The sequence below is a fragment of the Pinus tabuliformis genome, chromosome 4_1 (genome assembly GCF_031772625.1).
Source record: "Pinus tabuliformis cultivar Carrire ecotype Pingquan chromosome 4_1, CPIR1, whole genome shotgun sequence".
NCBI classification, from domain to species: Eukaryota; Viridiplantae; Streptophyta; class Pinopsida; order Pinales; family Pinaceae; genus Pinus; species Pinus tabuliformis.
The window spans coordinates 970,677,217-970,749,305 of record NC_142303.1 but is presented as its reverse complement, the minus strand read 5'-3'; the positions used below and the strand labels follow the sequence as shown (position 1 = coordinate 970,749,305).

The window sequence follows — 72,089 nt, the reverse complement described above, 5'->3', positions numbered from 1 at the left end:
AATTGAAAAATGGCATATTCATTATCTTAGTATTGTATGCTTTAGCAAGCAAAAGCATAGAAGAAATCAACAGGTTGAAGGCTCAGATGGCAAGGACATTTGATATGAAAGATCTAGGAGCAGCAAGACAGATTTTGGGCATGGAGATTTTCAGAGACAGAAGCAATGGTAAGCTATGGCTATCGCAACAAAAGTATATTGAGAAAATACTTTTGAGATTTGGTATGAATAACGTGATGCCTGTGTCAGTCCCTTTCACTTCCCATTTCAAGATTTCTTCGAGTTTATGTCCTAATTCAGATGAAGAAAAGGAATTTATGTCTCTAATTCCACATGCTAATGTAGTAGGGTGTTTAATGTATGCGATGGTGTGTACGCGACCAGATATTTCACATGCAGTTGAGGTTGTCAGCAGGTACATGGAAAATCCGGGTAAAGAACACTGGTCAGCAGTGAAATGGGTGCTTCGGTATCTGAGAGGCACAAGTAGTTATTGTATCACTTACAATAAGAGTAGTGAATTTGTTTGCAGATATGTTGATTCCAATTTTGCACGTGATTTGGATAAGAGAAGGTCAACTTCAGGGTATGTCTTTACTCTTGCAGGTGGAGCTATAAGCTGGATGTCAAAGCTGCGGAACATTGTTGCTTTATCCACTACTGAAGTAGAATACATTGTTGCTAGGTATGCTTGCAAAGAGGCGGTTTGGTTGAAAGGTTTGCTTGGTGTGTTTGGTAGGTTACAGGACAACATCAGGTTACTTTGTGATAGTCAAAGTGCAATACATTTAACTAAGAATCCAGCCTATCATAGTAAATCAAAGCATATTCCAATTAAATACCATTTTGTAAGACAGGTTATCACTGAAAGGGGAGTCTCTCTTCAAAAGGTGCATACAAAGGAGAATTGTGCAGACATGTTCACGAAACCAGTTTTGTTAGAGAAGCTACGTTGGTTTTTGGCTTCTCTTGGCTTGTAGGAAAGATAAAATAATAATAACAGGGCATTAGGCTAATTGTTGTCAAGGTGGAGATTGTTGAGATTTTCTGTTTTTCATGAGATATGCAAAATCTCAGTAGATGACAACAATAGGAATCAGTTCCTAGATTAGCTCCAGGTTGTTAGGAGATGATTAATGCCTCCTATATTTGATGAAAGTGAGTTAATGAAGTTGTTAGATTCCCTTTGCTATAAAACAGGCAACGATTCAGATTGTTTGGAATGAGGGTGAGAGTTTGTGAGGATTGAATTATGTAATTGCCTGTTTGATTAATAAGATTGTCGATGCCTATGTTGTGTGGATGTAGCCCAGATTGGTTGGGTGAACCACGTTAATTCCTGTGTCCTTATGTGCTTGATTTATCTGCTGCGTATTTGATTTAAATTGTTGTGCATCTAATCTCTAACATAATTTCAGTGCTTGTTCTCAAAGCTCAGCTTTTCTGCAGGTTTTGAGCGCGTGTAAGCTTGGCAGTGTTGGTTCAGTTGGGCTTCTAACTCTAAATGTTGCAGTTGAGGTACTAGTAATATAAATTACTGGAACAACCACGTGTTGTTTTACTTTGTTGGCTGATGCTATCTTTTTTTAGTTTGCAAGGCATCAATGGCTCTGGTTCAACCTGGTGGCCGAGAGTTTGAGAACAATATTGCGAAGTTCATGGAGATGGATATGAATGGACCTACCGCGTGCTTGGAAAGTAAAGGGCTCTTTTGGATTCCAGTTGCACAGGTAACCACCATATCTAATGAAGGTCGAAACCCAGGGCTCGGATCAACTAGGGCTCCAGATCTATTGACAGACGAAACACAGAAACTACAACTAGTTGTTCAGATGTTATTGGAATGGGACCTATTGGATCTGGCAGCGATTTACGTTCAATGGGAAACAAAGTAATAAAGAGAGGAAAAGAATTAGTTCCCACCGATAAGTCAGATGAACTAGATTCTCTGTTGGGGACACTTAGTTCCCACCGATAAGTCAGATGAACCAGATTCTCAGATGAAGAATTAGTTCCCACCAGTAAGTCAGATGTAGCAGATTCGGTGATAATATCTTGCTTGTCCAAAATTATGGAAAAGGAATAGGGGAAGGTATCCTAAGGCCAATAAAACAATTTTACTAAATGTGGAATTAATGGCTATTTTCATTCCCTTACGTTTTGTTTCCATTTTAACAGGTCCTCTTCCACAAATGGAATGTATCTCGGCAGTGAGATATGAAATTACCCCTAATGTTTTTTTTCAATAACCCCCTAATTAGAGAATCCTACAAATAACCCCTGATAGAGAATCCTACAACTGAATCAATCTTGAGCGAACAACAGACGGTTTTTTTCAATAACCCGCTAATAAAGAATCTTTGGACATCTGGAGTGTACGTGCATGCATACAACTGAATGAATCTTCAGTGAACAACAAAAGACTGCAACTGAATCAATCTTGAATCAATCTTGAGTGAACAACAGAAGTAACTGAATGCAAAAAAATTATAATTAATGTTTGAGGATGCAAAATAGAGTTTAAAGACATATTTACTAATACAGTGTTTACAGTGAAACTTATACCTAAAATGACATTTTCCAAGATATTTTTCTCGTTAATTTTAATCAAAATTCGGCAAAGATATTTTTCTTAGGTTGTGAAATTAATTTATGCATTAAAAACGCAAAAAGTCACATTCTTGTTTAACATTTAAATTGAGATGAAGGTTTAAAAATGACATAGTCGATCTTATACCTGAAATGACATTTTCCAAGACATTTCTCTCATTAATTTTAATCAAAATCTGGCAAAGATTTATTTTTTAGGGTGTCAAATTAATTGATGCATTAAAAATACAAAAAAACACTTTGAAATTGAAATTGTATCTCGGTGAAAAATGTTATTTTGTCTATAAATTAAACTATGTCTTTAAAAATTAATGTTACATAATAAAATTAAAAATTAGAGTTAAATTTGAGAATAATGAATTAAGAATTATGATGAAATAATAATTATAAAAAGTCATATTTTTGGTTTAAAAAAAAAACAAATGATCAATAGTTCTATGAATTAGTCAATCAATCTTTGGATCTTTTTAATGATCTAGTGTGTATTCATGTCGCCATTACAAAGATCACAATAATGAATATTGTACACGTAAAACAATGATGATTGATTTACAATCATGATTGGTAAACAATGGGGGAGATAAGCAGTAAATAAGGTGACATTAATTTATAATAATAGTAATGTGAAATTATAATTTAGTTAATTTTTATTTTTTATTTATGTAAGTGTGAAGGTGTATGTATAAGGTAATAATAGAAGAGGAAATTAATAACATTTTGTTATAAAAGAAAACTAAAAATAATAAAATTGAATAAATGATGAGTCATACACATGAATGTAATTGTGATAAAAATAGATAAAATAAATCTAATTAATAAAAGAGGAAATTCAAAAGACCTTTTTTATTAAAGAAAATTAAAAATAGTAAAATTGAATCAATGATGAGTCATACACACGAACATAACAAAAGAAATATTAAAATTGAATCAATGATAAGTTATACACATGAACATAACAAGAGAAATAATAAGAATTTGGAACTAAAAATAAATTTAGAACCATGAGATCTATTTATAAAAGAATAAAAGATGAGATATTATAAGAAAACATAAAAGGTTAAAGATTGTATATTACCTAAGATAGGAATCATACACATGAACATAACAAAAGATATAGTAAAATTGAATCAATGATAACTTATACACATGAACATAAGAAGAGAAATAATAAGAATTTGGAACTAAAGATAAATTTAGAACCATGAGATCTATTTATAAAAGAATAAAAAAATGTGATATTAAAAGGTAAAGGATTGTATATTACCTAAGATAGGAATCATTTAATTGGTATTAAAGTTTAAATTTTAGGAAAAAAATGAAATATAAAAATCACATTATGTTAAAAATTTTGACCTATATATAATTAATAAAATAATATTATAGAAGATAAAAATATGTATAAAAGTCACACAATTTCAAAAATATTAAAATATAACTAACTAAAACTAAAAAATTAAATATAATATAAATCTATTTTAAAAAATAAATAAACATGGTATGATCTTAAAAAAAATGTATGATTTGAAAGAAAACAGATAAACTAAGTAATTTATAACTTTCTTTTAAATTATAAATTTACTATTAATTAAAAACTAATTAATTACCCCCGGATGCGGGTGTTTGAGGTGGCATTAACTTTGAAGAGACAGGGGTGGGTCAAGGCAGATCGACACTTGCCCACCCAGTACAGAGAGTTTAATACAGGTAAGGTGGAAAGATCTTGGCATGCACGTAGTGAAAGGCTAAACGACTTTCGGTCCAGCTACTCTGGTTCATACTTCATGTCCGCAGTGATGGTTCCTCCCTCTGCATGCTCTGGCTTGCATCAGGAGGCGGCATGCTTTAATTCTATAGTAATGGATGGAGCATCTCGATGCATGCCAGAAAAGGTTAAGGCCAGGCAATGTCTCGGGTATGCGATGAAGTCACTTATGTTGTTTCACTTGGTTCATTCCCTCGCCTCTGGCCTCATTCTGGATTTTAGGTTGTCTGAGGTAAGCTTTATTATTCCGGAGGACTCTCGGCACTTGCGAGGGAAAGTTTCTCTGGTGCTTGGCTCAGCCCTTCTGGCGAAATGGTTCTTGTTTTCCCTCTCGTTCCTCTCCTGGGTTTCGAGCTATTGTTTCATTGTCTTTGACTCATCATTTCATTATCTGGTCCCAGGCCTTGTCTCTGGTTTCAAGTTGTGGGTTTCGAGCCGTTGTTTAGTAGCCTTTGTCTCGTCAATTCGTTATCTGGTCCCAGGCATCGTCTATGGTTTCGGGTGGTGGGTGGTCGGCCCTGTCATTTCAAAGGCCTCTCGAACTCTGCTTGGAAAGGTTAATTCAACGCTCAATTCATTTTTTCAGTGAAGGGGATCCGCAGGCTCCCTTCCTGGTCTTGGTGTCTCTGCTACTCTGTTTACCTAGCTGTTTCTCTACCTTACCGGCATCCCACTGATGCTCCCTATCAGATGCCTCGTCCTCGACAAAGAATGGGGTGCCGAAGAGGCCAGCCCTGGCATGCACCTACCAACTCATCCTCTGATTCGCCTTCCCTCTCAAGTGAGCTGTTTGCAGGTCGCTATCTCAGCACCTGCAATGGGAGAGGGTAGCTCCGTTCATCTAGATATCACCCTAAGATTCCTTCCTCATCTAGCTCTGCAATTTTCTCTTTTCACAGCTCTCTGAATCGCCCTAGGATAATGGCTCATATATCGGTGGTCCTCCATGAGTCGGAACAGATTGAGGACTCAGGATCTCATCCGGAAGGTTCTTGGTCAGTCTCTGCTCCTTCTTCTTCCCTCCAATTGGGAATTGGAATTGCGCCTCGGCAGGATTTGAATGTTCAGGTTTGCAGTGCTCAGGATGTGGTGATGGTGCCGGTTGACCCTGGTCCATCCGATCAGAACGTGGCTCAAGCAAGGGATGTGCCAGAGTATGGTTGGTGCCGTATCGAGGAAGAGCCTCCAGATGACTAGTGCACTTTCCCCGGCTTTGTCTTCATGTTATGCGACCTTCACCACTGGGCAAGTTTGTAATGCAAATAGTTTTGTGGTTTTCATGTGTCTTTTGTATTTTTTGTTAATTATGCAGCATCAAGAGAATATCAACCTGGTCCCCTGTGTGGGTCCTGAAATCCGTCTCAACTATGTACTCACTGCCTACAGTCAGTCCTCTCACCTGCTTTTCTTGACAGTTCTGCCTCTCTTCAGAGCAGAGTCTTGACTCCGGTCTCGATGTAATTGCACCTCCTTACTTTGTTAATAGAATTAAACTTACTTAGAAAAAAAAACTAATTAATTGCATAACCCTATACGCAAGTTTAATTAATGGTCACCCATAACCCTATATAGTTAAGTGGTACACAAACAAACAAACTAAATTACAATTATCTTTTAATTATAATTTTACTGTTAATTAAAAAATAATTAATTCCATAACCCTATATTCTAGTTTAATTAATGGTCACCCACAACCCTACATGGTTAAGTTGGTTTATGTTTGTGGATCAAATCATTCTTCAACAAAACGAAGAGTTAATGTCATATGGAAAACTTGGAATATTGTTTAATTAATGGATACTCACAACCCTAAAGCCAAGAATGGTTCAACTGGCTGGTCGAGCGAGGGTTCAATAAAACAAGGGATAAATCTGTGGAAGATATGACAAATTCCTGTGACCTGCAACATATTTTTTCATTCCCACTGGTGGACTCTTTCAACGTCATCAAAAAGACCAATGGCTTCAAAGAAATTCCAATCTTTCTTCAAAGTGAAACTTTTAACCAATTTTTTTTAACCCTTAAAAATGACAAATAGAGTAGGCCTTTTGTCACCACCATGCAAATTCATGATGGTGATAATTTTGGAGGAAGAGATTGGCATTAATACTATTAACGTGAATATAAAGTTAAAGCTATTTCCATGCCAACACTCATCTTTTCACTGTTACAGAATACAAAGAATTTATAGATAATGTGATAGCTATATCGTAAATCTTTGAATATGGATCAATATTAAAATGTCAAATCAATTTTGTTCAGGAAAAGCATATTTCCTTCCATTTATGTTTATACGTACAAGTAGTTAAGTTGAAAAAATAGTTAAGTTGAAATGGGTGGCCTGTTAATTATAAGAGAACATAACTAATCAATAGCGAGAGAGAAATCGATGATTATTTTTTAATTCTCAAGGTTCTAATATATTAAGAAAAGAAAAATATTCTAGTCGATTTGGTGAAAGTCGCCAAAATTTATCCAAACGCAGCGTGATAGATAAAAATTGAAAACAGAAAGAAAAAACGAGATATGTAATGAAGAAATTTCAATTCACTATGGTGCAAATCCTGCGAACAAAATTCAAGCAGACAACTGTGGATTACAATAATACATGAGCATATAAACACTTTTAAAATGAGTCAGAGTAACCACAAATGCTCAAACTTCGTGAGATGAAATCAATAATAATAGTAGGATCATTCGATCCAAAAAAATCGTCTACAACCCACCAGCCACCAGCCGAGCTGCTGAGACACAAAATTTAAAATAATTCCCAATCACTGGAACAAAAAGCTCGAAATTCTTCGGCGCATCGAGATAACACAAAAAGCACAAGACCCCAACAGCCAATCCCAAAAAGCCATCCGACAAGAGCTCGAAATTCTTCAGTGCCCATGTAAACCTAGATAGCCCAAGACCCCAACACGAGAGCCGTTGATCCCTCACATCGATCCCACAAGCATGAAATTTCATTCTAAAAACAAGTACAACCATTGTTGCTGAGATTTGTTTCCATACTTTGAGAGTTTATCGAGGATGCCACGTGAACACTCGTTGTGGATATATGTTGGTTCTATCACATATAACTGCCAGGTGAACACGAGTTCTTATGGATATATTTTGGTTCTATCACATATATCTAATTCTAACTATCACATAAGTAATTGTACTAGTTTTGAATCTAACGGTAGAGCTTATTTTGATCATCTAACACTTAAATCAAAGGCCCGCAAAATTATAAGTGGCATGGAAGGCGAGTTCATTTCAGAGGGAAACGACTTACGACTTAATTATTTTTATTTTCATAACAAATATACAAAGTATATCCTTTTTAAAATATTTTTTTTATCGTTAAGAGGGTCAATCTTTATTTTATAAATTGAAATAAATTAATTTTTTCTTGTGGTTGACAGGGTCAATATTTATTTTGTATAGATAAAAATAATAATTATTTTAATTTTAATTTAAAATGGACAAAGTGTTTTGCGTGAAAACCTACTTTTATGTTGACTATTTGCAATAAGAAGTTGAATATTCTCAACAAAAAGTTGGTTTTTATGAGAAAAGAGATTAAGTTTGTCCTCACAAACATTTTCCTTCATTTCAAATTGAGGTTTTGTTACTGGTGACCAGGGAGTGCTATAAGAAGAGAACTGTCTTGGGTAGCTTGTGATATAGAAGCTTCGTAAGAAGAGAACTGTCTTGGGTAGCTTGTGATACAAAATCTTTGTGAGAAGATAATTGTCTTGGGTAGCTTGTGATACAGAAGCTCTGTAAGTCTATCGATGGAAACAGGATATCAGAAATCATTCGTAAGACATGGGTGATGTTGACAGGTCAACTAGTAAAGAAGCTTTGAATGGTGCTCCAAGGATTCATGTAAGCGCTGGTAAAAGTTAAGCTACAGATCCTCATAGTGTAGTTGAATGGGTGAGAAAATATTCTATTTTTTGTTGTGAAACTAATTTTCTGTTTCAAATCTTTTAGTACTCTCAAGATGGTTTTGACCTTTTTTCTGATTATCAGGCAGGAACATAGAGAGAGAATTGGACAAAACTTGAAAGTGTTGTAGGAGCTTGTTCCAAATGCTAATAAGGTACAGTAAAAGAGGCATTACTAAATGGGGTATAGCAAAAGAGGCATTCCTAAATGAGGATTTATATAATGTTCGGATATGGAGGTTGGAGGGTCTAGCGGGGTCATGGTTTCCGACCCTATTTTCTTAATAAGAAATTTGATATGCGGTTGCGGCTTCGAGTGGAGGTGGTGGGGTTCATGACTTTCCACCTATCTAAGATAGGGGATGTTAGATAAATTAACGATCCAACAATCTCATCTACTTTCAACAACTAGGTTTCATGCGTCATAGTCGGTCAAATTGTATGACACTTAATCCTGGCCCACAGCCCAACTTTGACCAAAACTTTGAATCGCTTGCTCTTCCTCATACAAGCTTGGATTGACGAACCGTTCACACCATTGTGATCAAGATGACAGGATCCATGCTTTTTTCTTCATTTGAAAGCATTCTGGTCACTTTTATAAATTAGAGCTTCCATAAGCCCTCTTTGTCTTATGTGTGTCCCTAGAACCACACGGATCACTTGTTGGCATGGAAGTCCAAAAAATGACTGATTGTGGCTCCCCTTGTTCATTCAGTTCTTGTACTACAAATGGGAACTTGCCTCCTTGATAAAATAGAAATATATACACAAGAATACAGGGATATTTTAACATTCCTTTAGTTTGAATCTTAAGGAATTGTTCATGAATTGTGTCATGAAGGAACTAGCTAAAATTGAAAATTACTAAGGGATTTTCTTCATTGGAGAAAATGGATAGAAAACCTAAAATAGGTTCATCTATCCATTGATCTGAATAATACCCTAGTAAACATGAGAGTAAGGAAATGATTTTATTAGCTTTGTATGGAAAAGTGGATGAGGGATATGGTGGATTACTTTTTGGGATGTGGACATCTTCAGATAGGAAGATGTCAAAAATCTTAGATCTCTGGGAAAAGGTCAACTTCCGATATAATTCATTTAGGGATTCCATTGAGAACGGAATAGTAGAATCATTATGAGGGTTCTGCAACATTCGGTTAATTGAATTACGGGTGATTGTGAATAGAATCTCACCATTGCGGACCACATTGGCTCTCTATTTTGGCAAGTAACAAGCTTGGCATTTGAGGAAAAATTCAGGGAAGTGATGGGTTTGTGGAAACATGTAGACGGGTACATTGGATTCCGAGAGGACAATTCCATTGCTCTAGATGAGGAAGATGTCTTTGAGCTAGCTGTGTAACTCGAATAAATCAAATTCACACTTCGACTCTTAGATTTTATAGTCTTTGTCAGTGAGGCAGAAGTGATCAAGGTCAACTGATGGGTAATCATAACATTTTCATTATTAACATTGGTTTTTCTCTTGTGAGCCATGTTGGGAATTTCGAAGCAATTTGGAAAAGCCTAAAGAGTTATGCAATTTACTAGAGAAAAGTTCGACAACGGAGGTTCGTGATGATGGTGAAGTTGCTACTACTACACTATAGTTCTTTTCTCAATGTTGAGACAATTTAACTCTATTAATTGAGATCGAGAAAATAGAACTGAACATCGCAAGATCAGATTCAGGAAAGGGTGCAATAGTAATGAGTAACGAGCTTTTTATGGTTAAGTAATCATTCATTAAATGTGTAGGACCGTTAGGAGGTTCAATGGTAACTTAGAGGAAGGTTAAATGCATAACAAGTAAGGAAAACTATTAGAGAGGTGTCGTGTAGGGATTAGTGGTGTAGGTGTAGGGAACCGTTGGCTGGAAGGAGAGGTTTAGGTAGTTTTCAAAGGGGTGGAGGGTGGTATATGGTATTGAGAGGGGGGTTGCGAAAGAACAATAGGGTGACAAATAAGGTGGGGTCGAGATGAGTGAAACTACCTTTTTGGACACCCCTCTGCTGATAAGGTTAGCAAGGGCGGGGTAGACCAAAAAGCATTGTCAACTATGGATTACCATCGTAAAGGACACACAAATTATATTGGGCCCACCATTTATCCTCTAGATGACATAACATGTTTTCATTTTTCACTTTCGTTTATAGGCACCAAAAGTTAGGACAAAACCTATATCTCTTTAAAACATGAATAATAAAATTTTAATCTTTTTCATCCTAATTTTTTAAAGAAAGTTCTATCTTCTACAAACCAAGGGTACATTTAAATGTGTAGACCCTTCTTATTTTCATTTGGAGGACATATTTATCCTAGTCTAATTTCTAACCTTCAAACTTAAATTATTAATCCAACTTAAACAATTGGATCATTTTCTTCGTCTATCTACCTAATTTCAACCAAGTTTAAACAATTTGGTTAAATTATTCTCTAGTGTAACAACAGAAATTCAAATGTATTTGACCATTATTATATTGTATGATTCAAAAAAATATCTGTGATTGTGGAATTTAAAACAAGATGCACGCAATTCCTAATTTATTTTTCAAAACAAAACTATTTTTCTCCTAGTGGCATTTGAATTTGCATAACTTTCACTGTTATTCTTTTCATGGGGTTCTTTTCATCTTTTTTTTTTATTATTATTTTATTCTATTTTTATCTTTATATACCCTCTTTTCATTTTTTATTTTTATTTATATTTTTCCCTTTTTGGAAAACATTTGCAACATGCAATATTATTTACAATTTGATATACCAAAAGAAAATATTCAATCATAATTTCATCCTATCAATCATAGGACCATTACGCAAATATTTAGGTATGGACATCCACTATCAGCTCTAATCAAACTATAGCATTCAAAAAAGGATTATAGGAAGTTAGAAATCTTATTAGGGGCTTCAGAAATATTGTAAGCTGACTGACCTTTGGGTTTGGAGTAAAAGAAGTTCCCCTTGCAGACTCTCGTCACCTCTATTGTTTAATATGGATGTGAGGTATGGGGCTGCAGTATATCTAAAGAGTCATGGAGAAATATTGAAATGATCCAAAAGCAATTCATAACCTACAACCTCAATATTAAAGGTAATATTGTATAACCTATTATCTTAATTGAGGGTAGCCTTTCCCGTATTAAGTGCATGACTATTTTTAGGTATTTGATGTATAAGAAGAAGTTGTACAACATGGAAGCCGAGAGACTCCCAAAAATTCCTTATAACTCTAGCCAAAACCACCTTTGACTCAATCGAGGGTGACATAAGGATGCCAAGTCCTGAATCTATCATTGGGAGATAAATGATGAGATCATTTTGAGGAATGGATAATATTAAAAACATCATTACTTCCAAATTCAATGATCAATTGTGGAGTGATAAGGAGTTAGGGGAGAAAAGAAAGTTAAGATACTATAAGGAGGTTATCAACCCCACAGTTGCTAACCATAATTACATTTCTGTCTTAATGAGTGCTAAGAAGAGAATGGATATTTCAAGGATTAGAACTAATTTTCATGATCTGTGAAGTAAAACGAGACGTTGTTCTATTCCCAAGATATCTTGGTACAAGTCAATATGATTTCTTTATGAAACTAAGAGAGTTGAATATGAAAAGTACTTTCTCTTGGATTGTACGACCATTACTCACATCCACTCTCATTTGAAAATCATTTTCCCCATGACCAACCTCCTCAACTTGTTTAGTCAAAAAAACTACAACGACCTCAAAACACTTCTTTCCCTCATTTTTTTATTGCAGAAATACAATTTTAAACAATCCCAATTAACCACTTCTTTTTTATGATCTGATAGACCACATTAGCCTTAGTGGACATTAATCGTCATCGTCATACAAAACTTAGATCTAAATTAACTATACTTTAATATAATTTAAAGTACCATAATATAAAAATTTAACGTAACAAGGTCTTCGTAATATTTTGAGACAACTTTTATCTACAACTCAAAGTTTACTTTCAATTGCATTTTATGAATTTTGTTTTAAATTAAAGAAGACCAACAATAAACAGAAGGTTATAGATTGTGAACCCATTTGGTGAGGAACCTAGTGAGTATACAAATGTTATGAAATAAAGGAAACTAAAATATTTTGATTTCGAAATGAGATTTGGTTTTTGGGAAAGTGGTATTGATAAGCCATGGTACTTGCCTATGGTATTTTAAGAAATGCGGCTAACAATAAACACAATGTCATAGCTTGTTTACCTATTTGGTGAGGAACATAATGAGCATAAAAATGTCATGAGATAAAATTAAAATAAAATATTTTTATTTGAAATGAGTTCTATTTTTTTGGGAAATGGTATTGACAAGCCATGGTACTGGGTCATGGTATTGTAACAAACCCTATTTGATTAAATGGGGGTAATTGCTATACTCTAAATATTAAGTGTTAATCTAGAAAATGTTGTAAAATAAAATCAAAGTAAAACATTTATAAGATATTTTGATTTTCATATAAGTTATGGTTTTTTGGCATGTGGTATTGTTCATGTATTGTAACAAATTGCAAATTATGATGACAATAGGGTAATGAGATTTTTTTTAGATATTTTATTTTTTAATATAAGTTTTATATTTTACAATTCAATTTAAAACAACATAAACACAATTCAATTTAAAACCACATAAAAATGGTCTTTACTTATTTATTTCAAAATATTTTGTTCAATGTTTATTTTTTTCCAAAACATTAATAAACTTAATTGCAAAACTAATTGAAAGTGAAAACTTTTTGAAAAAAATAAAAAATAATATAGTAATATACCTTAATAAATTTAGCATTTTATAAATTGAAATTTAAGATATATATATAGAATTAAAGTATAACTTCAAATTAAGACAACAGGAGAGATTTTCTAATGCTTAATTTACTTTCTAAATAATAAAATAAATTTATTTAAGATTAATTTGTATGTCAAATAAAATTTTAGGCATTAATTTTAAACACGTAACGAGAGTTCGAAGATAACTTTAAATCCATGTCTCACTTTAATCGATCTCATAGGAAAATATGATAATGGAATGTATGAATGGGTAGAGAACCGAATCAAATATTTTGAATTGAGGCTTCTATGATCCATAACATTTTTAAGAAGAGTTTTGACATAAACCATATGTAGAAAACCTTTGTCGACGCATTTTGAACCAACTAGTGTGGTTCATCGTCATGACAAGTTAAGGAGTCAGATCATAGCTGCAAGTTAAATAGGGAGAGAAGATCTTCCAAATGGTTAGGTGCGACCATTAACCGTTATATAAAAACGGCTAGATTATATAATAATATTCTAATGTTAATTATGGGTTAATAGTCATATACTATCTAGTCAAAGTAACTAATTATCTTCTTAATAAATAATTTTATAATATGTTATATATTTGAATCTTGTACTATTTCATTTTATTTTTAAAAATCAATAATTTATATATTGTAATATATTATATATTTGAATCTTATACTATATCATTATAAAATTTATTTAATTCTTTTTTAATTAATTTAATTATTTAAGATAAGATAAAGTCAATTAAGGTTAAGTAAAGGGGTTTCTATATTACTTTACTTAAAAAAAATTGTTATTAAATTTATTAATTTAATCCTTTTTAATATATTTAACGTTTAAATCCAATCCGGATCAAGGTCAAATAAAAGGGTTTTTTTGGAATCAATAAATTATTATTAAATGGAATTAATTTTGAATTTTTTTTATACCAAAACTCTTCTTAAAAATCATATATTTTGTTATACTTTAAAATAAAATTTATAATATTTTGAAAAATTATCACACAATATTGATAAATGTTTACAATATTGCAATTTAATTTTTATAAATAATTATTTAAAATAGTTGTTAGTTATGTAATTGAGTTTATTTTATAATTTTTTTCAAAATTTCAAAAAATAAGAGTCATATAATTTTAAATAGAAAAAATTATAATAAAAATATTATTTTATTTAACCAACAAAAAAAATTCATCAGACAATTTAGTTTCTATCTTCCTTGGAGTGTAATGTTAAAAAGTAAAGTATAACTATAAAAAAACTATATATTTACTTTCTAATCTTTCCCTACACACGCCACGCCACTGATTTAAACAATAAAATAGACGAAGTAAATTTTTTTAAATATCCTTTTCTATCGTTAACAGGTCAATATTTATTTTATTAATTAAAACAACTTTTTTTAATCCGGGTCAATCTTCAGTTAGTATACATAAAAATAAGAAGTAGGTCTTTTTTAAATATATATACATATTTTTAATCGTTAACAGGGTCAATCCTTATTTTATTATTTGAAATAAAGTAATTTTTTTTTATGGTTGACAGGGTCAATCCTTATTTTGTATGGATAAGAATAAAAATTATTTTAATTTTAATTTAAATAATAATAATAATAATATCCATTTTAAGGTCACAGCCAAGCCAGACACCAAATTGGTGTATGAGACCCCTTTGTTTGTGGGACAAGGGACCCACCTCCGCGCAGCGATTTGACTGCTAAGTCTACGAAGGCATACATACTCTACCCCCCTCTGGTTTTGAACCTGTGACCTCTTAAGAGGAAACACATGCTCTTAACCATTAGGCCCACTCTTATTTAAAATAGACGAATTGTTTCGCCTCAAAACCTACTTTTGCGTTTACTATTTGCATTAATTAGTTAAATATTCTCAACAAAAACAAGGATTCTACCGCAAAACAGATTGACTTTCCTAACAAACATTTTCCTTCATTTGAATTTGAGGCTTTGTTACAGTGCTACAAGAAGAGGTCTTGGGTAGCTTGTGGTACAGAAGCTCCGTAATAAGAGAACTCTCTTGGGTAGCTTTCGATACAGAAGCTCTGTAAGAAGAGAACTGTCTTCGGTAGCTTGTAATACAGAAGCTCTGTAGGAAGAGAAGTCTCTTGGGTAGCTTATAATACACAAGCTCCGTAAGAAGAGAACTCTCTCCGGTAGCTTCTGATACAAAAGCTCTGTAAGTCTCTCGGGTAGCTTCTGATACAGAAGGTCTGCAAGCTCTGTAAGTCTCTCGGGTAGCTTCTGATACAGAAGCTCTGCATGTCTATCGCTGGAAAGTACAGCATATCGGAAATCATTTGCAAGACATGGGTGATGTTGACGGGTCAACTGGTGGAGAAGCTTTGAATGGTGCTCTAAGGATCCGTGTAATGGCTGGTCGAGGTCAAGCTACGGATCCTCACAGTGTAGCTGAACGGGTGAGAAAAGTAGTCTGAAACTCCTCCTCTGTTTCAAATCTTTTAGTCTCGAGACGGTTTTGACTTATTTTTTTTTAATTATCTGGCAGCAACGGAGAGAGAATTGCACAAAATTTGAAAGCTTTGCATGAGCTTGTTCCAAATGCTAATAAGGTACAGTAAAAGAGGCATTCCTAAATGAGGTATTAATTTAGTGATTGACTTTTCAAGTAATAGAATAGCAAATCGGTGATGCTAAGACATACCTTGATAGTTGTTAATTCTTAATGTAATTCCTACCTTATTTCTAAATGAACAATGTGGCTTCTACTATTAGGCTCATGTTTTCAGAACTAAAGAAAGAAAGAAAATAAAATATATATATATATATATATATATATATATATATATTAATAACGAAAATAATATATATATAAATTGAAAAGAGATAAAGAAAGAAAGTTCATGACACTTCAAAGAAAATGATATATATAAATTGAAGGAGGTAATTATTCGCCATAATCCTATGGGATCACATAGTCCTGTGGATCAAATGGCAACCCACTCATGCCCAGAGATGAAGACAGTGTTAGAAAACTAATAAACTTAAACAACGATTCTGCATGCGGAAAGAACTGAAAAGAATCACTGAAACTCAATTCCCAGGGATATGAGTTACCTCCAGCCATTGGTGATGTTTGATGAAGGCCACAGTCCACTTGCATGCTACGTCTTCAGCACTTCAGCTTCAATCCAAGCAAAAGAAAAAGAACACAAGAATTCTGAAGGCACTTCCGAGCTCTGCTATCTCAGCTAGATGGTGTAGAACTGAAGGGGGTTGAGATATGAGCTTGGGGACCAACAGATGAACATATAGCTAAGCTTCCATCAAGCTTCTAAAAGCTATGTGTTAGAAAAACCACAAATCAAGGTAGAGATCAAATCAAAGTGATGGACCACTTTAGTAGCTCCCAATTATAAATTTAGTAATTGCAATTGATTTTCTTAACTTAAGGAAACTACTGCAGTTGGTTTCCATAAGTTAAGAAAAGCTGCAATTCCATAAATCAAGATAGCTTTTGTGTAAATCAATGGAGCTTAACATTCTCCCACTTGGTCCATACTTCCAAACTTAATGTCTCAAAAACCATTGACAACCTTTATTAAGTAATAGATACATGAATCATGGCGATAAGTCCTCTTATGACGAGTATTATCTTCCATGTATTACTATGCATCTATTCTTATTATAATTTATGTGGCAATAATATCTTAATGAATAAACCCTATGTTTATTCTTGGTCCTTCTTAAATGAATTTTCTCAAATCAACTTAAGGTGCACATAAATATGAGAAAAAACATCACAATAATTAAGAATTTCATTAACATTGTCCATACAACGAAAAAACTGCATAATGGAACCAAGTCCCATATTCAATACATGATCCTTGAATTTAAACGGTGGCATGCCCTTAGTCAAAGGATCATTGATCATTAACTCAGTGCTGACGTGCTCAGTGACCACTTTATTTTCTTTAACACGTTCCCTTATAGCTAAAAACTTAATGTCGATGTGTTTATTTCGACTCCCACTTTTTTTTTTTTTTTTAGCCATAAAACGAGCAGCTGAATTATCACAATATATTCTCAATGGCTTAGAGATAGAATCCATAATTCTAAGCCCAGAAATGAAATTCTTAAGCCATACACCATGTAAAGCAGCCTCAAACGGGATATACATAAGCATGTAGTCTTTGGTCCCTTGAAGGTACCTCATTACTTTCTTTGCAGCTCTCCAGTGGTCTAAACCTGGATCACTCTGACATCGTCCCAACATTCCTACATTAGGCTTCCAACAGCAGAAGCATATGGAATGTTCTTCATTTTTTCCCTTTCTAAGTCGTTCTTCGGGCATTGGTTCAAATTGAACCTATCACCCTTCACAATGGGAGCTACACTTGGTGAACAATCCTTCATCTGAAATCTCTCTAAAATTTTATTAATATAGGTTTCCTGGGACAGACCCAAGATGCCTTGAAATCTGTCTCTATGGATCTTAATGCCAATGACATAAGATGCTTCACCTATATCCTTCATATCAAAAATTTTAGAGAGGAATTGTCTCACCTCATGTAGCAAGCCCTTATCATTGGTTGCTAGCAAAAAGGTCATCCATATGTAAAACAAGAAAACAAATTTTACTCCCACTAACCTTCAGGTATATACATTGATCCATAATGTTTCCTACAAAACCAAAAGAAGAAATTACATTATGGAATTTCAAATACCATTGGGAGGATGCTTGTTTTAAACCATACAATGACTTCTTGAGCTTGCAAACCAATTGCTCACCATGACTAGAGGGGAATCAATGAAGATGTGTTATTCATGAAGAAGTGTTATCAATCATTAATGAAGAAGTGTTATTAATCATTAATGAAGAAGTGTTATTAATCATCATCTTTTAGTGCCAGTGTGAACATGCATTGAATCATATGTGACATTGTTTTGCAGTAAAGACCATTAGACAAAATACCATTCCCTACATAATCAGATTTATAGAATAGACTGAAAGATTTTTTCTGAAAATTTTAAGGAATATCCAAAAGGTACAAGCCTTGAAACTGAGATCAAGTTTCTAGAAAAACTTGGAACATAACAGGTCTTTTCTAACTCCAAAACAAAACCACTACTTAAAGTTAAATAACATGTTCCTATAGCTTCCACATGCGAGCCCATCTTGTTTCCTGATAAGATGCTTTGCTCACTTCCCACTGGCTTCCTTTGGTTTTGCAAACCTTTGCAAGGAATTCGAAATGTGAATTGTTGATCCAGAATCAATCCACCATGTGTTAATATTAACATTAACCATATCAGATTCACAACAAACAAACGAGATTACTTCCTCAAGTTCGGGAATGTCAGAACGAATTTCAGAGAAATTTGCAGGTTGTACTACTGCATCAAAATAAAGAATCACATGCTTATGTTGAGGCTTAATAAACTTTCATGTTTTACCAATGTAAAACATGCTAAAAAGAATTGAATCAAATGACATGAAAATTGCCTGTGGGCTAAATTTTCAATTCAAACAGATTCAATAAATCTTTATGAACTTTCATGTTTTACCAATGTAAAACATGCTAAAAAGAATTGAATCAAATGACATGAAAATTGCCTGTGGGCTAAATTTTCAATTCAAGCAGATTCAATAAAACTTTTATGAACTTTCATGTTTTACCAATGTAAAACATGCTAAAAAGAATTGAATCAAATGACATGAAAATTGCGTGTGGGCTAAATTTTCAATTCAAGCAGATTGAATAAAACTTTATGAACTTTCATTTTTTACCAATGTAAAACATGCTAAAAGAATTGAATCAAATGACATGAAAATTGCCTGTGGGCTAAATTTTCAATTCAAACAGATTCAATAAAACTTTATGATAAAACTTATTAATTCACAACTCCTGTGGGTAAGTTATGAAATTTTATCCTAATTAATCACATAAATATAATAAAAATTCCTATGGGATAAAATTTATTATATTCAGTGTAATTAATTACAATTTAATGTCTAAATAATCTTTATGTGATCTTGCCAATCAATATATAATTTTATTTAATTAAAGATGTTGTGGCTATTCTCTAATTAATTAAAATCATATGGATCACTAGACATTATTTTGTTGCATAAACAAAACTTAACCAGAGAGAAAAATAATGTTTACTGAAAGGAGTAAGTCAAGATGACATTTTAATAAACTCCATATAACTGTAATATTTTTCCAGCAAAATCAAATTTACATTCCTTAGTCTAACTGTCCCATAATTTATTTAAGACTAATTCTTAAATTAATTACAAAATGGGCTCTAAACAATTTGCAAACAAAACTGCAAATTTGAAATTTTATTTTATATATACATTATGGCCTTCTGTCTATCAAAAGGAACCTGCAGTCTACAACAAGTAAAACAAATGAGCACTGCATTGTCATAGACATGACCCAAAATCCATTCATGGGAGTATTGGAAATAAATAACAGCGTTGCATATCTGAGTTCCAATATTGGATATGCCAACCAATTGAAAAACAACCAATCACTATAATTCCTTTCAAAGTTACGGTATTGATTTATTGTTTGCAAACACTAGGTGCCATTACAACAGTATTCTGTCTCAGGGAATATGGACATTAATATAGATCCATTGAACTCTTAAATTTTATAGTCATTTGTATAAATTTTATAGGCAACATAACAACAGCATTCTGTAAATACCACTAGGTGTATTTACGACAAAATCCAGAGCAGATGAGAAAGTAGCCGAAGATAGGCACCCAGTACAAGGCACAAGAATCACTCAGGTAAATTCGTGCCAGAGCCACTATTACTTTTTCCAGAAGGTAATGTTATCCCTTGCCATGTCAAGGGCCAAGGCAAATCACCTAATTGAACCCTGCTCACGCAAGAGATTTCAGGATCTTACCTTTACATAGTTCAGGAAGGCGATTAACCCATATAATCTTGACAAATCGACAAGGGTAACTAAAGTAAACGTCGTTGTCACTAGTGTGCCTCTAATAGTTGCTACCTGAATGCTCCTTATTTTATTCAATATTATTCTCTTCCAGGAGGAAGTCAAAACGGTAGCTCAGCCTGAGATATCACTAACACCCTGAGGAATGAGATCTGAGCAATTAACACCCCTCTTATTTTTCCATCATAGGCAATTTCTTTAGGCAAACCCAACAACTTCGCCCTGATCATAAGTAATTCAGAAAACAAAGCAGTTACAAGTTAACTGGAGTGGAATCTTGAATGTCTGGCTTCCGTAAACAACTGTGCCTATTCAAAAATCTAAAATGCCGTTGTAAACAATTAGCCCTTGAATTCATATAACAATAGGCAAACCATGCATACCTGCATAATTTCATATCTGCATACTCGCAATTGAGTGCGAGACTTCCAAAAATAAAAGGGGAAAAATAAAAAATAAAAACCGCGATGGCAATCGCTCTTTAATTTTCTCGATAAAGAAAACAAGCTTTAGTTCGGTAGAATCCGGGTATCCTGTTACTGAAAATGGAGGTCATGAAATGGTTATGTAAATACCATATAAAACAAAAACCAACGTATCACAAATACGTGGCAAGGTAATGGTATGATTATATGAAAAGGAATATTGTTATAACCAAAACCATAATATATATTAATCCCCTCATTCACGTGGACATAACATATGGTAAAGTTTGGGATACGGTAGGCAAACTTTACAAACAAAATAACATGTTTATCATGTAATTCACGAGAGGCATTTTGACAAACATAATAACATGTTTATCATGCTGAGAAAAAAGAAAGCTCAGAAGCGCAGTCATAATCAATGGCCGCATTCATCCACATCCAAATCTTGACACATTAACTGATGAAATAACAGTGAACTAACCAAATGATGGTGAACTCATAGGGTTCTCTTGATCTCTAGTTTGATAGGAGCCTATCAATTTATGTTATCCTTCTGGTTTCTAAATCTTTAACAAATCACGTAAATAAACTCGTATCTTAAATCTCTTTCTTTTATGAATTTTTAACACCTGGTAATAAAAATGAATTTTTCCGCAAAGTGCGTGCTCTAACTATGCCACAAGCATAGGAGTTTAATTTGAGAAACAAATAAAGCCGTGGAAGCAATGATTAAAGGATGCAGATGAAAACAAGTTTAATATCCTTCGCCATAGCCTGTGAGATGCATGAGATTTCGGCTCGCAAGTTCTGACAAGACATCAAAAGCTTCCAACCATGTCATCTCCCGGACATATATCCAAATGTCCAATAATGAACAAACGCCGAACCTTCTACCTTTGGGAAATGCCCCCAAGCCAAAAAAAAAAAGCACGGTCTCTCTTTCTTACTGAGGATATCTATACTTGTCTTTAAACGACCAAAAAAAAATTCAGCTTTGTGATCTTTCGGAATAGTTTCAGATTTGGAAAGCTTTTCCTTTACAATTTTCCATTCTGGCGAGGGTTTACTGAATTGAAAATGTTAATTAAATTACAGGGCCCGGGTTGAATTCTAAGACTTAACTTAATGCCCGAATTGGCATTTCAAACGTTTCTGCAATCATTAAAATCCACGGCAAACCCAAATTGCAAAACAATAACGGTACAACAAATGACTAATTTATTTATTTGTGCTTTGTTCGATATGGTATACAAAAGCTACAACAGTAACAAGCGCTCAGACGTTTTCTTGGCCAACACACAGCAAGGCAGAGGTAAAAGTGCTCTGATACCAACTGTTAGAAAACTAATAAACTTAAACAGCGATTCTGCATGCGGAAAGAACTGAAAAGAATCACTGAAACTCAATGCCCAGGGATATGAGTTACCTCCAGCCATTGGTGATGTTTAATGAAGGCCACAGTCCACTTGCCTGCTACGTCTTCAGCACTTCAGCTTCAATCCAAGCAAAAGAAAAAGAACACAAGAATTCTGAAGGCACTTCCGAGCTCTGCTATCTCAGCTAGATGGTGTAGAACTGAAGGGGGTTGAGATATGAGCTTGGGGACCAACAGATGAACATATAGCTAAGCTTCCATCAAGCTTCTAAAAGCTATGTGTTAGAAAAACCACAAATCAAGGTAGAGATCAAATCAAAGTGATGGACCACTTTAGTAGCTCCCAATTATAAAATTAGTAATTGCAGTTGATTTTCTTAACTTAAGGAAACTACTGCAGTTGGTTTCCATAAGTTAAGAAAAGCTGTAATTCCATAAATCAAGATAGCTTTTGTGTAAATCAATGGAGCTTAACAAACAGTCCTTTAACCTATCTAGGTTTGTTAGTATTTGTCCGTTGTGTACTCATGTAATGTGTGAAATGCATTTTATATTTCAATCCATATGTGGAATGTTGTTGATCGATATGAATCCAAGGTACATATCGATTGCTAAATTTGCTAACGATTGCTAAATTTGCTGTTATATATGCATACGGACAGAGCATCGATGCTGGATGAAATAATTGAGTATGTCAAACTTTGGCAGATGCAAATAAAGGTTGTTCCCCAATCTCTTGCAAGATTGAATTTCTGCAGCCTATTATAAGCTCAGTGCTTGTTCTCTAAGCTCAGCTGTTCTGCAGTGTTGGCTCAGTTTGGCCTCTAACCCCGAATGTTGCAGCTGAGGTACATGCCTCATTGTTGATTTTTACTGGTACTAGTAATATAAATTACTAAAACGGCCCCGTGCGTTTTACTTTGTCGGCTGATGCTATCTTTTTTCGGTTTGCAAGGCATCAGCGGGTCTGCTTCAACCTGGTGGCTCGCTATTTAAGGAAGGCCGAGAGTTTGAGAACAGTATTCTGAAGTTCATGGAGAGGGATATGAATGGGGCTACGGAGTACTTGCAAAGTAAAGGGCTCTGTTTGATTCCAGTTGCACAGGTAACCACCATATCTAATGAAGGTCGAAACCCAGGGCTCGGATCATCTCGGGCTCCAAATTCTATTGACAGACGAAACACGGAAACTACCACTAGTTGTTCAGGTGTTCTTCGAATGGGATCTGTTGGATCTGGCAACGATTTACGTTCAAAGGGAAACAAAGCGATAAAGAAAGAAAATGAATTAATTCCGAAAATTATGGAAAAGGAATAGGGAAGGTATCCTAAGGCAATAAAACAATTTTACTAAATATGGAATTTACTAAATATGGAATTAATCGCTATTTTCATTCTCTTACATTTTGTTTCCATTTTAACCGGAGCCCTTCCATAAATGGAATGTACCCTGGCAGTCAGATATGAAATTACCGTGGGTTGGAACAGCCCGTATGGAGTTTTGGCAATGTTGATTTTGGCTGTGATTTAAACACCAGTTAGCTGGTTGTTGGCAATCTGAATTCCATGCAAATAACATAGTAAAACCCATTTCTATAAAAAGGATTTAATATTATTATATGCAGCCCATTTTAGATTACAGGTAGTTTATTTATCTTCACATTCCATATATTTATATGATTATTTCAGTTAGTTGAATCATTTTTAAAATGAACTTGTAGTAGGAAGAGATTGGAATGTCTCGGTTATGGGAGTCATATTAAAAGCGAACTTGCAGTAGGTCATTGTATACGATATTTGTGAAAGCGGATAGAGTTGAGTGAACAAAGAATGGTTTTTAAACTGTTATATTTTATGTTTTACAAATGTTTCATGAGGCTAAATGTTGTTGTGATGCATAACATCAGTGTTATAGTTAATACATACTTATGGTTTTTAAATTTGGTATGAGGTTTGGTAACTTTTCAAACATTTTGATATACTCAACACATACTTATGGTTTTTAAATTTGATATGAGGTTTACTTAACATTTTGAAAGAGAATAAATAAATAAATAAACAAACAAACAAACAAACATATATAGTTTAAATTTTAATATTGTACTGTTAACTAACCTTTGGGAATTGTATTGTATGATATGTAATTAATTTTATATTGTGTTTTTACTGTTAATAAGTTACCGAGACATAATTGTCTCATAGCTAAATTACACACGTATAAATAAGTAATTTTATCATTAATATGAGGTTTTTCATTGTGTTCTTTTATTGTGCAGTTTATTTGGGCTTCTACACTGGTATTAGAGCCTGGTTGAATTACTCATAAACTCCATGTATTTTAAGTCTATGTTGTATAGGATATGGGGAGCGTGAAGACTTTGAAGGTAAAGGAGATGCGGAGTGTGAAGACTTTGAAGCTAGAGTGCAATAGAAGATTAATCCAATGGAACAATGCAGTGGGATGCCCAAACTATTGACTCTCTCTCAGTTTCATATATTTTAGTCATAATGAAAGACGATTGGAGAAATTGAGTGGCATAATTTTATTTATTTTTACATATCCTTAGAATTTAGAATACAAATTTCCAATACTGAGTCAAAAGGGAGGCCTTATTTTCTTTTACTGCATCAAAAGGGAGTTTACTTACACTGAAATTTCTGAAAGATATTGTTTGCATTTACGGGAGTAAACAAGAGTTTAATCACAGTAACATTTTTTAAGGATAGTATGAATAGAAATTTGCTTAATATTGTTAGATATATGATGTTTTTTAAGAATGTTAAGTTGATGTTTTGGGGGAAGAAGTGCTTTGTGCAACTTATATTTGCAATCGTTTCCCTCCTTTTCCCATCAATAATAAATCTCCTTATGAAATGTGGTAGAATCATTTTCCTGTTGTTCAACATTTTAGAGTCTTTCGTTCTCTATGCTATGCATTAATTCCTAAAGATTAGCATAACAAGTTGGGTGTTAAGAGTCACAAATGTATATTTTTGGGATATTTTGTTACTTCCAAAGCTTATAAATTGTATGATGAGGAGAATAAGAAGTTCATTCCTTCTAGAGATGTTACTTTCCTTGAATCAGATAAAAGTAATTCCATTGTTAATAAGCAACTGTCTCATTTGGAGAAATTTTTGTCTAAAAAGTTCTATATTGAATCTGATAATTTTGTTCCACACAATGAAGGGGGGTTCCCATTCACGATCAGTCTTTGGTTCTTCCATCTTTGACTCATCAGAATGTTATTGCTGAAGAAAATTTGGATAACAGTAATGTTTCTGTAGGGCTAGAAATTGCTCTTAAAGAGCTTCTTTTTCAAGATGAGCAACTAAGACAACCACTTCATCAACCTTTACGAAGATCTACACATCCTAGAAAAGTTCCAAGCAAGTATGATGATTTTGAAATAGGAATGTCTTCTAAAGGTGATTCAGGTAATGTTTCTCATGACTGCGAATTCAATCATTATACAATTAGTGAACTTAATTTTTTTGAAAAAACTACTAATTGTGATGAATGGAAGGATGCAATGCAACAAGAATATGATGCACTTATTAAGAATGGCACTCTGAGGTTAGTGGATCCTCCTACAGGTGTCAAAGACATTCATTGCAAATGGGTGTATAAGATCAAATACAAAGTAGATGGTTTGCTTGATAAATACAAGGCAAAACTTGTAGCAAAATGCTACGCTCAAAAGGAAGGCATTGACTACAGAGAGACAGTTGCTCCTACAAAATAATGGGGCACAATTAGAAATGTGTTTTCTCTTGCAGCTCAAAATAGATGGAAGATAGACCATATGGATGTTAAAACAACATTTTAAATAGCGATTTCAGGGAGAATGTTTATATATTTCAGCCTGAAGGCTTTTCTGTTAAAGGAATAGAGAAAATTATATGAAAATTTGTTAAAGCTTTGTATGGACTGAAATAAGCATCTCATTCCTGGTATGAAAAGTTAACTGAATACCTTCTCAAGTTGAATTATAAATTATTTGATCTAGATGATGCAACTATTTTTGTTAAGAAAATTGGAAAGTCAGTTGTATATCTGGTTGTGTATAAAGATGATTTGATGATCATAGGAAACGATCTGTTAAAAGAGAATCATTAAACGTTCTTGAAATAACAAATTTGGGTTTATTACATTATTATTTAGTGATTGAAGTTTATCTAAAGCCAAAATATATTTTCATTGTTTAGAAAAAGTATATTGGACAACTCTTGGATAGCTTTGGGATGTAGGATTGTAATCTTTTCACTACTCCTATGGAGCAAAGTTTGAAGCTTACTTCCATTGAAGGAAGCATGTTCCAAGATCCAACCAAGTAAATGCAACTTGTTGGAAGTTTTAGTTTTCTAACTTCTACCCGACCTAACATAGATTTTATTGTAGGTATACTTTCCATGTTCATGCATAAGCCATGTGAAGGTCATTGGAATGCAGCAAAGTGAGTGCTCAAGTATTTGAAATGAACTCGAACATATGGCATCGAATAATCTAAAGTTGTAGATTTCCATCTCACTAGTTATTTAGATTCTGATTTTGATAGAGATAAGGAGAATGGAGTCTCTACTTCTTGTTATTTGATGAGTCTTGGATCATCAACCATCAGTTGGAGATCACTCAAGAAACTTGTTCCTATTGATTCTACCACTGAAGGCGAGTAGTGTCTACAACTGAGTGTGCGAACTCCTACAACTGAGTGTGCAGGGAAGTCTTGAGTCTGTAAGATTAATTGATTATCAATAAAGAAGATTATTACAAAAATTCTTGTGTTTATCCATTTACTTCTATTATAATTAACTTTATACTATGATGAATGATGGGTTTATGAAATAATGTTGTATTGATGAGCGACATTACTAGATCTATATTGTTATGTGAATGTAATTGATGTAAAGTCTTTAAATGAATATTATCTCGTGTATGTTAAAGTTATCTAACACATAAGCAAATCTGAATAAATACTAGGTTAAGAATAATCTTGGATGCACGTAACTAGTTTATTAGCTTTCTATTGGTCCACAAAAGCCATTCATAGACCTTCGAGGAGGTCTAGAAGCTGATTAAAGAGAGTTCCATTGATAAGCCATAAAGGTTTATCGATCTACGTGAAGTCAGATCTAGATCACAAGAAGACATAACACTTCTCTCTCGGCGCAGAAACTTGGTTCCAGCATCCCCCCATACGACTTTGGGTGAGACTTCAGTCCACATTCTGCAAGTTGTTGCTGAAAGAGCTGGTGGTGTAGGGATTTGTTCGGTGCAACTAACTCTGAACCTAGGTCAGGAGCCACTAAGAGAAAAAATGGTTCTGTTGTCGAGACCAGGATCTGCATAAAGAGATGCATGATGTTGTATCACGGGAATCCAACCAAGAAGTAAATCGAGAAGTGTTTAGATAGAAAAATCCATGACTTCACGTTGCAAGAAAAAATAAATCTATGCCTGGTGAAGGAATGGTTGTTGGAATAATATCTGTACACAGAAATACAAGAGATATTCTTCTGCACCTTCTCGATGGAACTATACGAGTGGATTGATAAATTGGCAAACGACCAAGGAAGGTGAAGGCTTGACGGTTTGATAGTGTGGACCTAAGAGCTCGTGTGAAGGTTGGAATATTCTGAAGATAAGATTGCATGCATAGTTGATCAGTCTTGATTGAGTCATTGGAGGATTTGTTGCAGAGTTTATGGTTAATACGTGAGTGAGTTACAGTGAAGTTGAGTGGTGCTTCTTCAAGTGGTTGCGTGGTAAGTATTTATGATCTTTGGATACTTGGATTAGGATGTTCTTATGTGAAAAGTGGGTTATTTCCTTACCTTGATGTCTGGATCTATGTAAAGTGGACAATTTTTTTCAAATTAAGGGAGAACAGGTCTTGAATATAGTCCATTGATTGGACCTCCTTCAAGTGATGACGAGTGAGCATCACAAGTTTCACCATAGAGCGTTGTCTAGTTGATAAGGAATGTCTTTCCATGGATACCTCATATGCCCACACCACCTCCACATTCACTCCACCACATACAACTTCACCCACACTGCCACCATCTCCGTCGTTCGTCAACATGTCGAATACGGTGAAGTTGTCGGTTTTCAAGGGCTTAGGAAGTGAGGATCTAGATCAACTTTGGTATGTTCCGAAGGTTGTATGGAAAACACAACAAATTATAGATGATAATATAAAGAAGCTACAGTTGGTTATCGCTTTGCAAGATCACGAGCTGACATGTTACATTAACTATTGCACTGATAACCTACTGGCATAATTTGCAGACACTCAAACCACTTTGAACAAAGAATTTGGTAAGCCTAAGTCTGAATCACAATCAATAATCAAATTTAAGGAAATCAAGATGAGGCTCAGTGAAACACCCTCAGAATTAGATCAGAGATTGAAGTGCCAGATCATCGAAGATAACATTAATCTCACAGATAGTCAGCACCGTGAATGGTTCGTAGCCTCTCTCTTGCCCCACCTAAGGGTTTCTTTGTCACAACAAAAGATAGGAACTCGGGCGGAAGACTTGAAAATTGTGATGAGATTGAATGAAACGCGTATTCAGGATGATTCTTTGGGGGTTCAATAGATTCATGTGGAATTTCAGAACCTCTCCTTGGAGTTGAGAGTTTTAAGAAGGAAAAATAGGCTCGGCTAGAGGTTTACGAAGAGGTTTGGTGCCCCAAGTGTAAAAGCCAGGGGCATGATAGAGATCATTGCCCCTAGCTTTCTGAACTATATCTAGGGGAGCGCCAATGCTTCTAAGGTAGGAAGCTCCAGCAAGACCAAGTATAGGTCCAGCGCTATGGTGCGTTATCTTTCAGGTAGCCATAAAACTTGTAACAGATAATTGCTACTTGCTGAAAAAATTCGTGCAGACATTACAACAATTATTCAGTGATTTCTGCAAATCATTGGGCCATAATGAGCACCATTTCCGCAGCTACGAATTAATGATGGATAGAATTCCCACGTATCAAACACAAGAAGAGACTTGGCCTCTATATCAGGGCATTTGGGCAACACATGGAGAATATGAGAGGTGCAGATGAGGCCGAGGAGGAGGAGAACCTAGAAGAGGCCGAATGCAAGCTATTTACTATAATTGTCGAATGCCACGACACTACGCACAAGAGTGTACAAACAAGACACGCCCATCATGTTGATACTGCATTCATTTTGACCACACAATAGAAGAATGTCGTATATTGATAGCTAAAATGCAGGTGAAGAAGGCACAACCTCTGCAGCTTATCCAAAATTTACAAATGATGACGGCTGGGCCTCGCAAAGAGGATCCCAATCTGAATATTGTGTTGCAAAGTGAAATGATGAATGGTGATGATAAAGGGAAATGACCTAAAGAAATTAAGTGGGTCCATAAGGCTCCACAAAAGGAGGTTGGGTTTGATTGGAGCGTGCAAAGGAAACATTCATGGAAGCAAAGAAAAGCTTCGCTAAAGCCTCTACCTCAGGAAGTCAGGATAAGATGTCTATAGAGGCTAACAATGTAAACTTTGAAATGGTAACTATAAACTCAAAACTAGAACTCTAGCCAAAAAACCCTGAAAAAAATCAAAAATAGTGCTAAAAACAAAAAATGTGTATACTGGAACGATGGTTTTTTTTAGGATCAATTTTCAACATGTTTTAAAAATGGCAGTGAAAATAAAATTTTCGTGCAAAAAAACCCTTGAAAACGAAAAAGCGTTGATACTAGAATGATGATTTTTTTTTTCAGGTCAATTTTCAACATTTTTAAAAAATGCTAGTAAAACCGAATTTTTATGTGCAAAAAAAAGTTGTTTATGAGGAAAAAGACACACTAATGTTTTTGGTAGAATATCATTTTTCTCTCCTACATATAAATTCAACATGTTTTCAACCATAACATGCTAGATACAAAAGAAATTGGAATTTTGTCAATGATAAAATTAAAAAACCATGACATTATGAACAAATTACGTGACTAAATGAATCAAAATGTTATTATTTGTATATTGAATGAAACATTCATTATATCTCTAATTTAATGTTGCATTGTAGATATTCTAAACAATAAAAATTATCATAGTTAAGACATATAATCAAACAACATAAAAATGACTCATTACTTCTGATTTAACACTATATGGAAATCTATAATTTTATTTCAAGATATGATGCAAACATCACTTATATAAACTATCTTAGACAAGTATTCAAAATCACTCATATTTTCTTGCACACCATTAGAATTCACATCTTCAGATGAATGACTGGATGTAGATGAAGATGTTCCATATTCTTCTCTTTCATCAACTAGTCGCCCATCTGAGTCCACATGCATGCCCACCATGTCAGGTTTCAAAATTCTTCTAGATCTATGACTGGTTTCAGGAAACTCCCATCTCAACACTGTTCCTTCTGGTAACAACCTTTTTAGAATCTCTATCGTTATATCCAAGCCAGACACCAAATTGATGTATGAGACCCCCTTGTTTGTGGGACAAGAGACCCACCTCCACTCAACGATTTGATTATTGTCTGCGGAGGCATACCTACTCTAATCCCTTCTAGTTTTTGAACGTGTGACCTCTTAGGAGGAAACACATGCTCTTAACCATTAGGTATGTTCGTGCTCTAAGAAAGTGGATTTGATTAGCTAAATATAGTAATATAGAAACTCACAATTGTAACTCACGATCACAATATATGACACACATCTAACACACTTGTAAGATTACAAATTATAACAATATGTTTGAGAATACAAGCATAACTATTTCCTTTTATGCATCTCCAATGGGAATGTAATTACGAACTAGAACCTAGCCTAGGTTCGGAGGTTGTGTTTTAAAAATTGATGCATTAATAAATCCTATATGTGTAATCTTAAATGTATAAAATTGTATTTTATGCTATTTCAAAAAAATTGATTTGAACATTCATTTTATTAGGTTTAAAGGTTACATAATTTAGCAAAAAATTTAGCATTGATTTCCAAGTTATTAATTTGTTTCAGTTTCCAAAAAAATTACATATTTGAATATTGATATAAACTATATTAACACTAGCTATCTATCTATATAACATAATATTATATTAGTTTAATTTAATGATATATATTTAACATATTCCCACACAACTTTTCCAATAGTCATTGCTACCGCCATATAGGTTTGAAACTCAAGGAACTCTTAATCATAAATGCACAAATTCATTACAATCATGTTATTATAGTCATCATATCACTAATAAGAAAATGATATCATTTCACCAACCACTCACAATTAACCTTTTGAATACACTAAGTATATATATATATATATATATATATATATATATATATATATATATATATATATATATATATATATATATATATTTATATATATATAACAAGTTGGTTAATATAAACATCTAAAACGACATTTGCATATGGGGAATAACTACTTAGCTTTATGTAGATGTCATTGACATCGTGGGGAATAAGAACAATGATCATTCTGTGGGGTGGACCATCGAAACCATTAGTAGTAAATTTCTAGCCACTGGAAATCTAAATTGTTAGAGATTTCTAAAATAACATTATGCAATATGTGTTATCCATGTTAGTCTGATTTCATAACAAAGGATAACATACTATCAGTACTTGCCTACAATGATAAGATGGATGTCAATGTTCTGTAGCCCGATTTCCTAACAAATGCCAAGCGATGCGATCATGCGATATGCCAAGTTTATCTTGTAACTAACCACGTCTCAGAAATTGTTTCCAGAGAAAATCAACAACAAACCACGACTGTTCGTTATAGCAGGAGAATATAAATGAGCTAATTTTAGAGATTCATATGATACACTCAAATATATCCCATGTTTGACTATAACGTTGTCAATCCAAAAATTCTAAGAATTTCCATTGCTCAGATTGCAATTTGAACTAAACTATTCGAGTGTTAACAAAATTCTCAAATCACAGTTGCAATCATAATTTGTATTGTTGACACTCCAATTGCAATATTGACAACCCTGCCAAGAAAATGGTGTGAAAAAAAGGCAAAAAGGACAGTGTGAGTGTACAAAGATGCTGGATGGAAAGAGAATGGTCGACGTATGTCATAAAGCTATCTATGATTCTCCCATTGACCTCGACCCCTATGGAATTCTTTTTCCATGTCGGCTTTCTCAAACATTGATTGTGAGGTTCAGTTGCACTATAAAATTTTGATGGACTAAGGGAGAAATTAGAACGTTACAATATTTAAATATTGTAATAGTTTTTTGAGTTTTACATTCAGGTTTGAGTGCAAAAACTCTTTCCTCAATTCATTACTCCATCTCATATATTTTTATTGTTTTCTTGATAGATATTTATATTTATATTAACTAACTTGTTAATGGCTTCATTCATATATATATATAAAACAAAAAAAACAACACCAACACACAATATTCATAGTTTGAAACTAATTTCACAACAAATGATTAGAGTTAACTAATTCAAGAAGAAATTAATTAGAATGAAGCCATTAACAACATAGACACTTTGTTCATGGTATGAAACTCATTTTACAAGAAACAATTCAACATGAGATCAGAGACTTGCAAGTAGCTACGACTATAATGATGCTAGGGAAATTTTGAGAATCGCGTGGTGGCGGGGCGATTCTCATAATCTCCTTAATGGCTTTGATGTTTCAAAATATTCATGTATTTCAGATGGATCTGATGTTTCAAAATTTTCATGTATTTCAAAAGCATGACCCGACAAATTTAATTTCGTGAATGATTAAAACATTGACAATTTCTAGTACTTTGGGTTGATAACGTTCAATGAATTCGATTAGGTGAATAACTAGAACATGTGGATATTTTATGAATATCAGAGCCATCAGAATCGCAGGGTGGCGGGAAGATTTTAGAAATGCCCTGATGGCTCTGATGTTTCAAAATTACAATTAGAACATGTGGAATCTATGATGGTGAATTCCTTCCATCTTGGTGCTTATGTCTTCTCCTTTTCGAAATTATAAAACGTCATGTGTTGTATAATATTTTAATCTTTGTGTTTTTCTTAATGTGATAAGAAATGAATCACTATACTTTCATTTTTCTTTGAAAGATGTTGACTCTTAATTATAGATTTGAATATGAGATAATTTGAAAGAGACTTCCATGTCCACTCTTGCAAACTGTAATTGGACCAGAAGATTTCCAGCCAATCATCCAACATTAAAATTTGTATTCAATTTCCCTTACGACTCTCCACTTACATGAATTCACTTTTCCTTTAACTTGAATTTAAAAATAACAACTGCAACTTTATCCAAATGAACCTTATTTAAAAGTAATAAGTAGAGAAATAATGTGATAAACGAAATATGGGCAAGAGTGCATGTCCCAACTTGTTTAATACAATCTGCTTAATACTATTCCACGTTAATACCAACATAGCTTCCACCACGGGTTCGAATGTAAAATTCAACATGAAAACTTTCATTTCCTTTACCGTACGAACTCTAGTTCAAAAGTCACCACATCCATGCTCAATAACCAATGCTTCGCACTTCCCACGCTCAAGCTCCCAGTTATCTTCGTGCATGAATTATGTTTTATTTGAATGAGTGTATTAAAGAATAACATGCACTGTAGCAAACTAATGAAATTCATATACTTTGTGTAAAATTATAATCAATTTTGAAACATCAGAGCCATCGGGGCAATTATCAAAATCGCCTCGATGGCTTTGATGTTTCAAAAATATAATTTAGTCTTTGCTAACATGGATCTCAAGGGAAGAGTGCATGTCCCAACTAGTTTAATATGATCTGCTTAATACTATTCCACGCTAATCCAATGTAGCTTCCACCACAGGCTCCAAACAAAGTTCAGCACGCAAACTTGCATTTATTTTACCTTACGAACTCTGGTTCAAAAATCACCAGATCCACGCTCAATAACCAATGCCTCGCACTTCCCACGCTCAAGCTCCCAGTTTTCTTTGTTCACGAATTATGTTTTATTTGCATGAGTGTATTTAAGAATAACATGTAGTGTAGTAAACTAATAATCTTCATATACTTGGTGCAAAATTATAATCAATTTTCAAACATCAGAGACATCAAGGCAATTTTGAGAATTGCCCCGATGACTTTCATGTTTCAAAATTATAATTTAGACTTTTCTCACATGGATCATCAAGGAAGAGTGCATGTCCCAACTCGTTTAATATGATCTCGTTAATACTATTCCTTGCTAATCCCAATGTAGCTCCCACCACGGGATCCAACGTAAAACTCAACAGGCAAACTTGCATTTCTTTTACCTTACGAAGTCTAGTTCAAAAGTCACCAGATCCATGCTCAATAACCAATGTTTCACACTTCCCACACTCAAGCTCCCAGTTGGCTTCGTGCACGAATTATGTTTTATTTGAATGCCTGCACTAAATAATAACATGTAGTGTGGCAAAGTAATAAAATTCATATACTTTGTGTAAAATTATAATCAATTTTGAAACATGAGAGCCATCGGGGCGATTCTGAGAACCGCCCAACAACCCTGCGATTCTCAGAATCGCGGGCTACCGGGGCGATTCTCATAATCGCCCCGATGGCTCTGATGTTTCAAAATTATAATTTACACTTTGCTCACGCAGATCTCCAAGGAAGAGTGCATGTCCCAACTTGTTTAATACAATCTACTTAATACAATTCCATGCTAATCCCAACGTAGCTTCCAGCATGGGCTCCAACGTAAAATTCAGCAGGAAAACTTGCATTTCTTTTACCTTACGAACTCTGGTTCCTATACTTTGTGTAAAATTACAATAAATTTTGAAATAACATAGCCATCAGGTCGATTCTGAGAATCGCCCCAATGGCTCTCATGTTTCAAAATTATAATTTAGACTTTGCTCACATGGATCTCCAAGGAAGAGTGCATGTGCCAACTTGTTTAATATGATCTGCTTAATGCTATTCCACGCTAATCCCAATGTATCTTCCACCATGGGCTCCAACGCAAAATTCAACAGGCAAACTTGCATTTCCTTTACTGTATGAAATCTGGTTCAAAAGTCATGAAATCGATGCTCAATAATAAATGCTTCGCACTTCCCACGCTCAAGCCCCAAGTTGTCTTCGTGCATGAATTATGTTTTATTTGAATGAGTTTATTAAAGAATAACATGTAATGTAGCAAACTAATAAAATTCATATACTTTGTGTAAAACTCTAATCAATTTTGAAACATCAGAGCCATCAGGGCGATTCTGAGAATCGCCCAGCCACCCTGCAATTCTCAGAATTGTGGGCTGGTGGGGAGATTCTCAGAATTGCCTCGATGGCTCCCATGTTTCAAATTATAATTTACACTTTTCTCACGCGGATCTCCAAGGAAGAGTGCATGTCCCAACTTGTTTAACATGATCTAATTAATACTATTACATGCTAATCCCGACATAGCTTCCACCGCGGGCTCCAACGTAAAATTTAGCAGTCAAACTTGGATTTCTTTTACCTTACAAACTCTGGTTCAAAAGTCACCAGATCCACGCTCAAGCTCCCAGTTGTCTTCATGCACGAATTATGTTTTATTTGAATTAGTGTATTAAGGAGTAACATTCTATGTAGCAAACTAATAAAATTCATATACTTTGTGTAAAATTACAATCAATTTTGAAACATCAGAGCCATCAGGGCGATTCTGAGAATTGTCCTGATGGCTCTAATGTTCCAAAATTATAATTTAGACTTTGCTCACGTGGATCTCCAAGGAAGATTGCATGCCCCAACTTGTTTAATATGATCTGCTTAATACTATTCCATGTTAATCCCAACGTAGCTTCCACCACGGGCTCCAACGCAAAATTTAGCAAGAAAACTTACATTTCTTTTAACGTACGAACTGTGGCTCAAAAGTCTCCAGATCGATGCTCAATAATAAATGCCTTGCACTTCCCACGCTCAAGCTCCCAGTTGTCTTCGTGCACGGATTATGTTTTATTTGAATGAGTGTATTAAAGAATAACATGTAGTGTAGCAAACTAATAAAATTCATATACCTTGTGTAAAATTATAATCAATTTTGAAACATCAGAGCCATTGGGGCGATTCTGAGAATTGCCCAACGTGGTGGGGTGATTCTCAGAATCGCTCTGATGGATCTGATGTTTCAAAATTATGATTTAGACTTTTCTCATGCGGATATCCAAAGAAAATTGTATGTCCCAACTTGTTTAATACGATCTGCTTAATACTATTCCACACTAATCCGAAAATAGCTTCCACCATGGGCTCCAATGTAAAATTCAACAAGCAAACTTGCATTTCTTTTACCTGATGAGCTCTGGATCGAAAGTCACCAGATCGACGCTCAATAACCAATGCTTCGGACTTCCCACGCTTAACCTCCCAATGGTCTTTATGCATGCATTATGTTTTATTTGAATGATTGTAATAAATAATAACATGCAGTGTAGCAAACTAATAAAATTCAAATACTTTGTGGAAAATTATAATCGATTTTGAAACATCATAACCATTGGGGCGATTCTGAGAATCGCCCTGCCACCCCACAATTCTTAGAATCGTGGGCTGGCGGGGCGATTCTGAGAATTTCCCCGATGGATCTGATGTTTCAAAATTATAACTAGAACATGTGGAAACTATGATGGTAAATCCCCTCTTGCTTGGTGCTTATGTCTTCTCCTTTTCGAAATTATTAAAAGTCATGTGCTATATAATATTTCAATCTTTATGTTTTTCTTAATGGGATAAGAAATGAACCACTATACCTTCACTTTTCATTTAAGATGTTGACTCTTAATTATGAGTTTGAATATGAGATAGTTCGAAAGAGACTTCCATGTTCACTCTTGCAAACTGTAATTTGACGAGACGATTTGCAGCCAATCACCCAACATTAAAATTTGTATTAATTTTCTCTTACGATTCTCCAATTACATGAATTCTCTTTTCCTTTAACTTGATTTTAAAAATAATGAGTGAAACTTTATCCAAGTAAACCTTATTTAAAAGTAATAATTAGAGAAATAATGTGATAAATGAAATATGGTGAAGGATTGGCCCGCAGAAGGAAATTCATATAACGTATTTAATAAATTTAGAATTTGCTCACACGGATCACCAAGGAAGAGTGCATGTCCCAACTTGTTTAATACAATCTACTTAATACTAATCCACGCTAATCCCAACATATCTTCGACCATGGGTTACAATGTAAAATTCAGCATGAAAACTTGCATTTATTTTACTGTACGAACTCTGGTTCAAAAGTCACCAGATCCACTCTCAATAACCAACGCTTTTCACTTCCCACGCTCAAGATCCCGGTTGTCTTCGTGCATGAATTATGTTTTATTCGAATAATTGTATTAAAGAATAACATGTAGTGTAGCAAACTAATGAAATTCATATACTTTGTGTAAAGTTATAATCAATTTTGAAACATCAGAGCCGTCGGGGTGATTCTCAGAATCTCCTCGAGGGATCTGATGTTTCAAAATTATAATTTAGTCTTTTCTCACGGTGATCTCAAGGGAAGAGTACATGTCCCAACTAGTTTAATATGATCTGCTTAATACTATTCCACGGTAATCCAACGTAGCTTCCACCAACAGCTCGAACGCAAAATTGAGGAGGAAAACTTTCATTTCTTTTACCTTACGAACTCTGGTTCAAAAATCTCCAGATCCACGCTCAATAGCCAATGCTTCACACTTCCCACGATCAAGCTCCCAGTTGTATTCGTTCATGAATTATATTTTATTTGAATGAGTTTATTAAAGAATAACATGCAGTGTAGTAAACTAATAAAGTTCATATAATTTGGGTAAAATTATAATCAATTTTGAAACTTCAGAGCCATCAGGGCGATTCCGAGAATCACCCTGATGGCTTTGATGTTTCAAAATTATAATTTAGACTTTTCTCACGTGGATCTCCAAGGAAGAGTGCATGTCCCAACTTGTTTCATATGACCTTCTTAATACTATTCCATGCTAATCCCAACGTAGATTACCACACAAGCTCCAATGTAAAATTTAGTAGGAAAACTTAGATTTCTTTTACCTTATGAACTCTAGTTTAAAATTTTCAGAATTTCTGATAATTCCAAACAAAACTGAAAAACATAACAATACTCTATTTTAACACAGCGGAAATAAAAATCGTTTGCGGAATACAGTGTTTTAGCAACGCAGTTTCGTCAGTTGCTATTTGCAGTAGCAATGGTGTTTCAACAATGATGAAACTCGTGTATTAGCAACACTTTGTATTGACGTCAAGACTATTTTCTGGTTACGGTGTAACAACAACACGCAAATAAAACTCCTATTTATAAACAGTAAAACAAGTGATACAAATTTGTCTTCCTCACATAGAGGGATTTTCACAAAAGATTATGCTAAAGAGCATCTTCCTCTTGACATAGGGATTACAGCAGGAACGCTTCAATTCCACAAACCGATTTTTCACTATCTGAAAATTACAGTTTCAGCACTGTTGTGCGTTACAAAGAAGGAACTCTCTATCATTCTTCAAACCTAAAACATAAATGTTTTTCATTACATTTATATGTTAAAACATATTTAGCTTTAAACAATAAGATAATAAAAATATCTTCTAAAGCTTATCTGCATATTGAATGCAGCAAGCTATGATGCCTTTTGAGGAAATGAAGTCGGCTGTTGCAGGGGAATTTAATGCTGAAAATTTAGTGCACATTAATGTGGAAAATATCAAGCACGACTTTGAGGCATCCAATAGTCTAGAATATCTATAGAAAATCAGATTTCTTTCGAGCTGTTTATGTTGTAGTTGGAATTAAATTCCAACACTCCCCCTTAATTTCAACTGCTGGGTTTTTCTGCATACACAAGCATTTCCTGAAATGATCAAAACTTTTCTTTCCCAATGGTTTTGTCAAGATGTCAGCTAACTGATCCTCTGTTCTGCAGTGCTGCAAAACAATCTCACCATTGTTAACCAATTCACATATGAAGTGAAATTCGGTGTCTCTGTGCTTTGTCATTTTATGAAAAACACAGTTTTTAGACAATGCTATTGTTGAGCTATTGTCACAGTAAATGGTTGTGCCCTTTTCTTGTTCATGACAAAAAAATCTGAGAACTCTTCTCAACCATAGTACTTCGCATGTTGCTGCTGTTGCTGCCACATACTTTGCCTCTGTTGTTGACAAAGACACAACTGGTTGCTTCGTGGAAGCCCATGAGATGGCTCCCGATCCCATATGAAACACATATCCCGATGTGCTTTTCCTATCATCAACACTTCCAGCCCAATCACTGTCAGTGTAGCCTATCAACATGAAACTTTCAGAAGAGGAGTATAAAATACCAAACCCCTTTGTTCCATTCACATACCTTAGAATCCTCTTGGTTGCCTGCCAATGAGTCTCTTTTAGTCTTTCCATAAATCTGGAGATTAAACTCACAACATGCATAATGTCCGGCCTAGTTGCAGTCAAGTACATAAGGCTGCCAACTATGCTCTTGTACAGTTTTGGATCAAAATCCTTGCTGCTATCTTCTTTGGCAAATTTCAACCCCATTACAGTTGGAGTCACAGCTGCCTTGCTATTCTGCATGTTAAATCTCTTCAACGCTGCTTCTACGTATTTAACTTGAGAAATTAAAACATTGTTTTCACTTTGGTCTACTTCAATTCCAAGAAAATATCTTAAAAAGCACAAGTTAGTCATTTCAAATTCACTTTTCATGACTGCTTTAAAATCAGCAATGAGAGAAGCATCATTGCTAGTAAAAATCAAATTATCTACATATAAAACAACAATAAGAATCTTACTGTCATTCTCCTTTATGTATAGTGTGGGTTCACCATCACAGTTATCAAATCCATTCTTAATTAGATAAGAATCTATTATGCTGCACCATGCTCTTGGAGCTTGCTTCAGCCCATAAAGAGCCTTCTTCAGTTCGGAGACTTTATGCTCTTGGCCTTCAACTTCAGAGCCTAGAGGTTGTTCAACATAAACCACTTCTTTTAACACTCCATTCAGGAATGCAGATTTAAGATCTATCTGATAAATCTTCCATTTGTGTTGTGCTGCAATAGACAATACTGTTTTGACTGTTTCCATCCTTGCTACTGGTGCAAAGGTTTCATCATAATCTTTGCCTTGTTGCTGCTCGTAGCCTTTCACAACAAGTCTTTCTTTGTGCTTGTCAATCTTGCCTTCAGTATTGCTTTTGGTCTTATAGACCCACTTAACTCCAATGGCATCTTTGCCTTCAGGGGGGTCCACTAACTCCCATGTCTTACTCTTCTCAACTGCACCAATTTCTTCATTCATTGCTTCAATCCATTTATTTTCATTTACATCATCCTCAAAATGAATTGGGTCATCAACATGACAATACAAAGCGAATAATGAGTTCAAACTAGTGTTGTTTTTTGTGTAAGTTAGAAGATTATATTATAGAACAAGTATAATCCAAAAAAACTGCCGAAGCAGTTCAAGCAGGGATGTACAATAAACGAAAGCTGATCGCCTGCTTAGAAGTTGTGACACCAAAGAACCAAAATACGCCCACCGCGCAGGGTGGCTCGAAACAGAGCAAAACACAACTTTATCACTAGTACTGCCGACACAATACAGAAGAGACAACAACAACAGACATATAAAGCTTATGCCAAGACAGAAGTGTGAAACAACAACACAGACATATAAAGCCAAGACAGAAAGCGGTCATAGGAGAACAACACAGATAACTCCTTAGATGTATTTTCCCATCTGGCCGATGGTTTCTAGGCCTATCTCCCTCACATGGAGATCAACCTTTGCCTGCATAGCTTCAAGGGATTCGGGCTGGTCCGCAGCAGTGGTGGCCGGCTGTGCAGCATGAGCCATGTTAATAGAGTCTCTCAATAACCTGATGAGCAGCGTTAGCATCCGATTGAGAGTCTTGACTGCCTCATGCACAGTAGAGATTTTGCTGTCCAGAACGCTGTTGTAATCAATGATTTTAGCCATTTGTGCCTCTGTAAGATTCACCTCTGTGACAATATGTTGCTTCTCCTTTTCAATTGAATCCAGAGCCTTGGCTATAAGGGTTTTGGTGCGCCAGCTTTCCGCCTTGGTCCTGACAAATTGAGTTGCCCTTTTCGAGGGGGTTCCCGGGTCTTTCAACCAGTCAACCTCCGCTGCAATATCCTCCTCTGTTCTTCCTTCCTCCTCCTGCTTGGCTTGAGCTTCGAGTTCAGCAATCTTGCGTTTAATTCTTGTTACAGTGCGAGTTTCATAACCTCCCTTGGCTTCCTGGAGGTCCCGGTTTGCTGCTGCGCAGCGACTCCCTCCCGCATCCATCACCAACACTTCGTATCTTTCCCGACTCAAGCCAATTCCGTTTTCCGAATCAAACTCAATACAAACTCGAAGCACTGTGAGGAAAACAGGGCAGTTGCCCGCTGCTTTATAGCAAATTCCTCTGTGCATTCTCATGAGGATGGAGTTACTGCCTTTGAAGGTGGTAGTACTTCGATGATAAGTGTGATTGAGGATCGCACAAGCGAGGCTGACGCAGGTCGAATAGGAATGCAGAAGGCTGCTTCCGGAATAACGAGCCTTACGCCAAGTGTTTGGTACTTTCCATCGGATGGGGTGGTGGCGGGTGAGGTTTGAGATGCCCCGTATTCTGGCATGCTCGATTCTGATCCGCGGAGCCTTGTTCCACCTCTTTTCACACAGAATTGCCATTAATGGCATTGAAAGCTTACAATACGGACCCTCTCCATGCGTGATGATTGCCCTGTTGCTGAGGTTGTGCATCCCGTTTCTCGAATTGTAATGATCGCCTTTCTTAGAAACCTGCCGCCGCCAGGAGCTCCACCGTTCCAAATGTCCAATCATCCCGTTGAAAGGTTTGGGCTTATAACCACCACTGATATCCTTGTAAATCCGATATCGGGGCCAAGTTCCATCCCCTATTAAGGTTGGGTGGCTCGGATTATGTCTTTTACCGCCAGCTGTTCGCATGTTACTTTGATGATTGGGCTATCGACCTCATGCCACCACCTGTTCATGACGATGTTCGGGTTGTCTGCTCCAAAGTTTGCCAGATGGTCAGCCAGACCATTAGCCTTTCTCCTCACTGTCTGGAAGGTTAAGCCTCTCATCTCCGTGATGAGTTCTGCTATACTTTCCGTCGCTTTGGCCAGCCTCCAATGCCTAGTAGCCTTGCTGATGCTTGTTCCTGCCTGTAGGCGTTTAGCCGCCATGATAGCCAGGAGTGAATCCCCCTCGACTATTATATTTCCTTGCCGGAGATTTCTTAGAATTTTTAAGCCCTGCTCAAGCGCTGCGAACTCTGCTTCGTTATTCGTACTTTCACCTAGAGCTCTACAGAAAATATGTATAATTTCCCCTGCCTGATTGCGAATGGCACCACCAATGCCTGCTATACCTGGGTTGCCCCGCGAAGCTCCATCAAAGTTCAATTTCAGGCCACCCTCAGGAGGGCACTTCCAGTTTAAAATTTGCGATGAAGGTTGTGGAGAATTTCCCCCTGCTGGTTGATTACTGGATGCATCCAATTGAAACGCCTTTAAGATTTGTAAGTCCTGAACGGTAGGTTTTTCATCTGCTTCTACCTTACATTTAGCCTGTATGAGCTGTTTAATATTGATTGTTATAGATTCCTGTGCTAATTCTAGGCTTCGAATTTCTTCCCTGAAAATTCTCCGGTTTCGTTCTTTCCATATGGTCCAAACAATAAAGCCGGGGGCAGATCTCCAGATACCTTCCACTCTGTTCACTCTTGAGAATTTACTTCTCCAGTTGGTGATAGTATCCTGTATAGAGTCTTTGTTCCGGTCCGAAGCTCCAAGAATGGTTTCCATCCAGTTCCAGAGCTGGGATGCCCAATCACAGGAGTTAAGAAGATGATTCATTGTTTCCTCCTCCTTTGTGCACATAGGACATCTGGAGGGTCCTCTGAACCCTTTTTTCATTTGGTTTTCCCATGTGAGAGTCCTCTTCTGCATCATTAGCCATAAAAAAGTTCTGATTTTCGGCCATAGAAGACTATCCCAAACTTTAGTGGCCCAGGGCATTATGTTCGGTTGTTCTTCCCCCTCTATGATGCTCCTAGCCTCTTTCAGGGAGAAGTTCCCGTTGCCTTTTGGACCCCATCTGAGCTTGTCATTTTCGGCTGCAATTCGGATTTTCCTTTTTGAGAGTCATTGGTTCAGAACTTGAATGGTTTCCTGAATATGTTCATTCTGGGTTGGATCGAAAACCATCCACTCCCTCCATTCCTGGTCTTCACTGTTGGGAGACCAGTACTGACTCACTGTGAATCTTCCCGCATTTTGCTGAGTATGTTTCAGGGGAAGGAGTTGAGGCGAGTCCAGTTTGGGAGACTGCTGCCAGGCATCTTCCTAGAAGAGAGCTTGATTACCATTTCTTATCTCCCAGAAGATATAGTCCTGGACAATGCTTCTGTTGGCTTGAGCATGATTCCATATTGGTGAGCCGTTGTGGGTATCCTGCATCCTTATTATGTCTAGATTATTGTTGTTTGGCATGTACTTCTCCTTCCAGTGAGTTGCCCAGGGAAGGCTCGTTTCTGAGCTCCATTTCCACCAAATCTTAGCTCCGCAGATGTTGTCTACTGTGAGGGATCAACTATATTCAGACCCCCCCTGTTCTTAGGTTTACATAGTTTCTACCAGGCAACAAGAGACCATTTTTTCTTCTCGCTGCTTCCGCTCCATAGAAAGGAACGCTGGATGGCTCGTATTTGGTTTAAAACCCCTTTTGGTGCCGGAAGAATAGAGAGCATATATTGAGGAATGGCCTGCAAAACCGCTTTTGTTAGAATTAATCTGCCAGCAAAATTCAAGGCCCGGTGAGTCCAGTGTTTACATTTCCTTTCCATGCTAGCTAGAACCTTCTCCCAATGTCCTTTCTGCCACGGTTTTAGAGTTAGGGGGGCACCAAGGTATCTAGATGGTAAAGAGCCAATTTTAAACCCCAGGAGACGGGAGAGATGAGATTGGATGGAAGGATGTGTGTTGAAGAAGAACATAGTGGATTTGGGGAAGTTAATCTCCATGCCCGAAGCTTGGCTGAACAAATTGAGGATATTTCTGTAGGCTAAGGCTTCTTTGACTATGGGGGTGCCATGTAACATGGTGTCGTCCATGAACTGTTGATGAGTTGTGGCTGGACATGCTCTAATGGGTTGTAAACCTTTAATTTGACCTTCTTCCTTTTTCCTTGCTATTAACCTACTTAGGCCTTCCATGAGAATGACAAACAGAAAGGGGGACAGGGGATCTCCCTGTCTTATGCCTCTGGTGGGGTGGAAGGGAGCTGAGGGCACCCCATTTACCAGGATGGAGTATCTAGGCGATTTGATGAGGGCTAGAATCCACTTAATCCACTGGCTACTGAATCCAAAAGCTGCTAACACTGCTTCCAAATAAGACCAGCTTACCTTGTCGTAAGCTTTGGAAAGATCTAGTTGCATGAGCATACCTGCTTCTTTTCGAGAGTGGAGAGAGTGAATCATCTCCTGGGCGAGCAGGATATTGTCCATTATTTTCCTTCCCTCCACATAGCCCGACTGTTCTTGTGATATGATGCCTGGTAGGATAGCTTTCAGTCTGTTTGCAATGACCTTTGAAATTATTTTAGATATGACATTACATAATGCAATGGGTCGGAATTTTTCCGGAGTGTTGGCTGCCTCCACTTTGGGAACTAGAGCGATGAAGGTAGAGTTTAAGGATCTGAGGATGGTTTTGGATCGTCTTGAGTCTTCCACGATCTCCCAAATGTCTTTCTTGACGATGTTCCAGCAGGCTATGTAGAAGTTGATGGTAAAACCATCTGGACCCGGAGCTTTATCATTGGGCATACTTCTAACTACCTCCTCCACTTCTTCCATTGTGATTGTTCTTCTGAGGGACCAGTTCTGCTCTTCTGTAATTAATCTGGGTATTACATCACTGATTTCTTTGATGGCTTCCTCCCTATTACTCCCAGGCTCTTGCGCTATGAGGCTGAAGTGATTTGTAAGGGAGGCTGAAATTTCATTATGATTTCTGATAATACCTCCCTCATCGTTTTTTAGCTCCAGTATTTTGTTGGCGCTTCTGTAGTCCATAGCTGATCTGTGGAAGAACTTTGTGTTTTGCTCCCCTTCTTTCAGCCAAAGAATTCTAGATTTCTGCTTCCATAATGTTTCTTCCTGCTTGCATCTGTTGTGCCATTGCTGTGTGAGCTCATCTTCTAGCTTGCTTGTTTCCTCCTCTCTGCGTCTTGCCATGCCTTCCTTTTGGATCTGTTCCAGCTTGTTTTCGATGATGGCCTTCTCCTGGAAGATATTTCCAAAGACTTTTTTATTCCAATCTTTCAGTTTCATTTTGATGTTTTTTAATCTCTGTTGAAGAATATACATTTTGGATCCTTCCTCCCCTAAGGGCTCTGACCACCACTTCTCTACCATCTCAAGGAAGGTTGGGTGTTCTATCCAGAACTTTTCAAACCTGAAGGGTTTGTTTCTGGGAGTGCCCTGAATTTCAACTGCTAGTGATATCGGCCAGTGGTCTGATCCTCCACTTGGGAGGATATTTGATTCCACAGTCGTCCCATCTAAGAGCAAGCTTTCTGAGATTAAGAACCGATCCAGTCTAGAAGATATGAGCCTTTCTCCCCCCCTTTTATTGTTCCAAGTATACTTGCCACTCTTGGGATAAACATCAACCAATTTTGCATTATCTATGAAACTTATGAATGCCTCTCCATCCCTGTGTAGTTTCCTTAGGCCTCCTTTTTTCTCCAGGAGGGAGGTTATCATGTTGAAGTCTCCCCCCAGAATAAGTTTTGCATTATGGTGTCTATCTATGAATTTGGTTAGCGAATCTAGAAAACTAATTTTATCTTCTAGCTTTTGGGGACTATAGACATTGATGCATAGAAAAGATGATGAATTACCTGTAGGCTGCACCTCCAGTGCCAGGTAATTTTTGCTAGCTTCAGCTGTGATGAGTTGGTATCTTCTTGTATCCCAAAAGGTCGCTAATCCACCTTCGCGCCCTTTGCTTCCAATCTCCAAAACTTCGAGATTCCTACCTAACTTCCCTCGTAGCTTGTCTATGAGAACACTGTTGCACTTGGTTTCTTGAAGAAACAGCATGTCCGGGTTATACTTTTCCATCTTCCGTTTCAGAACCCTCTGTTTGGCCTGACTACTTATCCCTCTTGCATTCCATGAGATAATCTTCATAGTTAACTATTTTGTTGGAAGGACGGGTAATCACTTAACTGCCTTATCAGGCCGGCATTGATTAACATCTCTCCAAGCTCCTGTAGGTGTTCTATGCTTGTCTTACGGCCTCTTCGGCGTTTGTGTCTTGAGCCTGAGGTTTTTCCTAGCTGTGTGTGGTAGTGAGATGATCCTCCCTTGATGATACCTAGCTTTCTCTTCTGTTTTTCCATTATTGCCTTCTGCCGCGCTATAAAGAGGTCATTGACCTTCCTTATTTCTTCCTCTGGTACTGCTTCAATCCCTTTGGCTTTCCAGCTTTCCACAAGCGCGTTTAGGTCCATCCCATCCATTGCTAGGGTGTCTTCTAGCTCCAAATCCTCGCTTCCTGCTTCACTAGTCAACATATCTGTTTCCTCCTCCGTTTCTACTATTCTGTCTTGCATGAGGATTTCTCCTGGAAATGTTTCGTCCGTCCTTCCTTCCCCTGTGGGTTTTTTCGGGTTCTCTTGCCCTTCCTCCCTGTTGAGCATGTTCTGCTTTTCCTCCGAGTCCGTCTCCAGGTCTAGGATCTCAAAGGGATTACTGAAATAATTTATGTCTGCGTTCCCTTTCATATTCCTCCTTCTGTTGGCTCTCTGCCTGTTCTTGGGTTTGGTGAAGTTGTTCTTGTCTCTGGTATTCTGTGTTTTCTCTTCTTCTGCTTCCTTTCTGTTCAAAGGACAGTCCCTAACCAGATGCCCATGCTCGTGGCATTTCTGACACCTAAAAGGTATTTGCTCGTAGTCTAGCACCTGAAAGTATTCTTCGTCCCTATATTCGAGCCATACCCCTTCGTGTAGCGCTCCAGAAACATCCAGTTCTACACAGATTCTAGCGTAGGTTGTGTATCTTTTCTGCATGGTTGCTTCGGAGGCTTTAACAAAGGTCCCGAGCTTGTCCCCTATTTGTTTAAGTGCATTAAAACCCCAATAATCGATTGGAAGAGAGAAGAGTCTGATCCATACAGGCACCTGGGTGAAAGTCTCCTTCTCCGGGACGAAGTTTGGCTTCCAAGGTCTCATATAGAGTCCTGCTGCCGCCAGGAAATATGGGCCGCCCTCAAACACTCTATCCTTGTCTTCTAGACTTGTAAATACAACTGTAAAAAAACCTTTAGCTCCTAAATGTAGCTGCACATCCCCTTTTGGTTTCCGCTGCTATCTTATCCATTGGCACAGAGTCCTCTCAGATGGCCAGATTCCCATAAATTTGCAGATGATGGCGTGCTCAGCCATGTGTTCCCTGTAGGCTTGGATTTCAGGGTCGATGATTGTAATCCGCAGGCTGTCTTCTTTCTTTGGCTTGCATGCGTTGCTGGTCACATGGGTTCTTTTGGGGTTTGCGCTGGTTTCCCCCTCCTTCTCCGGATGGATTATTCCCTTATTTTTTGGTTCTTTGTCTTTTGTGGGCTGCTCCTTCTCATTTTCTGATGGCTGCGATTTGTCATCAGTTTTGTCTTGTCTGTCAACAGTATTCCGCTTCTCTGTGTTCCTGTCGTCTGAGGTCTTGTCTGTCTTGTCAGACGTTATTGGCCTTTTTTCCTTGTTTTTTCTGCTGCTGAGCAGCTTGCTGTTCATGCCTTCGATTCTGACTCCCTCTTTCATCTTTTGAGGTTGTTTCTACAAAACAGCTTGCTTAAAAGTTGGGGTCCCACTGGACCCCTCTGCTCCCATCCAGTCCGACAGCAGTTGCCCCCTTCGAAACAATGCTGCCAGAGTGGATCTGTGGCGTTCCAGACCTGCAACTACTACGAGAAAGCCAAACCCTAGCTTGGTCAGACCGCCATCATTTCGAGCTCACCTAGAAAAATGGGGAGAACCCTACAGGTTCAGACTAGTGTTGTTACTTACCTCTCCTTGTTCATAAATCTCATTCATATTTCTAAATCTTGGTCTTCTTGGTGTGCTTCGAGTTCCATCCGAACTTGAGGGTATTTATGATCCTTGTGGTGTGCTTGGAGAAGCACTTACTTAACTTGTCAAGGCTGTTCGAATTCCAGCTGGTGGTGTGGTTTCTTGTACTTGCTGTGGTGGAGGAGGAGCCACCAAGGAAGGATTATTTGCTGCTGTCCCTTCCTCTTCTTCTTTATGAGACACAATTGTCTTCACATTCACTGTCTTCTCTAAGCTTCCATCCCAAGCTTCATCTTCAATGGACTGCACATCTCTGCTTACTATTAATTTCTTGGTGGATGGATTATAGAGTTTTTATGCTTTTGACTCATCATAATAGCCAATAAAGACACACTTCTCACCCTTACTGTCAAGCTTCTTCCTTATCTAATCCGGTACATGTGCATATGCTACACAACCGAATACTCTCATGTGAGTGACAGTTTGCTTTTGACCAATCCATGCTTCTTCTGGTATTTTGTTCATGACAACTTTAGTTGGGCATCTATTCAAGATGTAAACTGCACAAGTAATACCTTATGCCCAATACTCATGCAGCGAGTGTTTAGCCTTCAGCATACTTCTGACCATGTCAAGAATGGTCCTATTCTTCCTTTCGGCAACACCATTTTGCTGAGGTGTATACATCGTGGAGAACTGCTTTTGTATGCCATTCTCTCTGAAAAATGCACAAACTCTTTGGAGATGTACTCTCCTCCTCTATCTGTTTCAAACACTTCGATATAATGCCCACACTGCTTCTCAACAAGACTTTTGAAGTGGCGGAATTTCTCAAACACTTCACTCTTCTGTTTCAGGATATAGACCCATGTCTTTTTGGTGTAATCATCAATGAAAGTTAAAACATATTTATTTCCGGCAAATGATGGTATTTGCATCGGTCCACACACATCAGAGTGAACAATTTCCAAGGGTGTTTTTGCCCTTATACTCTTTCCTGCTGGAAATTTTTCTTTGTGTTGCTTTCCCAAGATGCAGCCTTCACAAAAGCTGTCCGATTTCTCGATCAATGGAAATCCATTTACCATTCCCTTTCTCTGCAACAGATCAAGCCTCTAAAATTGAGATGTCCAAATCTCAAGTCCCACAAACAATTCTCATCTTTCACTTGTTCCTGAAAGACTTCTTGTGTAACAGCTGCAATAGTTCTTCCTTCCTTCAAATCTTCCCTGAGTTTGAGAGGAAACATTCTATTGTTGGTCATCTGCACCTGTGCAATGATCTTTTTACTTGGAGATATGTCTCTGATTGTACACATATCATCTTTGAAGAACACATTGTAACCTTTGTTAATGAGCTGTCCAATGCTCAAAAGATTACATTTCAGACCAGGTACATAGTATACCTCTGGCACAATCATCTATTCTCCATTTCTTGATCGGATACTAACTCTGCCCTTACCCTTGACATATATCTTACTATCAGTTCCTGTTGTTACCTCAGATTTCACTTTTTCATCCAGATTGACAAACATTTCAATACTTCCAATCATGTGATTACTACAACCGGAGTCTAAGAACCAAAAATCTTCTTGTTTGTCTTGTGCAATGTTACATGCTAACAACACAATCTTTGGATTCTTATCTTCTTCATTTGCAAAATTAACATTCTGCCTACTATTGATGTCATTTTGTTTTTTCCTACATTCATTGGTGTAGTGCCCATATTTCTTACAATAATGACATTGGACTTGGGATTTGTCATGCCTTTGTCCATGAGCTTGCTGTTTGCTTGAACCTTCATTTTGGTTCTCATTGCAGCTCCTTCCGCTTGTGCTTACAGGATTATTTCTGCCTTTGTTTTGGCTTCTTCCACGACCTCTGTTGTTTGCTCTGCCTCGACGTTTTCCTTGGCCAAAAGACATCTGAGTCTTGAATTCTTTCTCAAAGGAGGAATATGTTCCTCTACTTAGTCTTTGTTCATGAGAGATAAGGGATACACTCAGTTCATCTACTGAAATGTGAGAGATCCTTTGTTTCTTCTATTTCTACCACAATAGATTCAAACCTTGAGGGTAAAATTCTCAATATCTTCTCTATAATCATTCTTTCTTCAAGAATCTCACCATGAGATCTTATCTAGGTTATCAACACAATAACCTGAGTGAAGAATGAATCTATTATATCAGATTCCTTCATGCTAAGTGTTTCAAAGTCTCTCCTCAACATCTGCAACTTTGCAGTCTTCACCTTCTCCATGCCTTGATAGGAAGTTTTGAGAATATCCCATGCCTGCTTGGATTTTGTTGCTGCTGCAATCCGTGGAAAAACACTTTCATGTATTGATTGGAAGAGAAAAAAGAGGGCTTTGGCATCCTTCTTCCTGTCGCTCTTCAACTGGTCTCTTTCTGCTACTACCTAAGCAACCAATGCTATTGCATCTGCAGGTTCAGCATAGCCAGTTTCAACCAGCTCCCATATTCCTTGAGAAGCAAACAATGCTCTCATTGTTATGGACCAATAATTGTGATTTTTCCCATTAAACTATGGCAGTTGGGAATTTGTCAAACCTGTTCTAGCATCTGTCATCTTAACCTGTATAAATAAAGAAGAGATACTGACTGTATACATAAAAACAAGCAAAAGCTTTCTCTACTGGAGAAAATCTGCTCAATAAGCTTCTTACAGCTCCTACAGTGAAAAACAAACTATGTTTTTGACTCACTGAGTGCCTAGACCAGCTCCGATACCATGTTGCGAATTTCTGATAATTCCAAACAAAACTAAAAAACACAACAATACTCTGTTTTAACACAACGGAAATAAAAATAGTTTGCGGAATACGGTGTTTCAGCAACGCTGAAATTGGTGTTTCAGCAACGCAGTTTCATCAATTTTTGTTTGCAGTGTATTAGCAATGGTGTTTTAGCAAAGCTGAAACTCGTGTATCAGCAACGCTCTGTTTTGACATCAAGACTATTTTCTGGTTACGGTGTAACAACAACGCGCAAATAAAACTTCTATTTATAAACAGTAAAACAACTGATACAAATTTGTCTTCCTCACATAGAGGGATTTTCACAAAAGATTATGCTGAAGAGCATCTTCCTCTTGATAGAGGGATTACAACAGGAACGCTTTAGTTCCACAAACGAATTTTTCACTATTTGAAAATTACAGTTTCAGCACTGCTGTGCGTTACAAAGAAGGAACCCTCTATCATTCTTCTAACCTAAAACAAAACTGTTGTTCATTACATTTATATGTTAAAACATATTTTGCCTTAAACAATAATATAGTAAAAATATCTTCTAAAGCTAATCTGCGTATTGAATGCAGCAAGTGGTGATGCCTTTTGAAGAAATGAAGTCGACTGTTGCAGGGGAATTTAATGCTAAAAATTTTGTGCACATTAATGTGGAAAATATCAAGCACGACTTTGAGGCATCCAATAGTCTGGAATATCTACAGTAAATCAGATTTCTGTCCACCTGTTTATGTTGCAATTAGAATTAAATTCCAACACTCCCCCTTAATTTCAACTGCTAGGTTTTTCTGCATACACAAGCATTTCCTGAAATGATCAAAACTTTTCTTTCCCAATGGTTTTTTCATGATGTCAGCTAACTCATCCTCTGTTCTGCAGTGCTACAAAAACATCTCACCATTGTTAACCAATTCATGTATGAAGTGAAATTCGGTGTCTATGTGCTTTGTCCTTTTATGAAAAACAGAGTTTTTAGACAACGTTATTATTGAGCTATTGTCACAGTAAATGGTTGTGCCCTTTTCTTGTTCATGACACAAATCTCTGAGAACTCTTCTCAACCACACTGCTTGGCATGCTTCTGTTGTTGCTAGCACATACTCTGCCTCTGCTGTTGAAAAAGACACAACTGGTTGCTTCTTGGATGCCCATGAGATGGCTCCCGATCCCATATGAAACACATATCCCGATGTGCTCTTCCTATCATCAACACTTCCAGCCCAATCACTGGCAGTGTAACCTGTCAACATGAAACTTTCAGAAGAGGAGTATAAAATACCAAACCCCTTCGTTCCATTCACATACCTTAGAATCCTCTTGGCTGCCTGCCAATGAGTCTCTTTCAGTCTTTCCATAAATCTGGAGATTAAACTCACAGCATGCATAATGTCCAGCCTAGTTGCAGTCAAGTACATAAGGCTACCAACTATGCTCTTGTACAGTTTTGAATCAAAATCCTTGCTGCTGTCTTCTTTGGTCAATTTCAACCCCATTACAGTTGGAGTCACAGCTGCCTTGTTGTTTTGCATGTTAAATCTCTTCAACACTGCTTCTACATATTTAACTTGAGAAATGAAAACACCATTTTCACTTTCGTCTACTTCAATTCCAAGAAAATATCTTAAGAAGCCCAAGTCAGTCATTTCAAATTCACTTTTCATGACTGCTTTAAAATCAACAATGAGAGAAGCATCATTGCTAGTAAAAATCAAATCATATACATATAAAACAACAATAAGAATCTTACCGTCATTCTCCTTTATGTAGAGTGTGGGTTCACCATCACACTTATCAAACCCATTCTCAATCAGATAAGAATCTATTATGTTGTACCATGCTCTTGGAGCTTGCTTCAACCCATAAAGAGCCTTCTTTAGTATGCAGACTTTATGCTATTGGCCTTGAACTTCATAGCCTGGAGGTTGTTCAACATAAACCTCTTCTTTTAACACTCCATTCAGGAATGCAGATTTAACATCTATCTGATAAATCTTCCATTTGTGTTATGCTGCAATAGACAATACTGTTCTGAGTGTTTCCATCCTTGCTACTGGTGCAAAGGTTTCATCATAGTCTTTGCCTTGTTGCTGCTCGTAGCCTTTCACAACAAGTCTTTCTTTGTGCCTATCAATCTTTCCTTCATCATTGCTTTTGGTCTTATAGACCCACTTAACTCCAATGGCATCTTTTCCTTCAGGGATGTCCACTAACTCCCATGTCTTACTCTTCTCAATTGCACCAATTTCTTCATTCATTTCTTCAATCAATTTATCTTCATTCACAACATCTTCAAAATGAACCGGGTCATCAACATGACAATACAAAGCGAATAATGAATTCAGACAGGTATTGTTACTTACCTCTCCTTGTTCATAAATATCATTCAGATTTCTGAACCTTCGTCTTCTAGGTGTGGTTGGAGTTCCATCCGAACTTGAGGGTATTTCTCATCCCTGTGGTGTGCTTGGAGAAGCACTTCCTTTACTTCTCAAGGTTGTTCGAATTCAAGCGTGTTGTGTGGTTTGTTGTACTTGTTGTGGTGGAGGAGGAGCCACCAAGGAAGGATTATTTGCTGTTGTCCCTTCCTCTTCTTCTTCGCGAGACACAATTGTCTTCACATTCACTGTCTTCTCTAAGCTTCCATCCCAAGCTTCATCTTCAATGAACTACACATCTCTGCTTACTATTAATTTCTTGGTGGACGGATTATAGAGTTTGTATGCTTTTGACTCATCACAATAGCCAATAAAGACACACTTCTCCCCCTTACTGTCAAGCTTCTTCCTTAGTTGATCTGGTACATGTGCATATGCTACACAACTGAATATTCTCATGTGAGTGACAGTTTTCTTTTGACCACTCCATGCTTCTTCTGGTATTTTGTTCATGACAGCTTTAGTTGGGCATCTATTCAAGATGTAAACTGCGCAAGTAACAACTTCTGCCCAATACTCATGCGGCAAGTGTTTAGCCTTCAGCATACTTCTAACCTTGTCAAGAATGGTCCTATTCTTCCTTTTGGCAACACCGTTTTGCTGAGGTGTATACCTCATGGTGAACTGCTTCTGTATGCCATTCTCTCTACAAAAATGTAGAAAGTATTTGGAGATGTACTCTCCTCCTCTATCTGTTCTAAGCACATTGATATAATGCCCACACTGCTTCTCAACAAGAGTTTTGAAGTGCCAGAATTTCTCAAACACTTCACTCTTCTGTTTCAACATATACACCCATGTCCTTCTAGTGTAATCATCAATGAAAGTTAAAACATATTTATTTCCGGCAAATGAGGGTATTTGAATCGGCCCACACACATCAGAGTGAACAATTTCCAATGGTGTTTTTGCCCTTATACTCTTTCCTGCTGGAAAGCTTTCTTTGTGTTGCTTGCCCAAGATGCAGCGTTCACAAAGGTTGTCTGTTTCTCGATCAATGTCAATCCCTTTACCATTCCCTTTCTATGCAACAGATTCAAGCCTCCGAAATTGAGATGTCAAAATCTGAAGTGCCACAACCAATTCTCATCTTTCACTTGTTCCTGAAAGACTTCTTGTGTAACAACTGCAATAGTTCTTACTTCCTTCAAACCTGCCCTGAGTTTGAGAGGAAACATTCTATTTCTGGTCATCTGCACCTATGCAATGCTATTCTTACTTGGAGGTATGTCTCTAATTGTACACATATCATCTTTGAAGAACACATTGTAACCTTTGTTAATGAGATGTCCAATGCTCAAAAGATTACATTTCAGACCAGGTACATAGTATACCTCTGGCAAAATCATCTGTTCTCCATCTCTTGCTTGGATACATACTCTACCCTTACCCTTGACAGATATCTTACTATCAATTCCTGTTGTTACCTCATATTTCACATTTTCATCTAGATTGGCAAACATTTCAATATTTCATGTCATGTGATTACTACAACCTGAGTTTAAGAACAAAAAATCTTCTTGTTTGTCTTGTGCAATGTTACATGCTAATAGCACAATCTTTGGAATCTTATCTTCTTCATTTGAAAAATTAGCATTCTGCCTATTATTCATGTCATTTTGTTTTTTCCTACATTCATTGGCGTAGTGCCCATATTTCTTACAATAATAACATTGGACTTGGGATTTGTCATACCTTTGTCCATGAGCTTGCTGTTTTCTTGAACCTTCATTTTGGTTCTGATTGCAACTCCTTCCACTTGTGCTTGTAGGATTATTTTTTCCTTTGTTTTGGCTTCTTCCATGACCTCTGTTATTTTCTCTACCTCGACCTTTTCCTTGGCCAAAAGACATATGAGTATTGAATGCTTGCTCAAAGGAGAAATTTGTTCCTCTACTCAGTCTGTGTTCATGAGACATAAGAGAAGCACTCAGTTCATCTACTGTGAACTGTGAGAGATCCTTTGTTTCTTCTATTGCTACCACAATAGATTCAAACCTTGAGGGTAAAATTCTCAAGATATTCTCTACAACCCTTCTTTATTCAAGAATCTCACCATGAGATCTTGTCTGCGATATCAACCCAATAACCTGAGTGAAGAATGAATCTATTGTATCAGATTCCTTCATGCTGAGTGTTTCAAAGTCTCTCCTCAACATCTGCAACTTTGCAATCTTCACCTTCTCCATGCCTTAATAGGCCGTTTTGAGAATATCCCATTCCTCCTTAGATTTTGTTGCTGCTGCAATCCGTGGAAAAACACTTTCATGTACTGATTGGAAGAGAAAAAAGAGGGCTTTGGCATCCTTCTTCCTGACGCTCTTCAACTGGTCTCTTTCTGCTACTATCAAAGTAGCCAATGTTGTTGCATCTGCAGGTTCAACATAGCCATTTTCAACCAGCTCCCATATTCCTTGAGAAGCAAACAATACTTTCATTGTTATGGACCAATAACTGTGATTTTTCCCATTAAACTGTCCCAATTGGGAATTTTTCAAACCTGTTCTAGCATCTGCCATCTTAGCCTGTATAAATAAAAAAAGAGATACTGATTGTATAAATAAAAACAAGCTACTTTCTCTGCTGGAGAAAATCTGCTCAATAACCTTCTTACAGCTCCTACAGCGAAAAAACAAACTCTGTTTTTGACTCACTGCGTGCCTAGACCAGCTCCGATACCATGTTGGGAATTTCTGATAATTCCAAACAAAACTAATAAATAGAACAATACTATGTTTTAACACAGCGGAAATAAAAAATGTTTGTGGAATACGGTGTTTCAACAACGCTGAAACTGGTGTTTCAACAACGTAGTTTCGTCAGTTGTTGTTTGTAGTGTATCAGCAACGGTGTTTCAGCAATGCTGAAACTCGTGTATCAGCAACACTCTGTTTTGATGTCAAGACTATTTTCTGGTTATGGTGTAACAACAACGCGCAAATAAAACTTCTATTTATAAACACTAAAATAACTGATACAAATTTGTCTTCCTCACATATAGGGATTTTCACAAAAGATTATGTTGAACAGCATCTTCCTCTTGACAGAAGGATTATAGCAGGAACACTTCAGTTCCACAAACCGATTTTTCACTATCTGAAAATTACAGTTTCAACACTGTTGTGGGTTACAAAGAAGGAACTCTCTATCATTCTTCTAACCTAAAACATAACTGTTGTTCATTACAGTTATATGTTAAAACATATTTGGCTTTAAACAATAAGATAATAAAAATATCTTCTAAAGCTTATCTGCGTATTGAATGCAGCAAGCAGTGATGCCTTTTGAAGAAATGAAGTCGGCTGTTGCAGGGGAATTCAATGCTGAAAATTTAGTGCACATTAATGTGGAAAATATCAAGCATGACTTTGAGGCATCCAACAGTCTGGAATATCTAAAACAAATCAGATTTATATCCAGTTGTTTATGTTGCAGTTGGAATTAAATTCCAACACAAAAGTCACTAGATCCATTCTCAATAACCAATGCTTCACACTTCCCACGCTCAAGCTCCTAGTTGTCTTCGTGAATGAATTATGTTTTATTTTAATGACTGTACTAAAGAATAACATGTAGTGTAGCACACTAATAAAGTTCATATAATTTGTGTAAAATTATAATCAATTTTGAAACATCAAAGCCATCGGGGCAATTCTGAGAATCGACCAGCCACCTTGCGATTCTCAAAATCGTCCCGATGGCTCTGATGTTTCAAAATTATAATTTACACTTTTCTCACGTGGATCTCCAAGGAGCAATGCATGTACCAACTTGTTTAACACGATCTGCTTAATACTATTACGTGATAATCTCGACGTAGCTTCCACCACGGGCTCCAACGTAAAATTCAACAGTCAAACTTGCATTTCCTTTACCTTGGAAACTCTGGTTCAAAACTCACGAGATCCACACTCAATAACCAACGCTTCACACTTCCCATGCTCAATCTCCGAGTTGTCTTTGTGCATGAATTATGTTTTATTTGAATGAGTGTATTAAAGAGTAACATGTTGTGTAGCGAACTAATAAAATTCATATACTTTGTGTAAAATTACAATCAATTTTGAAAGATCAGAGCCATAAGGGCGATTCTAAGAATCGCCCCGTTGGCTTGATGTTTCAAAATTATAATTTAGACTTTGATCATGTCGATCTCCAAGGAAGAGTGCATATCCCAACTTGTTTAATATGATCTACTTAATACTATTCCACGCTAATCCCAACGTAGCTTCCACCATGGACTCCAACGTAAAATTTAGCAAGAAAACTTGCATTTCTTTTACCGTACGAACTCTGGTTCTAAATTCATCAGATCGATGCTCAATAATAAATGCTTCGCACTTCCCACGCTCAAGCTCCCAATTGTCTTCATGCACGAATTACGTTTTATTTGAATGAGTGTGTTAAAGAATAACATGTAGTGTAGCAAACTAATAAAATTCATATACTTTGCGTAAAATTATAATCAATTTTGAAACATCAGAGCCATCAGGGTGATTCTAAGAATCGCCAATGGTGGTGGGGCGATTCTCAGAATCACCCCGATGGCTCTGATGTTTCGAAATTATAATTTAGACTTTGCTAACAGGGATATCCAAGGAAAAGTGTATGTCCCAACTTGTTTAATACGATCTCCTTAATACTATTCCACACTAATCCCAAGGTAGCTTCCACCATGGGCTCTAACGCAAAATTCAGCAGGCAAACCTGCATTTCTTTAACCTGACGAGCTCTGGATCAAAATTCACCAGATCCACGCTCAATGCCCAACGCTTCACACTTCCCACACTCAAGCTCCCAGTTGTCTTCATGCACGAATTATGTTTTATTTGAATGATTGTATTAAATAATAACATGCAGTGTAGAAAGCTAATAAAATTCATATACTTTGTGGAAAAATATAATCAATTTTGAAACATCAGAGCCATTTGGGTGATTCTGAGAATTTCCCCCATGGATCTGATATTTCAAAATTATAATTAGAACATGTGGAAACTATGATGGTGAATCCCTTCCTGCTTGGTGCTTATGTCTTATCCTTTTCGAAATTATAAAAATTCATGTGTTATATAATATTTCAATATTTATGTTTTTCTTAATGTGATAAGAAATGAACCACTATACTTTCATTTTTCTTTAAAAGATGTTGACTCTTACTTATGAGTTTGAATATTAAATAGTTCGGAAGGGACTTCCATGTTCACACTTGCAAACTGTAATTTGACCAGACGATTTCCAGCCAATCATCCAACATTAAATTTTGTATTCAGTTTCTCTTACAACTCTCCAATTACATCAATTCACTTTTCCTTTAACTTGATTTTATAAATAATGAGTGAATCTTTATCCAAGTGAACCTTATTTAAAAGTAATAACTAGAGAAATAATGTGATAAACAAAATATGGTGAAGGATTGGTCTACAAAAGGAAATTCATATAAGGTAAAATAAATTTACACATTGCTCACATGGATATCCAAGGAAGAGGGCATGTCTCAAGTTATTTAATATGATCTCCTTAATGCTATTCCACGCTAATCGCAATGTAGCTTCCACCATGGGCTGCAACACAAAATTCAGCTGGCAAACTTGCATTTATTTTACCTTACAGACTTTGGTTCAAAAGTCACCAGATCCACACTCAATAACCAATTCTTCGTACTTCCCATGCTCAAGCCCCCAGTTGTCTTTGTGCACGAATTATGTTTTATTTGAATAACTGTATTAAAGAATAACATGCAGTGTAGCAAACTAATAAAATTCATATACTTTGTGTAAAATTATAATCAATTTTGAAACATCAAAGCCATCGAGACGATTTTGAGAATCGCCGTGCCACCCCACAATTCTAATAATCACGGGTGGCAGGGCGATTATTAGAATTGACTTGATGGCTCTAATATTCATAAAATATCCACATGTTCTAATTATTCACCTAATCAAATTCGTTCAACGTTATCAACCAAAAGTACTAGTAATCGTCAATGTTTTAATCATTGAAGAAATTAAATTTGTTGGGTCATGCTTTTGAAATACATGAATGTTTTGAAACATCAGAGCCATCGGGGTAGTTTTGCTAATCACCCCGCCACCCCGCGATTCTCAGAGTCGCCCCAGCATCATCATAGTCGCAACTACTTGCAAATCTCTGATCTGATGTCAAACGATTTCTTGTAAAATGAGTTTCATACCATGAACATAGTGCTTGCATTGCTAATCGCTTCATTCTAATTAATTTCTTGTCAAATTAGTTAACTCTAATCATTTCCTATCAAATTAGTTTTAAATTATGAATATTGTGTGTTGGTGTTGTTTTTTTTGTTATATATATATATGTATATGAATGAAGCCATTAACAAGTTAGTTAATATAAATATAAATATCTATCAAGAAAACAATATAAGTATATGAGATGGAGTAATGAAATGAGGAAAGAGTTTTTGCACTCAAACTTGAATGTAAAACTCAAAAAACTATTACAATATTTAAATATTGTAACATTCTAATTTTTCGCTCAGTCCATCATAATTTTACAATGCAACTGAACCTCACGATCAATGTTTGAGAAAGCCGACACGCACAAAGAATTCAATAGCGGTTGATGTCGATGGGAGAATCATAGATAGCTTTGTAACATACGTCGACCATTCTCTTTCCATCCATCATCTCCATACACTCACACTGTCCTTTCTTCCCTTTTTTCACATTGTTTTCTTGGCACAGTTGTGAATCTTGCAGCTAGAGTTTCAACAATGCAAATTATGATTGCAACTGTGATTTGAGAATTTTGTTAGCACTCAAATAGTTTATTTCAAACTGTAATTTGAACAATGGAAATTCTTAGAATTTTTGAATTGAGAACATTATAGTCAAACATGGAATATATTTGAGTGTATCGTATCAATCTCTAAAATTAGTTCAATTATATTCTCCTGCTATAACCAACTGGCATGGTTAGTCATTGATTTTCTCCGGAAACAATTTATGGGACGTGGTATATTACAAGATAAAATTGGCATATCAAAGATTGCATTGCTCAGAATTTGTTAGGAAATTAGGCTATAGAACATTAAGATCCATCTTATCATTGTAGGCAAGTACTGAAAGTATGTTATCCTTTGTTAGGGAATCAGGCTACAAAACATTAAGATCCATCTCATCATGGTAGGCAAGTAGTGAAAGTATCGATGGATAAAATGGATAACATAAAATACACAATGTTATTTTAGAAATCTCTAACAATTTAGATTTCCAGTGGTGAGAATTTACTGCTAACGGTTTCGATGGTACATCCCACAGAACGATCTTTGTTCTTATTCCCGGCAATGTCAATGACATGTACACAAAGCTGAGTATTTATTCCCTGGATGCCAATGCCGATTTAGATATTTATATTAACTAACTTGTTAGATATTTATTATTATATACACACACACACACACACACACACACACACACACACACACACACACACACACATATATATATATATATATATATATCGATATATACATACATATATCTACATATATATATATATATATATATATATATATATATATATATATATATATATATATACATATATATATATATATATATATATATATATATATATATATATATATATATATATATATATAATTAGTATATCCAGAAAGTTAATTGGGAGTGGTTGGTGAAATTCTATTATTTTCTTACTAGTGATATCATGAATATAATACCATGATTGTAATGAATTTTTGCATTTATGATTAAGAGTTCCTTGAGAATATAATATGAGATTTTGTGAAAAGTAAAAGATTTCTATAGATATTTTAGACTATATTTCAAAGTTATATGACGGTAGCAATGACTCTTGGAAAATTTGTATTGGATGATGTTAAATATATATCATTAAATTAAACTAATATACTATTATGTTATATAGATAGATATATAGTGTTAATATAGTTTATATAAATATTCAAATATGTAATTGTTTTGGAAACTTAAACAAATTAATAACTTGGAAATCAACGTTAAATTTTGTGCTAAATTATATAACCTTTAAACCTAACAAAATGAATGTTCAAATCAATTTTTTTGAAATAGCATAAAATACAATTTTATACATTTAAGATTACACATATAGGCTTTATTAATGCATCGATTTTTAAAACACAACCTCCAAACCTAGGCTAGGTTCTAGTTCATAATTACATTCCCATTGGAGATGCAGAAAAGGAAATAGTTATGCTTGTATTCTCAAACATATTATCATAATTTGTAATCTTACAAGTGTGTTACATGTGTGTTATGTAGTGTGATTGTGAGTTATAATTGTGAGTTTCTAGATTAATATCTCTAGCTAATCAAATCCACTTTCTTAGAGCATGAATAGGCCTAATGGTTAAGAGCATGTGTTTCCTCCTAAGAGGTCACAGGTTCAAAAACAAGAAGGGGTTAGAGTAGTTATGCCTTTGTAGACAATAATCAAATCGTTGCATGGAGGTGGGTCTCTTGTCCCACAAATAAGGTGGTCTCATTCACTAATTTGGTTTATGGCTTGGCTATGACATTAAAATTGGATAATAATAATAATTAGGATATAGATTGTTAGAAATTCATAATCTATAAGGGTGAAAGCATGGGTCTAGGTTACACTTTTTGGCAAGAGATGACATGTTTGGGTGGAAAAAATGGTTGCTCGATTGAGCCCTCTTTTAGCGCTCGATCGAGCTATTTGAGCACTTAAATAATGTAACCTAATGTTATTTAGGAGCTCGATTTAGCCATGTCTATGTGGCAGTCAAATGAAGGAGATTGGGTTTTGGATTTATTTTCTGGCTCAGGTAAGTTTTATTATATGGAATTGAATTTCAATATGTTATTTATTAATTTATATGTCATTGTACTAATTTACTTCATTATTTCTTTTGTGCTTGATAATTAGGTACAACGCTAACATGTTGCCGTCAAAAAGGAAGAAATTGTGTTGCCATTGAAAAAGATCCTATATAGTGCAATTTTATTTAGCAAAGAATTAATGCTCTTTAATTTTTTCTAGATGCAATGAAAGAAATTGGGTTGAAGAAAGGGGGGCTTTATTTAATCACTTGTGACGAAAAAGGCAAAGGGACCTCAACCACCATTACATAGAATGATTGGAAAGGCATACATTGGGAGATTCACAGACATCAAATATCCATTAGAGGAGGAAAATGAGAAAAATGAAGCAGAAAATATTGTTGAGGAAGACAATGATGAAACTCCAAAGGGTGAAGAGTTTGGATTACGTGACATTGTTGATTAAATTTAAGTTATGCTTGGAAATCAAGCTCATTTTTGGAAACTATTAATTAGTTATACTTGTAATGCTTTGACTTTGAAATTTTATGAGAAAAATAAGTACTCAATTAAGGTTGTTATGTGTTCAGTATATGTATTATGTGATTTTTGCATTCATTTTTATGTTAATCATCATTTTTTGAAAAAAACTGTGATTATTATTATTTTTTGACGTGAAATTCATTAAAAAAATACTATTATTTAACCATTTTAGTTAAAATTTTCCTATAAAAATTGTGATTTTGACATGTCATCTCTAGCAAAAAATTACAAAAAATTATCAGTACATGTAGCTTTTTAGTTATATTTATGTTAAAAATGGTTATTTTTTTGTCAATTGTTAAAAATTATTGTTTTTTAGAGAAAATTATTTCATTTGGATTGAAATATTAATTAACAATGTATAAATATGTAGAATCTCGCAAATTCAAAATGTCGACCTTCTTCTTTAAATGTGAAAAACAATAAAAACCTCACTACAAAAAAAATAAAAATAAAAATAAAAACAAAAAAATATGAAGAAGACCACTTCAAAAATTATTAAATTTGGAAAATAACTATTTGCATTTCGTACATTAGAAAATTTAAAGCAAAAAAATAGGTATCTTAAAAAAATGCCCTCATGCAAAATTACCACTTTTTAAAATCAAAACGAAAATCACTACCATTCTAAAACATAATGTACATAAAAAAATTTAAAGTGCCAAAAAATATGCTCTAAAAAATACATGTGTCTTCTGCATCACCCCTTTTCAAAATCGGGTCACTTTTTTGCTATCTCTACAAAACAGGTAACAATATCAGTTCCCGCTTCAAAGTTTACATTGTTGGTTGACCCCTTTCTGCTTACCACCTTTTTGGAGACTTCTATGAAACTATTACCCGACAGCAAGGCTATAAAATGGCTACAAGAGTTGATCAACAAATGTGTTGGTAAGGATAATTCTTCTGGTGGACCCCCTGTAGTGAGAAATATTGGTAAAAATAGGGCATGAACAGGGCACGAGATGAGGCTTACCATGCAAATTGGACACTATGAGATGGACCAGGTTATTTTGGATTTAAGGTCTGGCGTGAATGTATTGACTAAGAAAACATGGCAGAGGATGGGGAGACCTGTGTTGTAGTCGTCTCTGATTCAACTAAGGACGGCGAACCAATAGAAGATTATCACTATGGGATGATTGCAGGGGGTTACCATAGATATAGAAGGTACAAGTGCATTGGTTGATTTTGAAGTAGTAGAGACTGTTGATGATAGCAATCCATACCCTGCACTCCCAGGAATTGATTGGGCTATCGATATGAATGGGGTTATCAATTTGAAGAAGCGGACAATGTCATTTGAAAGGAAATCACTTTGCATTGTAGTCCCATTGGACCCTACAAAAGGACCGTGCTATACTGGGCCAGTCCATGACTATGAGGAATATGACGATGATTTGGACCAGATCTATAAGATAACAGTGTGAGACCAAGACTAGTTTAATCCGACAGTTGATGGACGAATTGCGTAGGACCATAAAAGTTCCTATACTTCTGATACGAAGAGTTGGCACATTGACAAAACAGGTTGCATGGAGTGTCGAGATTGAATTGCAACATGATGACCAAATTGTTGTGTTGTGTGTAGTCGGAGGTAAGAAATTTTCCATATTATAATAGTTTAACTAACGACCATCTAAAGTAGGGTCAAGTTTTTACTAAGGGAGTTAGTTTCCTAAATTAAGATTTAATTATCTATTGTATTTTTCCTATATTTTTAGGAGGTAATGAGAATCCTTGCAAATAGGAGATGGTTCTAGAGTATTTTGGAAGAATTGAGAGAATTGAGGGTTAGTTATATCTTCTCCAGGGATAAGGGATTAGGTGAGATATTTTATGTATTGTGAGAGATATTTTAGGAGTTAGCATAGGATCTAGAACCTACTTTGGGTTTAGATCCACTTGTTTTAATCTAGGTGAGCCCATGAGGCATGCAAGTGTGTTAGAGTGAGAAATGAGAGGCCAATTATCAGGCCAATATTTCTCTTGTAAATATTTTATTTATTAATGAATTGTTTGTGAGATTTTATGTGCATACCCATTGTTGTGTGTTTAATTTTTAATTTGAAGGCCCCTGCTCTGTTGCATCATTTTTGGTATCCATCACTCCCTAAAGTGTTGTACCTTTTCCTTCTCCTTAATGTCCAAAAAATTATTTCTTAGAGTTTCTTGATCAAAATTACCAGTAGGAATTAAAAAGTAATCATAGATAGTTTGTTTATGTTGGAAACCTTTTAATAAGCATATCAATTTGTGGTGATTTATTATATTGTTTTTTGGGTTATATCTAAAGTAGGGCAAGGAATGCAATAATATTTTATGTAGCTTCTATGCTTCAACGATAACATGTCCCTTATCTTTCAACATCATTTGACCAACTTTAATAGGAAAACTTGACCATACATTCTTTTGCATTTTATGGAATATTCTGCCCTAGTCGTGAAGTGTAGTTTGATTAGCTATTTCTCTTACATGTAGCATATTAGGAATATATCTTAGCAAAATGTGAGGTCCTACCTCACTTCCATAAATTTTGTTAAAAGGAAATTGATCTTCAACATAAAAATACCCAATTTTAGAGCAGGCTTCCTAAATATCTTTAGTAATTCTCTAGGGACTTTGTCCAGAGAAAAATTCATACAGAGGAATCATGATATTGTTGCAAATATCATAAAAGTGATGTTTAAATCGATTTTCCCATAATATAATAGTGTAAGCTTGTATAGTTTGTTGATGATTGAAATAATAGCTCAATTACATTAATGAAAATGGAACTGAGCCATAACAAGGACAATGATATAAGAAAACATATAAAAACCATACTGAAACCTATGAGGATAAGTTATGTATAATTTAATGGCTTCTGATATATTTTGAGATAGAATATTTGCCCAATTTAATCTCTTTTATTTTTTTTGAATTTCATAATTAAGAGGAACCCATTCAACCTTACAATTCTCAAGATTCACTTCTTGATATAGTCTAGAAAGCATATTCATTATATATCTTAAAGGCAGTTCCAGGATTGATACTCATTGACCTTTCCAGGTTTCCAATTTGCATTTCTCAGGGTCACGAAGCCACTCTATAATAACTAATTTTTAGTCCTTTTTATTTTTTTAAGGACATTATGGTGGAATTCATATAAAAATTATTTGTTTAAAATGATTTTAGGGGGCTTTAAATTATATATAAATCTAATGATTTTAGGCTTCCACAAGGAAACTAGATTTTTGTTATGATCATAAATGGAATAGACTACTGCATGAGCATCAATCAAAATCCAACTAATCCTTTCGTAATAGGGAAAAATTTTGGGTGTAGCCTAAATTTTATGCAACTCAGTTTTCGCAATTGCTTCATAATTTAAATAAGATTCATCATCTAAATTTTTTTATTTTACACATTTTCTTTCTTCAAAGGAAGTAAAAAATTCTTCCCATGAATCCTTTCGTGCATCTTGAGTCCTATAAGTTGAATATGAAAGATGGAAATATTTAAATTGGTATCTTCAAATCTCTAGCTTCTGCTGATTGCATTTTTAGCTTGATTTCTTTAATTATATGTCTACTAGCCTAGGTCATTCCCTTTTTAACCATTTTAAAATAACCTGTAATATAACTCAAAAATAAATAAGAGAAGGAATTTAAAGAAACAAGTGAATAATTTCAAATTATCAATTAAAAATAATATAAATACTAACCAACATAGTGTAGAATTAATAAAACTTCACATGTGTGTTTGTAGGAAATTAGGAGTTTTGGAATTAGGAGTTCTGAAATTAGGAGTTCTAGAAAACTCAAATTTAAGTATTAAACCACTTAACAAAACACACAATGGTGAAATTATCAAAAATCATGGGCAATAAATAAAAAATGATAAGCATGCAAGCTCACTAATTTCCATTATAACTTACATGAAATCCAACCATTAAAGCACACGCAAAACAAGCATGTAATGAAGTATTGGTAAGTTAAAATTTTATTTTTATTTTAAAATTATGTTCAATATTGATAAGTTTATTTACCCTACATCTAGTCTTATTTAGTTAAAAGGAAAAAAAGTAGCGAAAAAACACTTAGAAACCAAAAAGTGACTAGACTAGTGAGATGGTCAGAGAGGTCGGAGTTCAGGCCAGTGACGGTTCGGGATAGTCAAGGGTCAGGTGAAACATGAATACACCACTTCAAAATATCGAAAAATATTAATAGTTAGTATTTGGGGAAAATTTTAATAATATTTAGAATTTTGACTTCTAACCCTAACTTATTTATTGTCATATTTTATTTTTTATTTTTAATTATGAAATGATACACATGTATTTTTTTTAGATAATAATTTTCCTAAAATTAATTAAAAACTAGAAAAAAATTAAGGGCACCTCTAACACTTGACCATAAATTTATTCCCTTCAAATTTTGCAACTAAGAATGAATTCTTCTTTCCAAAGTCCTATAAATTTCTCCATGTTTTCTATGAATTTCCTACCTCAAAATCTCTTTTCTAGCTTGAGAGATATGTTCTACTAGAAATTCCACTTCTTTCGATTACTCACAGAAAAATTTTGACTCGTGAGAGAAAAGATATGCCCCTGTGAATTTAAACATCTCTCTCTGTTTACTCGACAATTGTTACAAAGTTATATAATTCAATTAAATTTACAAACAAACTTTTTAACCCTTAATTCCATGCCTGTCCCAAGCTGATTAGAAAAGAACTCATGCATTCTATATATATATATATATAAACACCCCCATGTCCAATGACATTAGGGTCAACCATATACACATGGTGCAAAACAATATCAGATTAAATAATAGAAATTAAAATAATAGGCATGAGATCCTCCATCCACCCATGTGCCCCACATGAGAATAAATAAATATACAATTTATGATATATATATATATATATATATATATATATATATATATATATATATATACATATACATATACATATACATATACATATACATATACATATACATATACATATACATATACATATACATATACATATACATATACATATATATATATATATATATATATATATATATATATATATATATATATATATATATAATTCCTTGGTATATCAATTTCCCTTAAACCCATTAGACTCTAAAATAGAATAACTTTTAATGTAACTTTGTACTCTGATGGGATTTGACAACCTCGATCCCTTTCATCCATCAACAATTATTTTCATTATATGTCAACTTGTCTACCCTTTAACTAGCTTCCCAAGATCATACGGATTTGAGTTCCACATCTCCATCGCGGCTCCATTATGAAGGTAACTAATTAGTTAATTAACATCAAAGCCTCCATTATTTGACACTAAACCTTGTGGCCTACAACTCTAACTTAGTCCCCTCAATATCTTGGCCTACCACATTGTAAAATGGCTTGAACGTGCTAGCCTTTGTTGCCCAATAGCTCACCGTGGTGGCTCTCACTTTCATGGCTACTTACATAATTTAGGGTTCCACCTCCACAACCATGTTGGCATGGTCAAAATGCTCATGTTGAACCCATCCACTATGAACTTTAACCCCAACGCAAAACCAATCTTAGTTCCATTTTGATATGCCTTATAGTGTTCCCAAAATTTGGCATTTCACACACACACACACACATATAATCCAAATAGAAACTAATACATAGTAATGGTTCCCTACACACAAATTTTAGCATTCAACAACACAAATTTAGCAATTATTCGATAGAGTTTTCTTATTTTTCATTGCTTTGATCCTTCTAATCTCTTCCTATACTATTTTTTTTAGGTAGGTTTTAATCAATCCCAACCCTATACTTACAAGAAAAAGTTGGTGGACATCTTCAAATTTTCTCATTTTTCTCCCATTTAATGTTGAATGAGACCTATTGTTGAAAAATATTCTTTGAAACCACCTTATAACATCCTTAGCTCCCTACAAGGAAATTCTACTGAAACCACACCACTCATAATTCCAATATCTAGCTATTAAACAACGAATGCAATGAACAATACAAGAATAGCTTATGTTCAAAATGTAGAAATATGACATTAAGATATAAAAACCATTATACACCATAATACATAATTGGATAAAAAAGTAATATTAACAATAGAGGCATTATTAATGAAAACAAGTCATATAATCTAGAAAACTAGGGTTTCCAACACACATTCATAAATTGCATAGAAAAACACACAATAAACATGAACACTTTTGTGGAATTAAATAAGTAATTGCCTACATTATCTCCCTCTTCCACCAAGGCATAAACCACGTGGCTCACCAATCTCAACTACGGGTCACACACAACTTAGGGTTACAACTACATAGGAACTAGTGTAGAAACCAAATAAGAAACACATACATTTACTCAATGGATGCATCCATCAAACATTTCCCCAACCATATGCTCCAACAAACCATACGCTCCAACTCTGTCGAACTTTCTCAAGTGGTACACCCCTTGTCTGTATCCTACTAATGCCTCAATAGTTCCCACCTTTCAAATTTCCTTATGGAAAATTGGAGACAATATTATCGTAGGCTTGTAGGAGCTCATGTTGCTCCCCCAACACCTTTCTAGCCTTAAACAAAATTCAAGCTAGCCAAAAGCACCAATCACATGGCTCACTAGGTCGCTGCACCATAACCAAATATACTAGAATGGAATACTATAATGTGTGAAATCCATAATGCCTCCCTATATCTCTCTAAGAAAAATATACACCTTCGAAATATTCATGGTATTTTTGTGCCATGTGTCACTCGTTGAAGCAATGTGGGCCCCACATCTCCTTTTTCGAAACAAAAAACACAACAGCCATTTTTTGTTGGCATGTAGTTGTAGTTCCCTCCATACTATTTTATGTGGAATGGTCTCCTCATCCAATTGATATTTTGTTAATATAGAAATATGTAGAATATTTAAAATCTTGACCCTTCGACCACTTTTCCAAAATGACATATATGTCCTTGGAAGGCGAGCTCTAAAATCTATATATATATATATATATATATATATATATATAGAAAATTCCTAACGTGAAATGAATCTTGATCACCATCGTAATCATTATAAACATGTGGCCTTCTATCCAAATATCAAAGTATATAAATTTATATCATAAACTTGTAGCGTTATTACAAATGTAGTCTAGATTGCAAGAAGTTGACAAATAGGAACAACCAATGATTGAAAAAAGTTGTAACTTGAGAAACAATGTTAAAGATAAAAAAGGAAAATAAAAATAAAAATTCTAGTATGGAAAATAAATTAGATATCGAATATATCATATAGGAAATAAATAAGCACACTAAATTTGGCCATGAGTGTGGAAAAATAACCTTGAATATAATAATTGTTTATATAAAAGAGTGAAAATGTGAGGACAAACTATCAACATTAAAAGAGGAAATAAAAGATATGTCACAAACTAAAACAACTTATCTCATATAAGCAAAGAAGTCAAGAAAGACCCTGAAACATAAAAATGAATTGATCTATGTTAAGGTAAGTTGTACTGAACATAAATTCTCCATACTTGATAAATATCCTACCTTAAAATAATCAAGGATCTTTATTTATAAATGAATACTTCATTCCAACATACTGAGTTGAGTTAACAAAGGAGGTTGAAAATGGAAAGCAATGGAATTGGGGAATAATTATAAATGGAAAAGCTACTATTACAGATGAAGGTTAGGGTAGTACTAATAAAAAGTAATTTGGAACACTTCAAATCCTTATATTAGATTGTTGTAGTAAACATGGGAAAATAAATCACATCATAAAGGGATTGGAGGTAGAACATGTTATATAAAAAAAAAGATTGAATTTAGGCTTTTCGATAAAATAACATCATCAATGTGTTTCGAACCATCTAGTGTGGTTCGTCGTCATAACAAGATTTTCGTTGCATTCAACATTACAAGGAATACCCTTTCAATCAATACATTTGGATGCAAATATTGAGAGTTGCTGTTAAGACGCTTTGTTCACTGATATTGAAAGAATTTAGTTAACATGAGTAGTGAGATATTTTATTTATGGATAACCTTGTCCATATTAAAGTTTTTTTATTAATCTATTGTTAAAAACATTTTAATATTAATTATTTTTATATATTAAACTATTTTATTTATGATGTACAGTTTATTTCTTAATTACCATTAATATTTTTTTAATGTCACATTTTGACTTTATATTAAAAATCAAATTGGTTACACATTATAAGAAAATAATTGAATATTTTTACTTTCAATTTCTTCTTCTCTTGGCACATTCAAATATTGGATTATAGCCAACATTGCTTTTCAATTTAAAGAATATATATATCTATATATATATATATATATATATATATATATATATATATATATATATATATATATATATATATATATTAAAGGGACATGTGTCAACTCTACATTGAGCAGGGAGGAAATTACACATCACTTTGATACTATGTTATAGAATAAGCCTCTCTACTCAATTATCTTGAACACTGTGTTTACTTCTCTTCTTTGTTTTAAGTCAACTAACACTTTTGGTGATCTTCAAATGATATATCTTCATGAAGTTTGCACTCTAGACTTGAAAATTACAAAATATATATGTCGTAATAAAAGGCGACTCTCCCCTATCATACATATTTTTGTAATGCTTCTATGACTTAAGGGCACATTATTTTTAATACAAATGCTTAATACTTCTCATTTAAGGAACAATAGAAGAGATTGTTACTTTACCACACATGAGTATGAACAAGTGTAATATGCAACATTATTTCTTAGTACCTTCCACTTATGGAAAAAGTATATATATATATATATATATATATATATATATATATATATATATATATATATATATATATATATATATATATATATATATATAATTTTAAATTAATACATTATTGTAAAACAATATTAAAAGTTATAAAATAAAATATCTATAAAATATCTATAAAATATTTTCATTTTCAAATGAGTGATGGTTTTTGGGAAGTTGTATTGAAAAGCCATGGTACTCGCTTATTGTATTGTAACAAACAATATTTAAAAATTAATAATATTCATGGTAAAATGGGGGTGAATATCTATGGTCGAGAATCTTGTTCTATTCTAAGTATTAAGTTTTAATTTAAAAAATGTTAGGAAACTAAATTAAATCAAAATATGTATAAAAAAAAATTGACTATGAAAGGGCATGTGATATTGATAAGCTATGGTGTTGGTCCATGGTATTGTAACAAAGCCTAAATTATTATGTCACTTTTTATATCTAAAATTGGATAAAAATAGTCATAAACAAATAAAAGAAAAAGACAATTTACATTTCAAAAAATTAAAATTTAATTTTTAATTTTCAAAATATTCAATTTAATATTAATTTTTTTTAAAAATTAATAAATTTTATAAAATATTTTTTTAAATTTTGAAAGTAA

The 72,089-nt window shown here is 35.1% G+C and overlaps 1 protein-coding gene across 1 annotated transcript; it reads left to right on the top strand.

The window, feature by feature from the left end:
• Positions 1-15,451: 15,451 nt before the first annotated feature.
• Positions 15,452-23,202, top strand: LOC149179373 (transcription factor LRL2-like). The gene is made up of 3 exons (XM_089422442.1): positions 15,452-15,562; positions 22,679-22,732; positions 22,840-23,202. Exons 1-3 carry the CDS (start codon positions 15,452-15,454, stop codon positions 23,200-23,202), a joined length of 528 nt encoding a protein of 175 aa, XP_089278568.1.
• Positions 23,203-72,089: the final 48,887 nt, after the last annotated feature.

Excerpts from the sequence above, each read along its gene's own strand:
- LOC149179373 (XM_089422442.1), top strand. The coding sequence starts at position 15,452 with ATGGGTGATGTTGACGGGTCAACTGGTGGAGAAGCTTTGAATGGTGCT. Across the intron at positions 15,563-22,678 it reads CTCACAGTGTAGCTGAACGG|CTGTTCTGCAGTGTTGGCTC; the intron begins GTGAGAAAAGTA and ends CTCTAAGCTCAG. Across the intron at positions 22,733-22,839 it reads CCCCGAATGTTGCAGCTGAG|GCATCAGCGGGTCTGCTTCA; the intron begins GTACATGCCTCA and ends TCGGTTTGCAAG.